The 71,367-nt window shown below is 35.4% G+C and overlaps 9 protein-coding genes across 10 annotated transcripts in view; 5 read left to right on the forward strand and 4 right to left on the reverse strand.

The window, feature by feature from the left end:
* Positions 1–3,863, forward strand: part of CPR38 (cuticular protein RR-1 motif 38) — a 6,745-nt gene extending 2,882 nt beyond the window's left edge. Inside the window, exons 5-8 of the mRNA XM_028307865.1 lie at positions 1,892–1,912; positions 2,225–2,472; positions 3,199–3,370; positions 3,686–3,863. Of these exons, the coding sequence (XP_028163666.1) occupies positions 1,892–1,912; positions 2,225–2,472; positions 3,199–3,370; positions 3,686–3,772 (528 nt within the window). The 3' untranslated portion in view covers positions 3,773–3,863. The remainder of the gene's footprint in view (positions 1–1,891; positions 1,913–2,224; positions 2,473–3,198; positions 3,371–3,685) is intronic.
* A 14,533-nt stretch (positions 3,864–18,396) lies between these two features.
* Cpr49Ae (Cuticular protein 49Ae) lies at positions 18,397–26,784 on the forward strand. The gene is made up of 4 exons (XM_028307892.1): positions 18,397–18,485; positions 24,126–24,253; positions 24,671–24,845; positions 26,387–26,784. The coding sequence occupies exons 1-4, from the start codon at positions 18,480–18,482 to the stop codon at positions 26,483–26,485; spliced, it is 408 nt and encodes a 135-aa protein (XP_028163693.1). The 5' UTR covers positions 18,397–18,479; the 3' UTR covers positions 26,486–26,784.
* A 2,010-nt stretch (positions 26,785–28,794) lies between these two features.
* Positions 28,795–31,592, reverse strand: CPR36 (cuticular protein RR-1 motif 36). Its single transcript, XM_028307908.1, has 3 exons — positions 30,920–31,592; positions 30,478–30,580; positions 28,795–29,769 (listed from the first exon to the last, which is right to left on the reverse strand). The coding sequence occupies exons 1-3, from the start codon at positions 31,561–31,563 to the stop codon at positions 29,599–29,601; spliced, it is 918 nt and encodes a 305-aa protein (XP_028163709.1). The 5' UTR covers positions 31,564–31,592; the 3' UTR covers positions 28,795–29,598.
* A 973-nt stretch (positions 31,593–32,565) lies between these two features.
* LOC114355199 (putative protein TPRXL) lies at positions 32,566–34,627 on the forward strand. The gene is made up of 3 exons (XM_028307909.1): positions 32,566–32,754; positions 33,204–33,392; positions 33,972–34,627. The coding sequence occupies exons 1-3, from the start codon at positions 32,597–32,599 to the stop codon at positions 34,477–34,479; spliced, it is 855 nt and encodes a 284-aa protein (XP_028163710.1). The 5' UTR covers positions 32,566–32,596; the 3' UTR covers positions 34,480–34,627.
* A 5,768-nt stretch (positions 34,628–40,395) lies between these two features.
* Positions 40,396–44,172, forward strand: CPR34 (cuticular protein RR-1 motif 34). Its single transcript, XM_028307910.1, has 4 exons — positions 40,396–40,482; positions 42,599–42,879; positions 43,412–43,664; positions 44,019–44,172. Exons 1-4 carry the CDS (start codon positions 40,471–40,473, stop codon positions 44,115–44,117), a joined length of 645 nt encoding a protein of 214 aa, XP_028163711.1. The 5' UTR covers positions 40,396–40,470; the 3' UTR covers positions 44,118–44,172.
* A 5,852-nt stretch (positions 44,173–50,024) lies between these two features.
* LOC114355205 (endocuticle structural protein SgAbd-6-like) lies at positions 50,025–51,293 on the reverse strand. The gene is made up of 3 exons (XM_028307914.1): positions 51,264–51,293; positions 50,816–50,919; positions 50,025–50,505 (listed from the first exon to the last, which is right to left on the reverse strand). Exons 1-3 carry the CDS (start codon positions 51,270–51,272, stop codon positions 50,217–50,219), a joined length of 402 nt encoding a protein of 133 aa, XP_028163715.1. The 5' UTR covers positions 51,273–51,293; the 3' UTR covers positions 50,025–50,216.
* A 1,669-nt stretch (positions 51,294–52,962) lies between these two features.
* Positions 52,963–54,260, reverse strand: LOC114355169 (endocuticle structural protein SgAbd-6-like). Its single transcript, XM_028307866.1, has 3 exons — positions 54,242–54,260; positions 53,881–53,942; positions 52,963–53,212 (listed from the first exon to the last, which is right to left on the reverse strand). The coding sequence occupies exons 1-3, from the start codon at positions 54,248–54,250 to the stop codon at positions 52,963–52,965; spliced, it is 321 nt and encodes a 106-aa protein (XP_028163667.1). The 5' UTR covers positions 54,251–54,260.
* A 3,946-nt stretch (positions 54,261–58,206) lies between these two features.
* On the reverse strand, positions 58,207–61,376 carry LOC114355195 (endocuticle structural protein SgAbd-6-like). Of its 2 annotated transcripts, none has more exons than XM_028307902.1 (3): positions 61,301–61,376; positions 60,880–60,983; positions 58,207–58,526 (listed from the first exon to the last, which is right to left on the reverse strand). In XM_028307902.1, the coding sequence occupies exons 1-3, from the start codon at positions 61,307–61,309 to the stop codon at positions 58,211–58,213; spliced, it is 429 nt and encodes a 142-aa protein (XP_028163703.1). In that variant the 5' UTR covers positions 61,310–61,376; the 3' UTR covers positions 58,207–58,210. The 2 variants fall into 2 exon arrangements, with proteins under 2 accessions (XP_028163703.1, XP_028163704.1); XM_028307903.1 differs by lacking the exon at positions 58,207–58,526 and adding an exon at positions 59,666–59,961.
* Positions 61,377–64,873: 3,497 nt separating this feature from the next.
* Positions 64,874–67,041, forward strand: LOC114355197 (peripherin-2-like). Its single transcript, XM_028307907.1, has 6 exons — positions 64,874–65,199; positions 65,324–65,450; positions 65,527–65,740; positions 65,821–65,954; positions 66,151–66,304; positions 66,755–67,041. Exons 1-6 carry the CDS (start codon positions 65,097–65,099, stop codon positions 66,932–66,934), a joined length of 912 nt encoding a protein of 303 aa, XP_028163708.1. The 5' UTR covers positions 64,874–65,096; the 3' UTR covers positions 66,935–67,041.
* The last annotated feature ends 4,326 nt before the right edge of the window (positions 67,042–71,367 follow it).

Consider the following 71,367-nt stretch of genomic DNA (forward strand, 5'->3'; position numbering starts at 1 on the left):
GTGTTTAATTCCATTCGAATCAATCGCATGGTCTTAAACAGGTTCTGCCTCAGATTTATTTATATTTTTCTAATAATATGGGTGTCTTCATAAAACATCTAATAGGTATTTATTCAGTAAGCGTACTGCATCCAAAGTCTCAACATTATCACACACAACATCGTCATGGTAAGCCATGAGGTGTGATTGTGATTGAGGTGAACAAAGAGGTATGAAAAAGAGTAGGAATTAGAACTGCAATGCAAAATTATAATTCTAAGTTATTTTAGAATAAATAAGTAAGTAGAATTTTAGAATAAATTGGCGGAATAGAAGCTGGCTCAGACATTTGGAAAGAATGGGATCGTCTGGCGAAGCAAGCGTAATTGGGACGACCTAGAGGCCGTCATATAAGGTTGTCCCAGTAGTTACCGCTTGAAGTCTTCCCAGCAAAGTCACTAAGACCTGCTCGATCTCCATAAATGACTAGAGATGACGCAGACCAGAGTAGAGATTTTTATTGTCGGAGGCTAAGACTTACTTTGGGTCGCTACGTTATCCTAATTTAGTTTTAGAATATTATAATATTTATAATAACGCAAAAGTTTTGAATCAGAACTGCTACATTTATTATTCAAACATTACATTATACCAAGGTTGATAATCGTAAATAATTCAGAATCTAAAAAAAAGACAACCGTAGATAATTTAATTTTCATGTTGATAGTCTCAGGTTAAATTTTTAGGCAATTCATTAAACAAAGTCACATTTTTTTATTACATAATATCTCGCATTTGGAAAAAACATTACTAATGTTAAGAAAATTACTAATTATTATGGACTTTGAAATATAAAGTCGTCTGATCGGGATTTGTGGCCGGGAGGATTCTGGGTGAAACTCGCTTCTTATTCCTCCTTGATTAAACTTTCCATCAGGTGAGATGCAGACCAAGATCATAATGTCTTGTTGTGGTCCAAAAAGAATTTTATTCTGTACACTATTATCTTTATACACAAATATTTGTATTGTTCGGGGAACGAAACCTACAACTAAAATCATTGTACAATCAACTTCATATAGACGAAGATCTATCACAGGGTAGGAAGTTTAAGGATGAGAAAGGTTAAAGTTAAAATTATGTAATATTTTAATTCGATAAATTAGAATATTATCCCTTAGTAGAAAATTCATGTTTGTGGTGGTGCAGTTGCAAGCATTGCTTGTTAGGATTTTTTTTACAAAAACTAAAGTGATTTTCTTCCAATAAATATTTCTTGGTATGTGCAGAATTAGTTAATTAATTAGTACCAAATCGTATGCAAAACATAACAACAAAGGTAATAATATAATCAGTTTTAAATTCAACAGCTGTATCTTCAAAGAAAATAACGTAAAACAGCTAGTCTAATGTAAGTTATTGCAATATTAACTTATCGATGACAGAAATTGTTAAAAAAAGTAAGAATGGAAAAGAAAATATTGTTTCAATATTTGGAAAGTAAAATTGTTTATATCTAAGAGGTGTTTTTAAAATGCAACAAAATAATATGAAGTTTACTTGTATTCAAGCTTTTCGATAGCAAAATGAACAAACGTTTCAAAAGATAATGATTTTAACCTCGATAAAATTATTTCATGCCGCCTGATATCAGTAAAACGGCGCATCTTTTATTTGGAAGACTAATTCTAATTGATTAATGTTTTCAAGAGTGACCTTATGAAACATTATGGTCAATACCATAGCTGGTCCAAGTGTTATTTGATAACGTTTCTCAGTCTCGGCGTCAAATTATTTAAATGTTATTGCAATTCGGCTCCTAAAGTGGGTGGATCCATCGATGATATATAAAGCTAGCGCACAATTTTTTCCACGCATTCAAACTAGTTCATCGAAGCTACTAGTAAGCTAGCAATTCAAAATGAAATTCGCTGTAAGTATTGGTATACTTACCAAATTTAAAAAATATACCAATTTTGGTATTGCACCCTCAAGTAACAAAATTAAATCCAACTCCCTTATTATATTTTTATTTCTAAATGATTTTTGTTGCATTTATTTGCATTGTTTTGGTGTCCTAATAAGCAAAACAAAATAAAAAATACATAATATTAAAAGTTAGAAGATATTTTATACATTTCTCATTTGAGCAAATAAACGCTATTATTAATTCCTGTTAATTACCGCTACGTGTTCTCTACTAAAAAGCTTTTGTTCTGATTGATAATTTCCTCTCGCCCTTCAGATTGTTGTATTGGCCTGCGTGGTAGCTGCGGCGAACGCCCAGTTTCGTAACCCAGGACGTCCCTTCGCCAGCGCCTTCGGTTCTGCCCAGAAAGCCAGCCCCTTCCGCTACCAGCCCTCTCCCCCACCTGTCCCTGTCGCCGCCCCCGCCTACAACCCAGTCCGCGCCGTCGTCAACCAAGACGCCAGGAACGCCAACATCCTGAAGTCCGGAAACGACATCAACCCTGACGGCAGCTACAGCTACTTGTGAGTTTCATTTTTCCATAAACTTAAAACTAAACCCCCTTATTAATAAAAAGTTACACCTAGGATGAACACTGGATTAAAATGACATTTCCATACTAAATGACAACTTAAGCCAGAGTTCAAATAGGTAATAACTTTGGGGGTAAAGTATATACTTTGCAATTTATTGTGTCGGTAACAATGAAAGCTTCACAATGGACAATGCCCTAATGTTAAAAATGTATTTAGGAAAAAAACAAAACTCATTTTTACTGCTCTCGTTCATAAAATAAAAATATTTACATATAATATCGCGTCCACAAAATAGAATATAAAACGTTTTACTCCACTGTATGCGAAAAAATTGCTAAAACCATTTTACGATGATCGATTTAAATCTTACACGAATGTAATGAGACGCTTTGAAAGGTCACACTGCTCATAGAAACATACCCTGCAGGCGAATTTTACAAGTCATTTTATAATGAGTTCCATTCTCGACGGAACACAATATATTAACTAATTGTTTACAGAACTAGTAAAGATTTTATTACAAAACTTCGAAATAAATGCAAACACCGCAGTTTGCAGTAACAATCTTTTAAATCGATAACGTAAACTCGCATAAATCAAATACACATACTTACCTCGTGATGTACAAAACGAACCTTGGTTCCATCCAATGGTGTACTTTTTTTTAATTAAAAAATACCTTCTCTTATAATATTTCCATTTATTTTTTTCTAGCTACGAGACTGACAACGGTATCGCCGCCCAAGAGCAGGGAACTCCCCGCAACTTCGGAGGAAACCCCCCAGTCGTGCCTGATGTAGCCCAGGGATCCTTCTCTTGGACCTCCCCCGAGGGTGAGGTGGTCTCCATCTCCTACGTCGCCGACGAGAACGGATACCAGCCTCAGGTAAAAATTAACTAATTACTGTAAAAGCATGTTTCACTCAAAAGAATATAATGATAGCCATTATTTAGCTAAAGACATATTATTATGGTATTATGTTCTTTGAAATATTTACGATATTTAGAACCTAAAACATAGATCAGATTTTATGGAAAGGTATCGATTCTTTAATATCTTTTTGTAGAGGTAATCTTGTCTTTCCCACCACTGCAACTCCTGCATAGTAAGGTTTGGTCTGCAATGAGCTAACTTGCCAACCATTAAAAGAGGTGGATGAGATTTTAACTTCAATTGCTAATTTTTAATTCTTTTTTCTAGGGAGCCCACATCCCCACCCCTCCCCCAGTGCCCGCCCAGATCGCTCGCGCCCTCGAGTACATCGCCAAAAACGCGCCCAGGCAGTAAACCACCCATCGAATAATTGACACGTGATTGTGGTCACCGTCGTGCAATATTGTGATAATTCTGTTAAATTTTAAACCACTCATTATATGTAGATAATAAAGCTTTAAACGTAAATACACCTATTTCTGTATTTCATTTCTTTTGAATATTTTTACCTTATGTCTTCAGCGGACTCTAATTAAAGCTAAAATATTTCCTTCAATAGGAAATTGTAGATTGGCTAGGCATCTGAAGTACTCGTATATATCTTGTGGGGTCCTGACAAAGTTACTAAAGGGAAAGTTTTCAATTCAGTCCTTGAAGAGATTTTGAAATTTAAACTCACGAATGTTACTTTATTTAAGCCCGTGTTGATTGAATGAGATTGAGAGCCCTCTCTACAGATGACAAATAACAGCCTACCTAAATTTGGAAAATCTCTTTTGTATTAGTAGATAAGTACGCGATCCTAAACAAGATTAAAATTAAGATGATAAAGGTAGGCAATATCCCAACTAAAAAAAACCAAAGTTACTAACTGTCTTAACTTTAACCGCAAGGGTCCTAAATGGTCTTAATGTGTGACGTCAATGACACTGATCCAAAAGAACCAGTGCTTTTTGTATTATCGGCAATGTTATAAAATCCGACATTCCTTTTATGGGCTCAATAATCGACACAATGCTGCCCCAACATTAATGTGCAGGTTTCAAATAAAAACCTTCAACTTTGTGATAAAGAAGGTCATAAAAGCATGCATGAAAACTTTAAATCCGATGTAAAATATTTTTTTTTACATTTCTTTACCGCATTCCAAATGGTGTTGTTGAATATACGGAATATTTGTAGTGAATAAAAAATAACTTACCTAATAAAAAAGAAAATTAATGAAATCCCACGTGTGCAAAGTTGCAGACAAAGCTAGCTTTACCAAGCTTAGGCTGGGTTGCACCATCTTACTTTAACTTTGACAAATGTCAAAAATCTGTCAAACTTCATACAAAAAGCACCAGTTATTGTCAATGTCACGGTTTAAGCTGGTGCAACTCAGCCTTAGTATACCAAACTAGCTTAGCATAATAAAAAAAAACGTAGATATAAAGTCTAAATTATAAAAAGCTCATCTGTTTTACGGACAGCTTATTAAGATAAGGATTAATGATGTGCCGCATTTAAAATAAAAACAAGACTTTGATGAGTCATAACGTGAAAAAGCTTCCACGCCTAAGAAAAAGCTTAGGCAATGAACTACGACGCGCCATTTCCTGTGTAGTTGAAGCGCGCTGGCAGAAGTCTATAAAATGTGGTTTTTTATGTCTGGTTGAATTACCGGAGTTCCATTTTTAAAGATAAAGTACATATTTTGAATAGTAATAAATAAGTATAATTAAGTATAATAAATTACCACTTTACTCATAAAACTAACACGCTCGTTGAAACAGTGTTTTAAAGTCATGTTTAGTATGGAAATGTCACTTTAAAACAGTGTTCAACAAGTGTGTAACTTTTTATTTATGAGGGGATTGAACAGGTGCATTTTCAGAAAGTGCCGAAAGTTTTTCGCTTAGTACCTCTGTTCGCGATCGCGAGTGATATAAAACCTATTTGGATATTGTGACAGTGAAAAATCATACGGCATTCTTTTGTTTTACTCTCTGTCGGTTGGATTCGATCAGTACACAAGTCTGTTGAAATTATTTCGCATTTTTACTTTAAAATATACCTGATTCCCTTCATGGTCCTTCGAGCCGGATCAATNAATTACTTTTACCTTAATTTAATCTTCAAAAGGAATAGCATCGCGTTAATTTCCACAGTGAAAGTTACAACGCAAATGTTTCAAAGTGAAGAAAAATTAATTGTAGTTTAATTTGGAGAGAATTTTTCATGATGCTTTCTGCATCATCATGCATGATATTATACATTTAAAATTATTCATTTTCGCTCATACACAACTATGTCTTTGCAATTTAATATGACTCAAGAATGTTACGTATATTCACATTATTGATGACACGACAGATTTATTTTATTGCTATTGGAGATTACAATATTGTAATCAGAAGGTCAATCGACATTTCGATGTCTTATTTGTCAAAGTTATTTCGTTAATGACTATTATCATTTTGATGTGTGAACAATAGATTTTATGGTAAACTGTGATATTGAAATTAGTTTGAGTACGAACATCTTCGATTCTATAATTTATTGAGCGGTGATTTAGTTGCTAATGACATCGTAAATTGATGTATCTGATCGCCAGGTCTCCTGGTTGAATGTCCTTGGTTTTTATAGGTGTCGCACTACTCCGGCTTAAGATGAAGGACCTGCCCACGCGGCTGGGCTGTGCTCATCCAACAATTACGCAATCTGAAATGCTATAAACAACAGGTTTTAGAGGATTGATCTGCGATTTGACCTTACCTGTTGCGATAAATAGAAATTTATAAGCTTTTTTTACTTGCTTCTTTTTTGAGTCATCGGTGAACGCTCTTTATAGCATCCATTTTGCATAAAAGTTACCGATCATCCTTAAAAGGCTATTAAATTGTTAAGGAGTGGTTGGTTTCTCAATAATGGATTACGATTTTCCACATACAGACATAAAGAGCTCCGACGGTTTAGGATGCCTCAAGACTTGTTGAGATACTTACATGACAAAGTTTAATTTATTGTTATGTTTTAAATGCTAAAACTGATGATGTCTGGTGCCAAGAGATTTGTAATGTAGACCAGTTATTATGCAAATCATGATAAAGTTCAATGTCAAGTTCATTCTTCAATAAATCGTCTTGCTTGAGATCATTAAATTATAATGCTTGCGCGCCGTCTGTTTCAATATTCCTTATATGCCGCCAGGGACAGCTTGCCCAAAATAAATGTGTTTAAGTTCGTCTGTTGTTCATATTTCATAATAACGGCCTTAATTTAAATAAGTTGTTGAAAGGAATGTTTGTTGTAAATGGGCGAAGATAATTTTATATCATACGGTTGGAACAATCTATACTTATAATAAATCTGTAGAGAGGTCAATTCTGTACATGAAATATATTTTCAAAATAACTATCAGGGGGTGATTAGTGATCGATACTGATGCCAAAAATGCAATCAGTAAAATTTTTGTCTGTCTGTCTGTCTGTCTGTCTGTCTGTAGATAAAAAAGATAATATATTAGCTTGACTGTATGTTAATAGAAACTAGAATTCCATTGAGCTAAGGCGTGATCATCGCTATTCCATTCTGTAAAACTATGCAGCGGACGCTCTGCGACCTTAACATTTTATCCTTCAACAAACACGCAGCTTTTTATTATTAAACATAAGCCCATTCACTGTAATGACATCTAACAATACTGAATGGATGTATAAAATAAATACATAGTCTTTTATTTCATAGGTAATAAATACAAATACAGATAATAAATAAAAATTAAATTGGTGTAATACACTTAAATAGTTCACACTGCAAGGACATTTAAAAAGTTTGAGTTTTTTTTATATTCATGATTAATTTACGTAGTCACCATTTATCAAAATTGTCCAGCATTGTGTGTGTGGAGTGCAGATGCGGTTTTGTTACCCGGTCGATGAAGCAAATGATGTCGTGCCCTGAGTACCCGAGCAACTGCATTCAGGAGGATTTAATGAATGCTGCTGACGACGTCACTCTTGTAGCGGTTTTGGGCTGACACTGTGTAGGTTTGTTGTCGACACGATAAGAAGAAGAAGAAGATCAAAATTGTATCCAACATAATTCAAAATTTTCTACTAGTTAAGTCGCGATTGCTGTTTAACAACGTGCAACTAATTTTATAATATGAAGTCGTTTGACACCACATTTCCAAATGCTTGGTTAAATATTGTGTTGCATAATTTGAAATTGATTTAGCGTCATTTATTTAAGTCACAAGGTGCAATGAAGATTGAATCTTCTGCTCGACACTTTAGTGCTACGAAACTATAATTAGAATAAATGAATGAGTAAGTCATTTGCTAATTTATTATGCAAATTAATTTTATTAAAGTTATAACTCGATAAGCTTAAAGAATATGTTTGTCATATAAGTTGATGTTGTGCATTAATTTTTTTATAAAATTCTCTAAGCTCAACAAGATTTCGAGCTCAAATTTTTATTTACGAGTAGTTTGCTTACCTCAACCGTCTGGTCAGTAAGGAGTTCACGGATAACTCATCTAGAACTAAGATTAAGAATTTATTTATTGGTTTTAAAATCATAGAGATACGAGAAGGCCCATTTAGAGTTAAGACTAAGAAAAGGTTTGGCTACTGCCTACTATTTGCATGAAACCAAGTCACTCTCGTTGTTTTGTTCGGTTAGATCTTTTAAACTACGCAACGGATTTTAGTGCAGTTTTCAGCAATAGGTAGAGTGCTTCAAGGGGAAGGATTGTAAATTATTGTTGCACCCGTGCGAAGTATTTGTGGGTGGGGAAGTATTTGTGGTACCCCGGGCGGGTTGATAAATACAGTAATATTTTTTTGTACCAAACTGTACTGTACAGTCAGCGTCAAATAGGTCGTGACACCCAAAGTAGCCAATAAGTTCGCTTTTTTAATTGGAATTTTGTATAAATCAACTTTTTGGCCAGTTTACCAACTATTTGACGCTGACTGTACAATGTTGACATGAGTTTAACCATATGCCGAGCATTAATCGCAGGGCGAGCCAAACCGCTTCGCCGCGGTTAATGCAACTGCGGCGCCATGCCCGCGCATGCCAAAGTGCAAGGGTCAGCCATCTTCCCAACTCGGGTACAAGTACTTATTTCCATCAACAGATTGTTGCTCCTCATTTCATTCATATCATATTCATAACAGTTTTGTATAACACCGGTGATGTAGAATTGAATTATTTTAAAATATTTAAAATATAAGTAGACTAATTAACACAACATTTTATTTAAAAATACGAACTCTCCTGCACCTCCCCAACACACAAAACGTCCTAGTTTAGCAACCCCACCTTTCCATTGAATTGCCCACGCTTGCGCCTACCTTTGGGGGGTCTTCTCCCCTATCGTCAGCCAGCCCGCTTAACTTCTATCCTGACCCAATTTTGCTAGAGAATACCGGAAGAATAGAAGGAATTGTGACAAACAAAACTAGTGCGATAAGTGTTTAGAGTAGTGAAAATTGACGCAGTTTTTTGGAAAAACGACAGTACAACTCTAGATCCCCCCTTTGCTAGATATTTTATAAGTCGCGGGTACCTTTTCATACACTCCCAACCCTTTTCCTATGAAAATAGTAGATAGTTAATCAAATAATCAAATTAACGATTAATGATTGTGATTATTTATCTTAATCAAAATTTTTGATTAATGATTAACTAATCATAATAAAAAAAAATGATTATGATTTTAATCATTAATTTTTAATCATTAATCAGATTAACTTTTTGCCAACACTGAGGTGCACTAAGAAAGGAATTCCCGAAATTCCCACAGAAACAGGAATTACCGGGAAAATCCTTTTGTATGAAAAATCTAAACCGCTTAAGTTAGACGCTTGATATTTGGCATGCAGGTCCCTTAGTAAACTTAAAGCTTAGTTACAACAGGATATTGCGAAATTCCAACGGGAACGGGAGTTAGCGGGAAAAAACATTTGTATGAAAAAATCTAAACCGCGTAAGATAGATGAAGGGGGTAAAACGGGATCCACGCGTACGAAGTCGCGGGCGGCCGCTAGTACAAAATAAAAGTGATAATACAGTTCTTACTCGTAAATCAACATGTCTTGTTAAACTGTTTTTTGTCAAAATGTTATCTTTGTTCTTGGGTGGTGATTACTCTGTTCAAAATACTCTTTATTGATATTAACTTCTGAAAAAAAATCTGTGTCGGAATTTGAATGGAATATAATAATTATTTTTCGGAATGGTGTGCCGTGTATATTAGGCATAGGCATAGATTTAAAAATATGTGTAGATAAAAAAGATAATATATTAGCTTGACTGTATGTTAATAGAAACTTGAATTCCATTGAGCTAAGGCGTGATCATCGCTATTCCATTCTGTAAAACTATGCAGCGGACGCTCTGCGACCTTAACATTTTATCCTTCAACAAACACGCAGCTTTTTATTATTAAACATAAGCCCATTCACTGTAATGACATCTAACAATACTGAATGGATGTATAAAATAAATACATAGTCTTTTATTTCATAGGTAATAAATACAAATACAGATAATAAATAAAAATTAAATTGGTGTAATACACTTAAATAGTTCACACTGCAAGGACATTTAAATTGTTTGAGTTTTTTTTATATTCATGATTAATTTACGTAGTCACCATTTATCAAAATTGTCCAGCATTGTGTGTGTGGAGTGCAGATGCGGTTTTGTTACCCGGTCGATGAAGCAAATGATGTCGTGCCCTGAGTACCCGAGCAACTGCATTCAGGAGGATTTAATGAATGCTGCTGACGACGTCACTCTTGTAGCGGTTTTGGGCTGACACTGTGTAGGTTTGTTGTCGACACGATAAGAAGAAGAAGAAGATCAAAATTGTATCCAACATAATTCAAAATTTTCTACTAGTTAAGTCGCGATTGCTGTTTAACAACGTGCAACTAATTTTATAATATGAAGTCGTTTGACACCACATTTCCAAATGCTTGGTTAAATATTGTGTTGCATAATTTGAAATTGATTTAGCGTCATTTATTTAAGTCACAAGGTGCAATGAAGATTGAATCTTCTGCTCGACACTTTAGTGCTACGAAACTATAATTAGAATAAATGAATGAGTAAGTCATTTGCTAATTTATTATGCAAATTAATTTTATTAAAGTTATAACTCGATAAGCTTAAAGAATATGTTTGTCATATAAGTTGATGTTGTGCATTAATTTTTTTATAAAATTCTCTAAGCTCAACAAGATTTCGAGCTCAAATTTTTATTTACGAGTAGTTTGCTTACCTCAACCGTCTGGTCAGTAAGGAGTTCACGGATAACTCATCTAGAACTAAGATTAAGAATTTATTTATTGGTTTTAAAATCATAGAGATACGAGAAGGCCCATTTAGAGTTAAGACTAAGAAAAGGTTTGGCTACTGCCTACTATTTGCATGAAACCAAGTCACTCTCGTTGTTTTGTTCGGTTAGATCTTTTAAACTACGCAACGGATTTTAGTGCAGTTTTCAGCAATAGGTAGAGTGCTTCAAGGGGAAGGATTGTAAATTATTGTTGCACCCGTGCGAAGTATTTGTGGGTGGGGAAGTATTTGTGGTACCCCGGGCGGGTTGATAAATACAGTAATATTTTTTTGTACCAAACTGTACTGTACAGTCAGCGTCAAATAGGTCGTGACACCCAAAGTAGCCAATAAGTTCGCTTTTTTAATTGGAATTTTGTATAAATCAACTTTTTGGCCAGTTTACCAACTATTTGACGCTGACTGTACAATGTTGACATGAGTTTAACCATATGCCGAGCATTAATCGCAGGGCGAGCCAAACCGCTTCGCCGCGGTTAATGCAACTGCGGCGCCATGCCCGCGCATGCCAAAGTGCAAGGGTCAGCCATCTTCCCAACTCGGGTACAAGTACTTATTTCCATCAACAGATTGTTGCTCCTCATTTCATTCATATCATATTCATAACAGTTTTGTATAACACCGGTGATGTAGAATTGAATTATTTTAAAATATTTAAAATATAAGTAGACTAATTAACACAACATTTTATTTAAAAAACAAAGAAACTAGTTATTTAAGAAAAAACTATCATTTNGATAATTTTTCAATATTGGAAAGAGAGAATTGGTAAGATCCTAAAGATCATTTTTTAATATTGGAAAATTATACCGGAAAACCTCATTTCATGAGGTTCTATCGTGTTTTCGATTATTTTGCAAAATATGTTTAGGTACAATTATTTTGAGATGGAGTCTTATGATTTTGTTCCTTTACCAGCTTAATGAGGTAAATGGAATTTCGGAAAGTGTCGTTAGATTAGTCTTCACCTTTCGAATAATCAATGGACTAGCTCGATTGAGTTAGCACTACGCGATGCATCGACCGGACAGTGTGCATTATGAAATGCCATAAAGTACACGAACTAACGCAAAAGGATGTGCGGACTCGCTGGCCGTCGAAGGTATGCCGTGTCCTCTAGTGTTCAAATGTAGGTAATGTTAATGCCACACGGTCGCATAGTTCCGAGTACAGAATCGTCCGATAGCAGTCGCACCAAAATGTCAGCCTTCTGCTAAATATCGTGCGTGTACTGTCTCCACCATAATCGTGTAAAATAATCATCATCAGATTCAATGCGGGTGATACTTCATAAGTGTAAAGTGCCCCATAAGGGCTACCTTTTCTTTTTTTATTATTTACTATATTTCGACGTTCGTAAGTGCCACTTGTGGTCTAAACTGAATAAATATTTTTGATTTTGATTTTAAAATGTTTGCAATTTTTAAACTCATATCTTCAAAATTTTATCTTTGTTAATTTATAACTCATCTAAATTATTAATTTGACTATAAATACTCAATTTGTTATATATCATGTAATAGAATACCTAAGCAAGCATTCAATTTTTTAGGACTATTATAAAATATGTAAAACAGTTCTCATATTTGCATTTTACATCAAGAATTTTTCTAGATGTATCAATTTTATAGCTGTTCTGATACCTACCAAAATTATAAGCGACATCAAGCTGAACAATGTGGCTTCTTATTTATTTAATTGTAGTTAGTTTAAACAATTACTTGCATGAAAAAGCTATTTTACTCATTACGATAGGAATTTGTAAGAAATCAGTAATTTTACGTTTGATGTTGATTTAAATGAAAAGTATCTACTTACCTATACTGAGAGGAGATTAAAATATACAAACCATAAAGCAACGCCAAAAAAAAATAACTTGCACTTCGCCGGTTTTTTTTTGTAATAAAAAATTCATCAACATTCGGAATACGACTTTTATAGACGTGTTTTTTCTTTCTTTTTTATTTTACCTTAGTGTGCAGTGCGTATTCAAATTCAATTCAAATATAGCAAACATGTTATAATAAATAACAGAAGTAATTAAATACATGCAGATATACATACAGCATAGCTATGCTGCATTGCTTATTAGGATAATAATAATAATTTTAAAGAATAATAATAACAAAATGAACAAGCTGAATTTGAACTTTGATTTGACCAGAAGTTTTATCAATACATAATTTACATCAGTTACAAAGAATGCGAAAGTATTTTCTATGTTTTAAAGGATTCAACTTATTTAGCGTCAAGTTATTATCGCACTGGACGCCTCTAAACTACACAAGTAGGTACTTGTTGCACCAAAACGGTTTCACACAAAAGATCCTTATAATCGCCCATCTACTAATGAGATTAACCTCTGCAGTGGAATTTCGCATAGGCGCTTACTATAATTGCCTTTTGTGTACGAAAACAATACTGTAATAGTTTTATTGTCTAAGATATGGACCGATGACCTGTTAAACTAATCGAAAGCTAGGATAAATTACAAAATATTTAGGCAGGCTAGAGCCCTTTGATGCAAGATATCTATGTAGATGTTTATTTTTATTGTAGAGTCACAAATCAAACATGCTACAGACCTTTGAAGTTACTGTGCTTGTCTCTAATGCTAATATCATTATCAAAATTAAAGTCAAAGAGCCGTAGTTTACACTATCATTTCAGCGGTAGCGGCGCGGGAGCAGCAGGTTTTTTTTGCGTTAAATAAAATAGGTATAGCCGGAGTTCGAAAACAGCGACGCAGCGGACGGACAGTGCAGCGGGCTGGGAGCGGATGACAAATGGAAATCCTGCCGCTCCCGCGCCTCCTCTGCCCGCGGAATCCGAACTCTTAAGGGGCTAAAGGTCGCGGGCGGCGCAGGACCGGTCTTTGTGGAAATCCTTCGGGGAGACCTTTGTCCAGCAGTGGAAGTCTTTCAACTGAAACGAACGAACGAACGAAGGGGCTGATCCAAGTCATTTATGCACGCCATCTGCACTTCTGTTAATTTTGACACTACTTGTCTCTGGCATTACTCGTATAAGCACTGGGTAATAGCCAATATTATATCAATATTATTTTGTCGGCCGTTTGGTGTAGTGGTTCGAAACGGACTACTATTCCGGAGGTAGCGGGTTCGATTCCCACACAGTACAAACATTTGTGTGCATGAACATATTTGTTTGTATTGGACTGGGTATTTTCTATGTATAATAAGTATGTATTTACAAAAAAAAAGTATTTAAGTATGTTTATATCCGTTGTCTAGTACCCATAGTACAAGCTTTGCTTAGTTTGGGACTAGAAGCGCAGTGTAAAATGTCCAAGGATATTTATTATTATTATTTATTATATCACCTTTAAAGACTCTTGTAAGCAACATAATATCTCTTTCTAATAAGATGAATCATGAATCTGTGTGACATTTGAAACGGAGATAGGGCGCACCTACATAAGTCGTCATAATATTAAAATTAAATCAATCTTGTTTTAAAATATTCTTCTAACCTTTTAGATCCTGTATGGCATATAACAATAGGTATGTACATAATATTTAACATCACCGTAAAATTGTTCACGCTAATCATCTCAGATGTAATGATTCACGCTATTATCCAATTTTAACACGATAATCATATCAAAGTGATTTCCAAGAGCGTTCCAATCAATCGGTGATTATTTTGAACTTTGCTCGCCCATTATCATCTGTGAAGAATACAATCGATAAATATTCTGAAATATCATGTTGTTTCTATTTTATATTGGGGGATCTTATAATCTTATAGTTAATTCTGTCCATAGTTATGATGAGCACTACACTTGCTCCAAATTGATGGTTACGTATAAACTTCGTCGTAACTATAAAATATCTTAATTTTTCTTGAGAATTAAGAAAAGGCTTTGCATAGAATTTGTAATTGTTAGATAAGAAATTATATCAGTCATGAGCGTACGATCGATAGCATTTAACTGCCCTTTTCTCAGGTCACGTGGGGTCAGCGCAGTATATTTTCCTGCTCTATGCGGATTTGTGGGTCCTCATCAATTCATCCTCTCCTTTTTCAGTTAAATCGTTCTTTACCCAATCCATACATATTTTGTAAAAATTTCATTATGGAGATCAATGTCACTCTGTGCCAATCAGCGTTACTTACATTATTCGTAACGCTCTATGAGTTCATGAAGCACAAAACTATATTTCTCATTTAATACCTCTCTTGCGCACATCATTTTACGTATCAATAAATGGTAGTACCTAAGTAGGTAAGTACAGTACCTTACGCCTAAAGTTAGTAAACCACTTATGTACCTATTAAATGAAACATCGTTTGTCAGGTAGCTACAGCCAATTGCTTACATACATCACCCCTAGTATGATAATTATCATTCTTTGACGACGTCGCACGATTTTTAATCTAGTCATTACGAATTAATGCATAGTAAACTTTTAATCACTGACTATTATTGATCGTTTTATGGCTATTAACCCATAAATTGTATGATTAATGTTACACTTGTAAAGAAAAACTTTCACAGGCTNTTCTGTCCATAGTTATGAGCACTACACTTGCTCCAAATTGATGGTTACGTATGGGTGTATGCTTAAAAAACCTTCGTCGTAACTTATCTTAATTTTTCTTGAGAAATAAGAAAAGGCTTTGCATAGAATTTGGAATTTTGTTAGATAAGAAATTATATCAGTCATGCGCGTACGATCGATAGCATTTAACTGCCCTTTTCTCAGGTCACGTGGGGTCAGCGCAGTATATTTTCCTGCTCTATGCGGATTTGTGGGTCCTCATCAATTCATCCTCTCCTTTTTCAGTCATATCGTTCCTTAGGTATCTGATCCAACCATATTTTACAAAATTTTCATTAGATCAATGTCACTAGAAACTTGGTAAATAAGTGCTATAATTTATTCGTAACGCTCTCTACGAGTTCATGAAGCACAAAACTATCTTTCTCATATAAACCTCTCTTGCGCACATCATTTTATCAATAAACGGCAGTACCTAAGTTAGTAAACCACTTATGTACCTATTATATGAAACATCGTTTGTCAGGTAGCTACAGCCAATTGCTTACATACATCATCACCCCTAGTATGATAATAATTATCATTCTTTGACGACGTCGCACGGTTTTTAATCTACTCATTACGAATTAATGCATAGTAAACTTTTATAATCACTAACTATTACTGATCGTTTTCTAGGGCTATAAACCCATAACTTGTATGATTAATGTTACACTTGTAAAGAAAAACGTTCACAGGCTCGTAAGGAAAAACTAACCTATGAGATTGACAGCAATGGCTGCCGAAACATTGCGTTTGTGCATTGCTATGCATTTGTGATGCAAGAACCGGAATATAATATGTGAACAATCTGATCATTTTTTTTTTTGGGATTAGACTCTACGTATATTGGTTCACTTATGTAAGTTCGCTGCAGACACATGACTATTTATGCTTTTATCGTGTTGGGTTGCACAATTAGGTTTCATTGTTATATGATTGTCATCTTAAATGTATAGATCTTTATACGTACTATTGTAATTAACCTATTCATATAGTGAATTTTCTCATAATAGAAGCATTTATATTTAATAAGCTGTATGCCAAGTTACTTCAACAAATATTCTATCAACAATACAAGTAATTAGGTTGGTTTTCTGCCGCGAAGATCACCATAGAATAAAATATTATTTTGTGTAATTACGTAGTCATTATGTCGAAAATTCTAGGTTAGGGAAGAACGCTGTTTATACAGGGTGGAAACGTTAAGTGATCTCACTCGATTATTTCTAAACTATACAAGATATCGAAAAACTAATTACTGATTCTGAAATTGCCTCACAAGCTCTTTCAAACGGTACCAATAATAGGTTACAGAATAAACTGGATCCATCCGAAAATTCAATGTTTCCAGCTTCCATACATTTAGTAAAACCATTTAATATTAAAAACTATTCAAGATATTCAAAAACTGGTTACTGATCTTGAAAGTGCTTCACATGCTCTATCCAACGACATCGATAATATGTTATAAAATAAACAGCATCCATCCGAAAATTCAATGTTTCCAGCTTCCATACATTTAGTACAGCCACAGTCATGGCACTCATGTCTTGATAATATTACAGCAAGTAAAGGCTAAAACCAATGTTTTCCAAGAATAATTTTAAATGAGAATGCAATTTACGAGTGCATTTGAAGTGTATTATTATTTAATAAAAGAATTAATACTTCTAATATTGTTTGGCTGGCATACATTTAGTATGGAGGCTGAAAACATTAAATTTTCGGATAGATCCAGTTAATTCTGTAACCTATTATTGGTACCGTTGGATAGAGCTCGTGAAGCACTTTCAGGATCAGTAACCAGTTTTTCGATATCTTGTATGGTTTAGAAATAATCGAATGAGATCACTTATCGTTTCCACCCTGTATAATGCCCACGTAATTATGTGGTAAGAGACTTAAACCTTCACGACTAGGGAGTAGACTAGTTTCTTTGATTTATTGTGAATTACTTTTTTAAAAGCGATATAAGTGTGGTTATTTGGTAAATAATACAATATGATACTTTACGATTTTATAGTTATTTCATAATAAATCACATACGAGTAATATGATATGCAAGAATGAGCAAGGCGCGGAAGCGACGCTATCCTGGCGTTTTTTCCTCAATTGCTATCTGTCATTGGCAAGCTGACACTGGACAGCGACTCATGAGCCATATATCACAAATATTTGATCATTGCAAGCTGCAATATAGTAGGAATTGACCAAAAAAAAGTTAAAACGATTACCTACTTATACCCATAATATAGGGTTTTCGGTTTCAAATTGATAGTTATGAAGTTAGAATTAATGTAAAATGAATGCTTATTATCCAGTGATAGTTTTGATATGAAAATTTAGCTGCTAATGTAATCAAATGGTAAAGATGCATGATAAACATCAAATCAATTCAAATGACCCAGTGGCGTCTTCGCACTCGAAATGCATTTGACATAAACTGTGTACTATAACTGTTAGCTCGTTGTTTTACGAGAATCTTGAGAGCTATTCTATTGTACCCAAGATATAATGTTGCATATAGGGCCGCATTGAAATCTTGTGAATTTTGCTTCATTCCTAGACCGCAATTCAAACCTTAGAACAAAATCTAGAAAAGTTTTATGATTAGTTTTATTTTACTTGCAGTCAACCTAACCACAATATACACAATATTATACATATAATAATAAGTGAATAAGTCAGGTACGGAACAATTACACATATTACTAGCATTGTTTAAGATCCGAATATGATAAAGCACGTAGAATAGTATCAGGTAGTATCAAAAGTAAATACGTTTAATTTAACACTGCTTAAGAACAAAGCTTACATAAAGGTTTCAGGAAAAAGAAAGTGCACTTACAATTTTCTGAATATTTTATTTTTAGTGTTTTTCACCGAATTCAGAATTTATATTATTTTAGTCTCAGTAACACTATATTTTTTTTAAATATGCAGTTCGATATGTGTCCTAAGTCCGCCCCTGTGCAATGCAGGCTCCCCCAGCTGCATGCAATGGCTAGACAAACCCGCGTCTCTATAAAAGGGACAGGTGATTACAGCTCTAGGTACAATCCGGCGCACACGACACCGAAGCGCCACATGGGATATTGACAGTTCGCAACCCCTGCACTTGTGACGTCTCACGATGATGGTGAGTTTTTCAGCTGTTTTTTTTAGAAAATAAAAATTCAAATAGGAAAAGATTTCGACCGGTTTTTTTTTCAATATCGGAGCGTGTCGACTGTTGAACTTTTCAATTCAAATCAATTGGATGTCAGAGTTGTCAAACATCATCACAAATCATTCATTCAAGCAACATCCGTTTCACAATTGCCTACATAATTATTGTTAAAAAGACGGTCAGCTGCCCAAAGTAGATTTCAAGAATTTCATAATTTATAGACTTCTAATAACTTAACGCGATTTCAAAGGTCACCTAATAATTTATCCGTCTTAAAAGTCACGTTAGCGAAATATTATTTGGATACAAATTTTATTGCATGGAATAATATAAGGTCGTAGATCATAGGCAAATGGTGCTAATTTTGCTACTAACTGCAATAAATACTCTGTATAAAGTAATAATATACTAAAGCATTTACTAATGTTGATGATTCAGTTTGAAGACATTTTAAGAATATTTATGAGATCGAAATGCATTAATTAAACTATTGAATTGAAATATATGTAAGAATGTGCATCGGGTCACGCATTTATCTAGAATTAATTAATGTCTTAACATGGAAGTAGTTTTCGACCTTGATATAAATAAGCAACCAGGTAATAAATTATACAGCAAGGATGTGAACATCGAAAGAAATATAAAATGAGATGCGGAAAAAAAACTTAGTCATTCTTGAAAATTGGTGTTAGCCACAAAGCCATTGCTAGAAATATATTAACTAACTAGCTTATGCCCGAGGCTTCGCCCGCATAAATTTCGTTCTGTCACGGAAAGTTTATTTTTCCGGTTAAATATCTATTGCTAAAAGAAATTTTACAATGAGTTCAGTAGATTTCCCCTTACAAACTCACAAACGACTTCTTTATAATATTAGTATCGATAATAAATAATTTCTTGGGGTGGACGATAGCACAGCTACTTATAGAATGGTTTTATTAAATTACTATAAATTAGGGTTAATAATAGCGCTAACATCGGTTTGAAAATCACCAACAGACGTTGACCTATTTGGCCACTGACACGAGTTACGCATTTGGTTAAATAAAGTAATAAAACTTTTCCGATTTTGAAAATATTCGGTTGTAATTGAAAACTGACCAACTACTGGTTTTAGGAGCTGCAATAAAATTACCATAAGGTCGTATCCTGCTGAGAATGGTCGAGAAAATGACTAAATCTCGCAATCGGCATGCCTTTTTCATCCAAATGCCATTGAAATTAAAGATGTTAGAGCTGAGGTTGCGTCTCAAATAAACTTAAATCAATATACGGTAGACTTCGGTAGGGATGGGAGTCGTTTACAAGTGTACCTACCTGTATTGTTCCTCACGGGTTTATTAATTTAAAATTTAATGCCATAAATTTTAAATAAATAAACATTTAGGATAAGCACGTGTTATCATTTTTGTGATAAGTTTAAACCTTATTTCCATCCATTATCCATCGATCTTTAAGAGTTACAGCATAGGTATACCTAGGCTAATCTGATAATGTAAACTATATAACAGTTAAATTGATATCCCTGATGTAGTTTTTTCGTGAAAAATTTGTCTTTCCATCTTTGAGGCTATATTGATATAATATTTTCTGTTATCTTCTGATTACGACTCACTAAGCTGGGTTAGCAGTTTAGTTTCGCACGATTTTCCTTCGCACGAATGCGATTACTAGTTCTCAAAGGGGTCAATTCGCACCCGTTTTTAATATTTTTGATACATGCGGGCGAAACGCCTACTAAAAAAAAATATTATTGAAAGGCGACGTTTCGCACATTCGTGCGAAGGAAAATCGTGCGAAACTACTACTAACCCACTAAGTTAAATAAGTTGGTAGGTACTTGTTTATCTATATTTTAAAATCTTACACGTAAAAACATAACCTGAAGATAATTAAAAATATTTTAATATGTTTTAAAAATAATCAATATTATTAATAATTTTCAAGTGTACATCACTAGACGCAGCCAGTTTTTAAGGACACCAATATAGTAGGTGCATAGGGCATAGGTTCGTCGCCGGTCCATCTTATGCAACCTTTCGTGCATTTATTGCATGCACAATACTAAAGGATTACCTTAGTGATAAGCGAGTACCTATCGTCTCTCGGGTAACTTGAATAACATAATTGAATTATTGTAATTTAAAAAAAATGGATATTTAGATGCTAGATTTAATACAATATTACTTAGGAGTTTATTTGACGAAAAAAGAAAAAAATCTTATTGAATAGCAATTATTAATTTAATAATACGTATTATAAACTTAGGTATTCAAGTATCAAAACATTCACATTTGGAAATATTAGCTTTATTACACATAAATTAAATCTATTGATATTTAAAATAGCCATATAAATAACTTAGTATTCTTTTGTCTGTACTGTAGGTAGGTATCGTAAAATTAAAAGTTTTGTGATTTATTGCGGCAATGTAGGGCTATTAGTTTTATTAGCTTATGTTTATAACGTTTGTTTGGCTTTTGGGATTTATTACAAAATTTTATCATTTTGTTATTTATGTTGTTGTACGTAATGCTACCAATGTTTACGTGGGATTTTAATTGGACAATATTACAGTTAAAACAAATATAAAAGAATAGATAACAATTAAAAATTATACAATACATAATATTATTCTGTATAAAGTCCTGAATAATAATATCCATATCAAAATAATATTGTTTAAACTTTTCGGAGCAACCGAATCCGCCCCTGTTCGTTTTTTGAGCGTGCGAGCGAAAATTAGTCGCATATCTTTTGTTTTTGCGTCAAGTACATTGTCTTTTTGTGGATTCAGCCTTTTCCCACATCTCAGCCTCTATTGAGAAATACCGCGACACTGTACCACATCTGCATATTATCGTGTGGCTTTTCAAAATACCACGCATGAGACAGTTCCACTAGTAATTAAAATATTGACACTCGTCAAATGGTTCCCATGAAAGACACAAATATGTGTGAGCTAATTCTCGTATACGCAATTCAGTTCAATGACAGTAATTTTCTGCACATTTATTAAAAAAAGAACTTAGTTATTGCAAAATTACGCAGGCTACACGCACGGATAGGAAAAACATGTATGAAATAATGAAATGCGGACAGCCAACACGCGGATTAGATCCGCACGCGTTTCGCTAGATTTTAAGATTTTAGCAGACAAAAATGTTAAAATAGTCTGATGTCTTGTGAATTGTATAAATACATATACATAGGTACCTAATGATGTTTTATAAATATAATATCCTCATTAGACATTTCCAAAGGGATAGATGAAATTGCAAATTAAGAGTGATCTTTTGAATTTTTATGTCACAAATTTCAAAAACATCAAGATTACAAGCTCTAAATAAATTATTCAAAGGTTTAAGTGTATTGTGTCGTCAGTGTTACCAATTTTATGACTGTGTTGGTAATGGGAAAATTATGCACGCCTTATTTAAAATAAAAGAGTTTACTAACACAAGATTTAGAGGAATCTCAAGAATTCGATTATGAGAACGTAACATGGTATTGATTTAGATTTATCAATGGGATCGGATTGATGTAACAAGAAAGCAGAATTGGTGATTTCATAATACATGTAATATTGTCAGGATAATGGTAATATTTGATTCGTTTTTATTGGTACAGTCAGCGTCAAATAGTTCCTGACACCCAAAGTAGTCACAAAGTTCACCACTCACTTTATAAGTTTGTGTTGTCAACTTTCTGGTCACTTTGGGTGTCACGAACTATTTGACGCTGACTGTACCCCATAACAATATCAGCAGAGCGTTGGCGTTGAATTATCCAATAAAGTAAAAGCTTATCTCTTTGGAACAAAAATAATATTGTATGGTAATTTAATTTCTTTTGTTTCGAGAAATTCCATTCACATAACACTCGGTACGGAAACTTTACAATGTTAGTTATTCCGGTAATCGATTACTTAATGATAATGAACAGTGATGCGTAACAACCTTTGTAACTCTATCGTGCGCGTGTCGTGTAACGTTAACCTACTCTAAGTACTATTAGAGCTAAGGCCATGTCACGGCTGTTGATATTATGTTACTAATGTCAAGATATATGAAGACTATTTAATTTGAAGACAATAAAAAAGTAAAGATGTGATGAATACTTCTAACTTTATTCCATGTAGAACAGGGTACAAAAGGCGAGAGTAAAAATGGCGTTCAATTATTGCGAGCGGTGCTTATAGGTTCATGTTAAGAGATTTTAAAAAAATACTAGTATTAATTATAAAAGTGACGTAAAATGTAATTTTCGTGTGATCTACCAGTAACACCGAACTAGAAAACATTATTATAAGTTAGAACAGGGACAAAAGATAAAAGACACCAAATTTTAGAAGGTATAGTGAGTTTGTACTTCCTATATTGTCTCCAGAACATCGGTCACATTTACTTAATATCGAGAGTTATTTTAAAATATATAATTGTTAACAAGGTCTAAGAATCTTTTGTTTTAACAAAATATTTGGACACATCTAGAATAAGGTGGCGCGTGCGACTCGCGTGATCACCCGAAGGCCGCAAATGGACACAGAGTTGACCGAGTTGCTAATTGTTTTTATTTGTTCTGCAGACAATTAGCGGGTGGACATAGTGTTTGTTTACGCGCATGCCTGACTTAAATCACCACAAGTGGGACGCGCAAATGGCATGGCATTTAGTAAAATATCTTATTAATCTGACCTGCGCTGAGGTATCTAGCAGATTCAAGGTTGGGAGAGGATGACTCCTAAACTACTTAAAGTATAAAGTACTTATTCAAATCTCTTCAACCAAATATGTATAAATAGATAACTTAAAAAAGCATAGTCGTTTTTACAGTAGGTTCAGTCTTTATCTAATAAAAAATGTTAAATAATTATGAGCAAGGATCTCTTTTGGCAAAATAGTTTGCTAGAACACCAAGATTTTGGTTAAAACACTTTTTATACCTATTAGACCTCATTTTATCAATTAAGTATTATTATTTGTTTTTTACGATTAATTTACATATCTAAGTACTATCAAGTTTTGCGCGTGATTTTTGTAATATGTCACCACTGAGTCATGCAAACTCCTGCGCAAGATACAACTGCTTGTTCGTAGCTAGTTCAATCTTTGCGTAATTATAACAACAGGCGTCTGTTTTTTAAATTTTAATAAATCTGACTAAAGTTTGTAGTGTCATCTAAAAATAAAACAGCAAACAAGTTCTGTGTAAAGTACTTAAATACTAATTTTGTTTAAATCTTATCATTTTTGAGGCATTTAGTAGCAGTGTTATAATTTCACATTTACCTAATTCAACACTGCATGCTACAGCAACGGAAAAAATGATCTTGCCATTTAAGTAGGCGTTTTAAATAACATTTCACATTAGATTAGATAGATAGAAATAGGCAATATTTCATATAATATTCATAACACTTTCAAGTTGATACCTAGTTATCACCTAACACGGGGGTTCCTAAATGTGCGCGTTGAGTCGCAAAAACATGGCAAGTTCCCATGGCGTTACAGTCAAAAAAGTTTAGGAAGCTCTATCCTAACATACGAGTAAGCTTATCATTAAATTGTATTAGGAAGTTAAGTAAGTGAAGTTTTTTTCGGTTTTCAGAAAGTTGTATTTTTATTTGGAGTGGTGGCGCTAGTGAGCTCGGCGCCGCAGCAGAAGCCAGCCGACCAGGTCATCGCGATCATCAATCAGGACTTCGACCAGCAGCCCGATGGATCATATAGATACAGGTCACCAGTTTATCCTAATAAACAGTATTGAAAACTTCGAAATAATGTAAAACTTGATGTTAGGGCCTTACATTACAGTACTTACAGTGTCGTTGAAAACTGTTCAGCACTATACCTACAGGGTGGAAATGATAAGTGATCTCACTCGATTATTTCGAAACTATACAAGATATCGAAAAACTGATCACTGATCCTGAAAGTAAAAAAAAACATAATACTCATAAATTTTTGCAAATAGGCTTTTAAAAACACTTTTACACGTCCCAGTATTAACCCTACCACTGCTTCGGGACAATAATCCTATCCAAACTTTTTTATCCAATACATTTCTGTTCTTTTGTCTTTTACTCGTACAAGTGAACTCGTATCGTATCACTACATACTTGCTTAAAGTTCTTTTGTAACATCAATTTTCAGTTACGAGACTGAGAACGGTATCAAAGCTGAAGAGACCGGGTCTGTGAAGAAGGCCAGTGGTCCCGACACCGCCGACGTCATCATAGCGCAAGGCGGCTTCAGCTACACGGCGCCCGACGGCACCGTCATCAACTTGAACTACATCGCCGACGACGAGAACGGTTTTAAGCCAGAGGTAATTATAGTGAAGATATAAGAAAACATAAGAAAGAATAGAAAAAGTTTATTGACACAGTAAGTACATTTAAAACAACAACAATGCAACAAAACCAAAAACAATTACTAAGCCACTACGGTGCCAATAGGCCGTTCAGCATTTATCTTGACATGCTTGTAAGGGCATGTCAAGAAGCTGGTCTTCCGCAGTCGCTTTAACAAAATACTTATGTTAGTATATTATGATAGTATTATGGACACTGCATCGCAGGCAGTTTTGATAGGTACTGTTTTTCAACAAAAATGCGCTATCGACTCTACATATCTCTGGGAATCTTCTTGAACATCTCTGAGATTTAAATAATGAAGTAACAAATAGATTGTGCCAACTGTACCAAATCAATTACCTACCTAAGCAAAGCCGGCTAATACAAAACGAGATTCGAAGCTGCAACCGCAAACCACAAGGTGTAGGCGGCGGCTGTCACCATCCAGATTTTAAGGGACCGTATTAGAACGCAAATAAAATCAACAAAATATAAATACAACCGTCACGTCGTCTAATTTATTTTTGTTCTCCATCAATTATGTTGGCAGTCTTATAAAGATTAATTACTTCAAGAACATGATTTTGTGCATATCATTTGGCCGTATCAAATCAAATGACAAGTAGATCTTCTTATTGCCTTTTAAGCTGCTTGTAAAGGCCATACTTAGTTTGGGCAAAGCAAAAAATACCGAACTATTGACATTCAAATGTAATGCTATTTTTACATACAAAAACAATAAAAGTTCAAGTTTGTTATGGTTTTTAAGAGAGTTTAAATGTTAAAACTGGATGAAGTTTGGATTCGTGATCCGGACACAAAACGCATATATTTTATATGTATATTGATAAAATACTCTAATCACCTTTCTATTTAAATGTCAAAAAACAATCAATTACGCGTAAGATATAACTTATGTCTTTTTTAAATAAGCACTCAAAGAAGTTGCGTTTATTTAACAATTTCCACTTTAAAAATAAAATTGCAGACACAAAAGCTACATATTTAACGGGCACACAGTGTTATTTTTGTCACGCAGACATTTGCTTAGTAATAAAATAAGCATTCAAGGCTGTACAATGTCCCACTGAGCCTATGCGTCACCGCTTCTTACATGTGAATACCACGCGATGAGGCATTGAGGCATTGCTGTCAAAATACCTGCATATTACTGCTGAATAATTGAAAAACTTTCACATTTATCTCAAGTACTTTTATTTCTAGTGAACTAAAAGTAATTTTCGTAGAAATCTGTAAAAAATTCACAAATAGATTTTAATCTATCATCAGGTCATTTAGTCTCCACTGCAGGAGCACGACCCTCTTTATATTAATGCACCAGAGGCCATTGGAAGATTTGGCCTACACTCCCCTTTTTATTATTTTAATATTTGTATACCTATTCTTGAAGCAAATTATTAGTGTAGATATACTTATAGTGCATTGAAGCTGAGCTTTAAAGTTTTATCATGGGGAAAAGAAAATTCAATTTAACTTTTTTTAATTTTTCCAGGGTGCCCATTTACCGACTCCACCGCCAATACCGCCGGCAATCCAAAAGGCCCTGGACTACTTAGCCACTCTGCCGCCACCGCCTCCCTCGAGGAACTAAGCCGGACCCACAGTGACCCTGACCTTGTCTACGATGACCGCATTGCCCTACCGAACCGGCCACCGAATGCTCATACCGCTTTAGAAACAATTTAAAGTACTTGTTATTCCAAATTATTTTAAGTCTAACAATAAAGATAAATTAGATTTTAACACGTTGTTATCAAAGCGGTACAACTCAATAATCTTAACAATGTATAAAGCAATAAAAAATCAAATAAAAATGAACGCATACAATGACTGAACTGTGATAGTTACCGATGATAGAGCGGAAAGAAAATGTTTGTACTATTTATTATTTATTAATAAACGCATATTCAGTGCCAAAGAAGCATTGCGAATAATATGAAGTTTGATTTTGATAGTTAAGTATAAGTGATTCGGATGACAATGTTTTGTAGGAGCTGACATTGTTTGTTGATTAGCATCCCAATTGCCCATCAAATGTCATACACGTGTTAAATGTTGATGTCATTTCCTTCAACATACGAGTAAAACAACGAGAGAACAGCCGATTGTGTTCATGAATCATGACATTATCATCAAATTCACCAGCTTTATTAACCTAAACTATGTGGAAATTTATTCAATTAACTTTTTAAAAAAATAAAACCGACTTCAAATGCGTGAACACAAAAAAAAACTAAAAATTAAAAATATTGCGTATAAAAAAGTTCATCTCCAATTTTCCACCCTTGGGGATGAAATATTTTCTTCAAATTCACATGAAACCACCCTTTTGATAATACCTATTCAACAAAAAAATAATCGTTCAAATTGATTTATAATCGGCGGAGATATTGCGTATAAAAAAGTTCATCCCCAATTTTCCACCCTTGGGGGTTGTTTTTTCTATTATTAAATTTAAATGGGACCACCCTTGAGGTATTACCTATACGCCGAAAAAAGATTTGTTCAAATCGGTTCATAATTGGCGGAGTTATCGCGTAACAAACATAGAAAAAAAAAAAAAAACATACGGGTCGAATTGAGAACCTCCTCCTTTTTTGAAGTCGGTTGAAAATATTAAATTCTATCAAATACCATAAATACCGATAAACATAAATTGTGGCTTGTTGATAGCAAAGTGAAGGTATAATACCTACCATGATTTTACCATTGGTTTTTCCGGCTCACTCTATTTATAAGTCAAGGACTGTCTGTATGTATGTCTGATTCTGGGATCGTCGCTATTTCTATAAAATTCAAAATGTGTCTTCTTTTCTTTGCTTTCCATTTCCTAAAAGTTTATGCATGAAAAACCAAATTAAGGAGTCTTCTTCAATTTTGATTGTTTATAATAGTTGACAGTCCAAATATTGGTCATTGATCAATGATCCTTTACGTTGTTATACCAGAAGATAATTATTGCCAGGTGCGAACTTATTAAGAGCGTTCTAAGGACTGCTGCAATGTTGTAAATTATTTCGGAATAGAGCTGACTAAATCGTATTTCATAACTTTACACAGAATAGATCATCAGAGTTTTTTTCCGAGAACGCGTCTTAGCAGGAAAGCAAAAGTGATCCCAACACTGACATTCCTCTACAAACCTGTTCGAAGTGTGCGTCAAGGTCGCCGATGAGAATACTTGCGATTCACCCACTTGAAGTAGGAAGCCCACATTAGCTAACAATAGACAGAGAGATGGCACTGGAGATGCATAACTTCACTTGATTTTAATTGATTCATCTTATAGCTTCCCCGTGCATTTGTTTCTAATATCGTCGTTGAAGTGACAATACCTCCTAACATTTTTTAAGAAATCGATTTTCTTAATACAATAGGCTTAAAATTTCATTCTCGTGGACTTTTACCACCTTGAAATTTTTCTGCTAACTGATATTTATTTTTAGATACCAATAAAACTGTGGAAATGGCTGCTATACTTCGTTCGTTCGTTTTAGCCAAATGACGTCCACTGCTAGACAAAGGCCTCCTCCAAGGTTTTCCACAATGCACGGCCTGCGCTGCCCGCATCCTAATTAATTTATAATTAATTAATTTAGAATTGCTAAAATCAAGACAAGTGGCAGTGGGCGGGGCACATAGATCGTAGAGACGATGGCCGTTGGGGCAGAAAAGTTCTCGAGTGGCGACCACGGGCTGGAAGACGTAGCGTGGGCAGGCCTCCTACTAGGTGGACCGACGATCTGGTAAAGGTCACTGCTTTACTTATTCGAAAGTAATATTTACGTGTTTTTTTTCTACCTCCTGTAAACCAAAAACATAAATTAATTAAGTTAGGAGATATTGTCATTTCAACGACGATATATGAGATTACCATAAATGAGTAGTATGCATACGTAGTTCTTCTAATATTATTCCATTTTTATTGAATGAAATATCAATATAATGTGTTTATAAAAGCTCTGCTCTGGAAACAACCTGGAAAATTCTTAACGATAACATAGCAAATAGATACGTAATTAGTAATGAAAGTTACAAACTATAGTCCTTCGTCCAAGTTATCACATATACACAGTTGGGTATGAAGTACGCATACCAAACATTGCATTTGCTATCAGCATATTATTAAATACATAGGTACATTGTAACAGTTTACCGACAATGGATGTTTAAGTAGTTTGTGCAATTTGTAATTGAACAAAGTGCCAAACTAAGAACTTGTCACGACATTATGTGTACAAGCGTTTTGTATTTAACGTCTTATGCTAATTTACATGAATACACACTCCTTTCAAAACTTTTTCATTTACTCATATCAAGAACTGAAGCTTAATGAATGAATGCCAGATTGTTTCTGATTTGGCAAATTATAGTGGCAAATTATAGATTACGCAGGTCGCTACCAACCGGGTAACATGGAAAGCATTGGGGGAGGCCTATGTTCAGCAGTGGACGTCCTATGGCTGAGATGATGATGATGATGATGAAATTATAGATTTGGATGGTTGAAACTGGGTTTTATATTAATTACCGATTAATGTAATTTAGGTAAAAGGTGTCAAGGCATATTTATCTATTACCTTAAAATTATTTTGTGATTGGTATTTTAATACGTTCAACCAAACAAATCCAAAAACAAAACCGAAATATTTTCTGAAAACATAGATTTCAGGTATTCGGGGTTCGTTACACTTTCTCACGTCCCTATAAAGATTCAGTCACAGGTTCAGCAGGGGTGGTCTTGGTAGCGAGATACTTGAGGGCGCGGGCGATGGCCGGAGGTATGGGCGGGGGCGTGGGCAGGTGCGCGCCGACTGGTCTGTAACCATTCTCATCTGCTGTGTACGTCAGGCTGTAGTCATTGCCGTCTTTTCCCTGAAATCAAACAGTATTTTTAATGCATTTTAAGTAGCTTAAAAATCTTCTACTATTATTATTTCTATCAAATCTTCTAAATATTTCCCAGGCACGAGTTCATTTCGTTTTACTCGTAAGTTCTACATAAATCTGTCATATTATAAACCCAGGTGGAGAAAAAGGGTTCTCTTCAAACTACGTCTTGGCAAATGTAGTACAATAAGACCTTGATCCTTCGATGGACCAACGACTTTAAGAATGTGAATGTTTTAGGTCGAATAAATTGAATTTTAGGCAATTAATGATGTGTTCCTTATACCAGTGGGATAGCTACTGCAGAGAATGGTGCAAAATTAGTCACTTGGGTAAAACCGTTGCTGTTATAACCTGTGAAGTAGTGAGTCGCACATGTTTTCAGAATATTACATTATCCTATCTCCATTTGCATTACCGTAAATTGAAGTGTAAATATGTATTACGAGTGATAATAAAATTTGTAAAATTACGGTATTCGAATGTTTGACGTCACTTAGCCACATAAAGGTTTTCGTGATTCTATTAAAGTGCATGTCATATCTAAATATAGTCAAATGTTTTTCTTCTTTTGATATTCGTTTTTCTACTTTGTACTCGAGTCTTAATAATAATCGGATATGGGCAGAGCAGGATAATGGACATCGTTCATCGATTACGTCAATGAAGTAAAATAAACGAATCGATACTTACAATATACGAAAAGCTGCCTTGTACTGCTTCGCCAGTCTTGTCATCATCAAACGATTTTAACTGTCCTTTCATGGAAGCCCTCGTGCCATCACCACCTTCATAACTGTAAGAATAGGAATGACGTAATTAATGAGATATCGGTTTAACGGCCACATGGACTCGTGATTCTCGTAACAGACTAGCCAGGGGTGGTTGGGGATTCGAATCCCGCCGGGGACAAACATTGTATAATGAGATCATAATTACGTATATCCCCAGAGTCAAACTATTATACACATAGTAGGTACCTATAGTAAATTAACTCATATTATTTATTCAAAGATAGATTTCCTAGGAAGAAGAAAAACATCGATGAAAGAACAAGAGTCTTTACAGTACAAGCTCTCATTAGTTTAGTCTGATGCTTAAACTATTGATTTAAAAACATCGTGAATAACAATACCTGTAATGATAATTTCCTGAGTACGCAAACACGTAATTTTCAGATTGAACTATAGGAACTATAGGATCCCGTTCCTTTGTTCTTTTAGGGAATAAAGTACTAGTTTCAGGTTGAGTTGGTTCACTAGTCTTATTTTCCTGCTGAACGTTCCGACTTTTATCATCGTTGTTCTTTGTATTTGATTTATTTAACTTTCGTTTTCTTTGTCGTCTATTACGTGAATGGCTTTCAGTAGAGGCCATAGGCTTTGGTAAATGTTGAGGCTCATCGTATATCACAGCTACAGGTATGGTCACCTCGTCTCCTGAATTAGGTTCTTCAGTTACACTAAAATGAGCTTTTAAAACTTTGCTTGTAGTTGTCTCACTCAACGCAGTACTTGTTTCAGTGGTGGTCGCATCACTCACATCTTGATCATCAGATTTTGGTACATGCACATCTGGTTCTATAGATTTTTCTTGCCGGTGGTCTTCTTCGTACACTATCGATACTGGAACTGAGAAAGCAGGTGGATGGTTATACTCATAAATGTCTCTCACTACTCGCTTCACATTATGGTGGAAGTTATCACGTTGTATAGCACTGTTAATATTCACCAATGCAAGTAAAATAGGCATAGACTTTAAAAATAACATTATAATCATATACAAATATTACAACAACATTACAAAGGCACGATCAAAATGGAAATGAAGATGACTCAATCGCTTTACTCAGGCTAAGTCTGTTTTGTATTAATAATCAAAACACTAGTCTGACAAGATAAATTAATTATTTCGTAGTTGAATGGATTTTCTTATTAGTAATGACATCAACGTTTGCATACAAACCAGGAAGCAAATAAGGAGATGACACAAAGCCCACATTGATTTCGGAGAACCATAAAACGTTATAATTATGTCTAGTAAAACTTTAATTAAGAAAAGCTTTAAATAACTAAAGTCTGTTGATAAATAGTCGATCTGCGTAAATATGCAGGAAAAGCAGCCTATAATTTAGAACCGAATGTATTTTATTCTTTAGCATCTTTATATTTATTCTTAATTGATGAAATATAATTTATGTAAGGTTTAATATTATTATTTTAAATTGAATAAAATAACCATTTAGGTACTTAACATACTTAATGAATTTGAAAATATATTAATCAAATATTTAATATTTTCTAATGTTCACTTTCTTAATTTTATCCACAGTTACTAAAACAATACGGGTACTAAAATTATTACAGGTGTACTTATTATGGCCCTTATAGTGATGTGCACATATCCCACTTTTAATAAACAAAATTTTTATTTTGATAACGATGTCAAGCTTTGGATACAAACACTTGCATAACTATACTCGCATGTATAATGTCATCATACGTGTGTACAGTAACGCATGGCTGAAAAGGTAAGCATCAAGATTTCAGTCTAGGCTCGTGGACCTTGCATCGAGTGGCTAGGTTTAATCACGGCTATCGTCACTGATAATGTCTCATCGTTGACACCTCAACGATTGTGCAATTTTCCGAAGAACACATCAACCAAGCGCTAAGGTTGAAGTATTTAGCGTACACTAAGGCTCCACCGGAAGGCGGGGGGAGGGTAGTGTAAATAGATGAGGCTTCATATAAGTAGTCATGAAGTCTGGAGTATCATTTATCAGTGTTTTTCTGGAGTGAAAACAGTAACGATGTTTTTTAAATTGGTTTGCTTGTGCTCAGTGGCGGCTTGCGCCCTAGCGAAGCCGGCCTCGACCGACGTCGTCCCGTTGGAGAACCGGCAGCCGACTGTGATCCCGATTATTTCCCAGTCTGAGGAGTTGGAACAGAATGGAACATATAAGTTCAGGTGGGTAGCTACAAATAATAAAATTATTTAAGTTTAAAAAAGAGTGTCGGGACTTGGACCGACTATTAATGTACGTTAACAAAAAGAGCTTTGTCTAAATTCCGTGGAAATGGCTACGTTAAAATTCATGCCTACAATAAAAATAATTCGTCGTTAAATATTCTAATAACTAAGCATTATTTACTTACTTAGTTACTATGCTTAAATTAAGCTAATGAGTACAGTCTTTTGCATAATTTTATTGATCAAATATAATATGATTAATTTGTCAGCCTTTCTTAAGATGAATGACAATAAACTTTAATAATTGAAGGCCTCTTTAAATTGGCTCTTAAACTTTATGTAAAGCACGTGATGCTAAAAACACTGCTATATGGTTTAGTCGGTGTTATTTTATACAAAGACGACTATCGCCTTAAGTGCTAATGATTTTATCGTAATTGTTTCAGTTACGAAACCGGCAATGGTATCAAACGTGAAGAGGTTTCATACGATAAAGTGGTGCCCAAAGCGAAGGGCCGCTCTGCTGGTGGCAGCGAAGAAAACGGTAGCGACGNCAGCGACGAGAGTGATGAAATCCACGTTCAGCAAGGATCATACTCGTACACTGCCCCAGATGGCACTGTAATCACAGTCAGGTAATAAAAAGCGAACATTCCCTTAGAGTTGAGTTTTTTTTTCGTCGAAGTGCTATCAGTTTGCTTTTACTATCGGAGCTAGTGGGTTACTCCGAGATCAAGGCAGTGTTTATCTTTGAGATACTAGTTTACCTACTATTACGAGGTGATCTAGCTAGAGTAATTAAAGTAACTAAATTAAGACATATTGCGTGTGTAATTTGAGCAGCAATAACGTAGTTTTCAATAGTTTTATGGTTTACTTGATTTCATCAGGAGATGAAAATCAAGTGTTTATTTAATAGGACAACCAACAAGACATACACTAAAACAATCTTTATAACGTTTTTGGAACATAATATAAATGCTTTAATTTACAATTTAACAGAAAAGATTTACGATTTATTTTCTTTATACTTATTTAGGTAAGTTTATAATTTGTTGTGGTGAATAGCAGTCATATTACAATTTTAGTGAGTTCCATGTAGGGACGTACGCCAGAATTGTTCGTTTCAGCCAAATGATGGTCGACTCAACACTCAATTATGAATTTTAGTTTAAATCGATTTGATGGTGGCTCATATAAAATTTGTTTCCCAGGTACATCGCTGATGAAAATGGCTTCAGGCCAATTGGTGATCATCTTCCCAAAGCGCCCGCTTTCGTGCAGCAACAGATCGATGCCAGTGCCAAGGAAAAGTCCGGTCGTGCTCTAAATGCTGACAGCGCCGCAGCTCCCTCAGCCCCAGTAGAAAAAGCTCAAGCCGCCCCAGGCGCAGCCGAACCCACCCCTAAAGAAGTTGAGTCAAGAATCAAACCAGAAGCACCCGCAGCTGAATCGTCTCCAGTTTCAACGCAGGCCCCAGAATCATCTACCACTGAAGCCGCTACAACAGCTGCCTCAGAAGAATCTTCATCAACAACTACCGCTAGCTCCTCTGAATCATCTTCAACAACTGCTGCATCAGAAGTTAGTTCAACTACTGCCTCTGAGGAATCATCGTCAACTCCAGCCCAGACCACTACAGAGGCAGCATCGAGCGAAGCTGCCTCAACCTCAGAAGCAACTACAACTGAAGCAGCTAGTTCAACAACCACCGCGGCCTAATTTTAAATACTGATTCCATTGATTTGGTGCCATCACTATTTTTATGCGTTCTAATCCTACTACAATATCCTATTATAAATTAAGTTTGTTACGGGTGAACTGGATTTCAAGTTGATCGTGATACAATCAATTTGTCGAGTCAATTTATTTGTTATTTATTTTGACGTTTTTATAATTATATGTAACAAGTTTACATATACTAACGTGTTTTATTTACTTTTTGTGTTACCACTTAAAAAAAAGAAGCGTCACTGGTCGAACAATTTACTCTGCGTGTCAGTTAGCAGACAGTGGAGACAGCGGTGACTGAGTTTCTACAAGTTTAACACCAGTGTTGTCAACAGAAGTTCATTTTTAAAGAAAACCAAACGGAGACAAAATGAAAAAATTTAATAGTGACATATCTCCATTCCGAATGTAGTACGGTTGACGTGACCTTTGAGTCGTGCACTCTGCCCATAAATAACGATGGTATGTGCATTGTCTTAAAGCATGCAGTTTCCTGCGAAGGTCTGGTGCACTTCATATCTAGATCAGACTGTAGGTACCACAGGTTTTAACGAGCTCGGCTATTCATATATTCATCTGCTTTAAATCAGTCATACGTCCACGGCTGTAGTAAATTGAACTTCTAAACAAATCAAGTGCATTTACCAACTACTTTTAATTTTACTTAGAACTTTATGTTTTATTTTATTACACGAATTACCTATCTACGCATATTCGAAATAAGTTTGAAGATTAACGTTATAAAATCTTGCGATGAACATTATTAATCGTTAGACCAAAATATCTAATCGATAGTTTAAATTATGTAGGTACTAGTCAAATAAAATGGTGGCTTTATACATTTAGAAACCAGTGTAAACGAAAGCATTCCTAGAGACACCCTTCGCGTGCCAGAGAGGATAATACAAATTGAAATATCGTTTCTAGTCAAATGTCAAGATCAGTTCGCGTCCCCAACGCATAGTCGTGAAGAAGCGATCGTTCCTCCTCTCACTTTTATTGAGTAACAAATGACATGCACTGCATTTAATGCTAGCATTAAAGAAGTAATTTTACATACTAATAGATGTTAATTGGTTCGTTTACATTAAAAGATCCTATGTATTTCAACTTCAATAATTAAACACGATCTAAATGTAGGTAGACAGAATAGATATATTTTAAACAAATTATATAATTAATTATAGATAATATTTTAGATAAACAAGATAGGTTTTTAAGTTACTAGCAAATGTGATCGTTATTTTTTTAGACCATGAGACAGAGTAGTTGAACTCAAGTGCAATTCACTTTCCGTACAGAATCTTGAATTTTCCGTAATAAATCGCTTCAGCCTTATTTTAATACTATAAAGTAAAAAGGAGAAGGTAACATTCAAATCAAATGTTCAAATTACTAATGATAGCTACTTTGTAATGCTGTCTTGAACTTTGAGGTGTCTAAAGTAAAAGAGTCTTAAATTAGCATCGTAAGAGATTTTATAGGTTGCAGCGTCTAGTGATGATCTGTGTTCATATTTAATTTACATCTTTTTTTAATTTTTTTTTTTGTTTATCATATTGTAAAATGTTTTGCTTTACGGGTTTATAAAAAGCACCCAATATTTAAACAGTAAAAAATAAAAATAATAATTTAGCAAAAAATTGCGTCTGCATAAACAATAAACATGTATAAATTAAATAAAACTAACAGTATTTTTAAAGCTTAGTCTCGTCGAAAATATTATACTGTTGTAACTTAGCCATTTCTTCTTCTTCTGCCTCGCCTTATCCCATTACGCGGCGGGGTCGGCTTCCCCAATCATGCGCCGCCATACTGAACGTCTTGTTCATGGAGTCCCAACACTTTCATGTTATTTTGGAAATTCGTCAACATTTATATAAAATAATTATTGTTATGAAAAATGTAGAGACTAGTGTACCTCTTTATTATAGAGTATAAATGAATAAATATCGTACTTCAGTATCTTAAGAGACTACATTTTGTGCAATATAATATGTTACGCATACGTGCCCCTTTGCATTTGGTTTATCTACATCACTAGTCGGACAGAACGTTCACGGTCGAATTTGCAACAGCACGAGAATGCATAGAAGCTGTATGGCGAATGATGAGCACTTACGTAAGCTGAGTAGAGGTGAGTGACACCAGCGCGTGCCGCATGGTGCTACTCCCTCTGCGAATTCCGTACTATTGTAATTTGGTGGCGTTTGTTATTCATTATGCAATGAACCCATGCGTGTAGTGTTATATTATGTTATACGATCAACTCCAATTTATCGAAATTGTGTCGTTGTGATTACTTCGGAGATACAATGTCAACAATAATATAATAGAGTCAACCTATAAGCTTTGTGTGGAAGCTCTAATTGATTATCATCCTACTAATATTATAAATGCGAAAGTTTGGATGTCTGAATGTCTGGATGCCTGGATGGATGTTTGTTACTCTTTCACGCAAAAACTACTTACTGAACNGAACGGATTTTGATGAAACATTACAGTATTATTCTTTATAACCCAGAATAACATAATTTGGCTATAATTTATGACGATCTGTGACAAACGAAATTTCACGCGGTCACCCGCGTGGCTTGTGGCTTCACAGCCACGGGCAAAAGCTAGTATGACAATACTTATTTAAAAATATTTTATTACCAACCAGCTGTCCCGACGAACTTCGTACCACCATATTTTTATTTTTTTTAAACTGTGTGTTTTTTCACCGTTTAATTAAACCTTCCCTGAACTTTTACAAAAATTTCAAGATAAAGATTAGGGAAATCAGTACGGCCGTTCTCGAGTTTTTTTGCTACTATTATGTATTCTATGGTTTTAGCCAGACTAAAGAACAGCAATTCATTTTTATTTATAAGAAGAAGAAGATTTTGATGAGAAAATGATGAACAGGCTGAGGGTGGAAGCGAGTGTCACCTGGAATCCTCAATCACAGAATAGTATTATCGGCTAATAACTTCGACATACTTAATTACTCCACGGTGAAGGTTATTGAGCTTCTTGATGTGCAAGTGCTAATGTGTGATTGCAATATTCTATCTCGTATCGTGATTCTAGCAGCCTCAAAAATCTAAAATACATACTTTTACTGCTATTAATATGTGCGAGAGAAGCGTCTGCGCACCCTTTTGAACTCATTGCACAAGTCTTGATAACTGATACTAACGTGTTGCTACACTGACGGGCACTACGCCTACCATTTATGTAACTACCAAATGCTGGTCTACTGTCAGTAAGTTGTTCAATTAATTGTTATTATATTACCGTTTTTACAGCTGCCAATTTGTAATGCCATAACATGTTATTAGTCGATCAAAACAAATAATAGTTAATGTTTATTCTCAAAATGATATTATATATTCCATAGTGATATAACAATGTACCTAAATGTTTAGCTTTAATCGATGCATTAGCATAATTGAAAAGCCTTACAATACGTGTATATTCAATTAATATTCATTTGAGATTTCAAACACAAATAAGATGCGTCGATGCTGTTGCTAGTTGCTACTTGCTACGCATATTAATAAATACCTAGATAATTCTAATTCTTATCTTTTATATTTAGGAAAAATCACCGTGAATTTTTGGTAGAGTTGGACTACTCCCAATCTTCCCATGAATGTTGTGAGAGGAGACTAGGAACAGAATATATGAAAACATCAGGCCTCCCAATCCCTATAGCGCAGAGTGTCACGACGTGTGTAGATTAAGTGGAGAGAACCTGCTGTTTATGCGGTAAAAGAAAACATAATACAAGCCTACTTGTATTATGCCCAGTGTGTGGTCGAATACTTGGTTATAGAAAAATGAATGAAGTTCACTTCTTGTTACGATATTTAAAAATCGAATTTTAAATATTTAAATGACACAAATTAACTTGTTATTGCTTTGTAGTCTCAACTGATTATAATTAGGATTCCATTATTGTCTCTTATATCTTCCGTTTTTAGGCAAAGATGTAGTGTGGGCATGCCCCCCACGTGGACCGACGATCTGGTGAGGGTCGCGGGAAGTATGCGGGCAGCGCAGGACCGGTCGTTATTGAAATCCTTGGGGGCCTTTGTCCAGTGACGTCATTTGGCTGAAACGAACGAACTTTTATTTTTGTGGTATTTTCAGTTTATAGGCTGGGACTAGGACTGGTCCTATACAAATCTGGACACAATACATGTATATGGATGAGTCAAAAGTAAACGTAAACTACGATTGTCAGTCAACGTGTACAGTCATACCCCATTTTTGGAACTTTGAGCACGTGAAAACATAACTTTAATAAGGCATGTAAAAAGAAATACAATTAATACTGAACAGTTACAACTAGAGTTGAGTGTCAGCTATTAAATACCTTGGAGGAACGAAGCCGGCAACAACCTATGAAAGTCATGAGTACTAATCGAAATGTCCAACGCTCTATTGAACCGACACATAAGTAATCACAAAACTTTTTCTAGCAACTAATCATAGTGATACGAGTAGTTTGATAATAATTTATTGGATGACAGCTGCGATTGGGTAACTCAACAAAACGGACCACAATTCTGCGTTGCAGAAAATCAAAATTTATAAAATTTTCATTCGTCAACTCGTCCCGCGTTAATGTTTTTATATATTTGTTTCGGCAACTCTACCAGCCCACCACCAGTACCAGTTGATAAGGTTTAAAGTTTCACGCATAAAGTAAATGGGAGGAGTAATAAACGAATGTTTTAATTAATTTTCATTTTCTGCAACTCGTACAAAATGGCCCGTAGGCTTGTGGTCCGAGCTGGTGAATTACTACTGCGATTGTGGGATTAAGGCTAAGTTGCACCAACTTTAACCGTGACTTTTTGTATGGGGTTTGATTGACACATTTTTGACGTTTGTAACATAACTTTATTAAAGTAAGATGGTGCAACCCACTCTTAGTTTTAACGCGTTTGGTTGACGAAATTCTAATCTATCAAATTCAAATAAAATTTATTTTATGTAACAGTTTTAGTTAGCATCACGAAAATTCTAGCCTCCTTTTATTTATTATAACCTCGCTTTCTATTATGACATCTTCTCGCTAGGAATAGTAAGTATAATGCATATCAACATTAGACTTGTCTCTGAATCGGACAAAGTAACCTTTTTACTAAATAGTAAGTACCTATTTAGAAATATTTTTAGTTAGTAAGTTCTAAATTGAGTCCAGAAGAACAGAAATCCAATTATTTTTTCAATATAAAATAAAATACTCCATAATTGGTGTTAAATCCGCACCATGGCCATAATTGATGATGTTTCAAAATGCTGTCCATTAAGAGCCTTGAGAGGCACATAATTAAATTCCATCTTTGTCCGACACAATTCGTAGGTTAAGTAGGTACCTAATTATGTGTTTATTAAACACAAAACCTGTACAGCATTACAAAAATAGGTTGTTTTTAAGAAAATTACATGTATTTAGTTGAATTTAAACAAGTTACATAGCTGTCCTTAATTTAAGAACAGTACCTAATTTACTTATCAAAATACGTACGTATCCTATTTTTTCCATCACACTTATATTTCATTTAGGACCTATTTTTAACATGCTTAGCAGTGATACTCGTATGTGGGTGATTACGCGATAACTCTAGAACTTTACATACACAATATTGAAAGCTGAAACGATTCCTTTGATATCAATCTTGTCCATTAGTTCCGGTCTAATGGTAAGTCATCAGATATCAACGTGACAATACTTTAATGCAATTTAATAGATTTTCGAACAATGCCCGCCAGCCTACGTCATGATTTTGAGATATCGAAATTGAGATCGATCGAGAGCCGGGCGCGGGCGCATCCAACGTTGCGATGGATCGAGTATGAAAGTATGAAGGCAGAGTATCGCGCTGGTGGCAGGGGTGTCGTATATAAGTGTGCGAGACTACCACTCTGACATAGTTCACGAACCTCTGTGCTCACGTCGCACGCCGCCCCACACAAATAACAATGAAGCTGCTGGTAAGTCCTGAAAGTTCATCACATAGAGTTCAATGCCATTTCTCCGAGCATGCACTTTCTTCTTAACCATTTAGTTATCTTTAAATGACAATTAGCCGAAATCAGGTCAGCGAGGTTTCGGTTACTGAACTTCGACATTTCAAGATCTATATTGACCTCATTTCTAGTACAGTATTTTAGAGTTGAAAGCTTAAATTTTAAATGCTTTATTCTAAGCTTGGTTCATAGAGAGGTATGTACCTTAACCTAAAAGCTGCATCAGTAATTTCTTAATAATTATTATTATTTATCTTAATTTAAATTAATATAAAATTTTAGTATAACATAAATCTGTAACAGAAGGTATTTTAGTTTAGCTTTATAGATTTTGATGACGAACTATCTTAAGATCGTTTATTTACATATTTACTTTATAACCAGTTTTAGGAAGTATATAGGTTTCAAAGTAGATATTGAATCGGCTCAGCTACGATATTGATGACGTTTTACTCGATATTCATGTGTTTAAAATTCCTGTAATTTAATAGGCATTCCAAATTGATCCTGTTTGACCAGTTATTATTATTATTACATAGTTTATCTGCCTCCTTTAATTGATACATTACTACTATAAGGTTTTTTTACTTTCTGTTTGTGCCAAAAGTTGAAATAAATTGTAAGGTTCCAGGACATAAATGATAAATAATATTTATTTTAGTTCAAAATGGTTTTGTGCCTATAATATCTTTATCGTGGTAACTTTTATCTAATTTTCAACCGACTTCAAAAAAGGAGAAGGTTCTCAATTCGACCCGTATGTTTTTTTTTGTAAATAAAAGAAAATGTAGCCAAGGAAGTGATCTACATTAGACTGGTGTAATTTAATATATCTCAATAACTTTCTTTCACTACTAATCATGATTACATCGTTACTGCATTTAGCATAATACTCGTACTGCTAATACTGGTTTCCATAACATATTGGTACCAGAAAAAAACTTGCGATTACAGACAATTGTATTACCGCGACTGAGTTACCATCATTGGAGCTTGTATAATTTACAAGCACTTATGTTATCATTACGTTCCACATTTTGACATGCCGGTTTATTTATTTGTTTAGACATTACATAATGTTTTAGGTCACGATGATTCATCAGTAAGGCAATACGTGGGTTCAATTTGACTACAAAATACTTATAACTACTAACATATTGTCTAATTGTACTATAACTGATGTAACCGGCGGTTGTTACTGTGTAGAAAACGTTTCGACCGCAAAAGGTCGCAAGTTCGAAATGCGGTCAATAAAAGTATTATAACAAAAGAACGAGTTTTCGTGATTTTTTTTATAATTACATTGAAAAATTTGATTAGATTTTTGTAATTACACACGCCGATATCGTGTACAGTACAATCAATAGACAAGTTAATTAGTGGAAAGAAAGATAAAAAGCAATTGCATAAACCAATTGATTGTGTCGGATTGCGCGGTAAATCGTTTGGTCTGATGCTAATTCTGGTAGCCGGCTGCCACGCTCCAGACATCGTAACGCTATCACGATATACACTTACATAAAGTCGCTATTATGGTGTCAACTTTATCACAGCAATCAATTTGTTATCCATTTGCTTAGGCTTTTACTGGTTTAATTACCCAGATTCTGCGAACGTTCCACTTTTACCTACTTGCTGGATGGCTTATTACACTATTTCCTACGGATATGAACGAGTTCTTACATAAGCCACGGTTGACTGTAGTAACAAGCCGTGGCCAAAAGTCAAGTGGAGCTCAATGGAAACAATAGCTTATTTGTAGACATGTGAGCGCCAATACATGTTATGCTGGAGCTCACTTTCGCCCAACCTGCGTGTCGAATGAGCCGGTTTCACAAGACGCGGCCTATTGTACCCGCCTCATCTTGTCTTGCGACATAACGAATATGATTAAGCTCCTCGCTGACATTATCCTCAATGTTAATATCGAAAACTATCAGCCGGTCTCGTGCGCTTGTTTTCAGAAAGCATGCTTAATATACAAAACTATCCAGTTCAAAAAGTCGTGATCAGCATTAGAGCCATCTTGTATTAGATCCACTCTTTTGTGAGATTAATTAGATTTATTTTTTGGTTATAGGTCGTTTGTGCTGTCTTGTCTCTTACGACAGCTCTTCCCCAAAGGAGAGTGTCGCTAAAACCGGAGCAACAGCAGATAGATGACCAGGAACCAGCTGAGCAGAACTACAACAACTACCAGCCCCAGCAGGAATACAGGCAGCAGCAGCAGCAGCCACAGCAGGAGTACAGAACCAAGCCAGTGGAAGACTTCAGGCCTAAAGTACAGCTGGACACCACCACCTTCATCCCCATCATCAGCTTTGACAAGGAACAAGGCACTGATGGCAGCTACAAGACTTCGTAAGTGTTAAATGTTCTTTCTATAACTGTCCTAATAACATGTCAAAATAAAGGCTGAGGAATCTCATGTTGTTAGTGCTATTTTTTAATAAGTAATACAATGCTGTCTTGTTATATACAAACTACGACCAGGCACTATAATTCTATTAAAATCTCAAAAGAATTTAATGTAATGTCAAAATATTAGTGAAATGTAAAATTTGTTAGTACTTAGCAGTCATTATAAGAATTGAGGATAANTCGTTGTAATATGACGTCACGCGCATAAAATGGCGGGCCGGCCGCCGCCCGCACTTTTAAAATTCAATATCTTGGAAACTAATTAACGTATCGAAATAATTCTTTCACGTATATTTTTTATTTTTAACAGAGAATACAGAAAGCTAAAAAACAAAATTAGTGAACATTCTTCATTATGCTGGCACGCAGCTATTATTATTCACTGTAATATTTTGCATAAATCATGAATAAGAATGGGCGTAATATGCGTTATTATGCAAATGAATTGATGGCATAACATCTGTGATTTCAGGTACGAGACCGGTAATAACATCCACGCCGAGGAGCAGGGCTACTTGAAGGATGTCGGCGCGGATCACGACGCTCTGGTGCAACACGGCTCCTACTCCTACACCGCCCCTGACGGCCAGGTCATCACCGTCGAGTACACCGCCGACGAGTTCGGATTCAGGGTCAAGGGCGACCACATCCCCACCCCTCCCCCAGTTTCACCCGAAATCCAGAAAGGTCTTGACCTCATCTACGCCGGAATCAAGGCTAATCAGGTAAGATTGAAAGACTCGCTGAATCAACTTAAGCAATGACACAATATTTTCACCAGAAATGTGGTTATGTAATGTATCCTTTTTGCACAACGTTGGCATTGTGCAACATATTGCGTGCATCATTGTATTGGGAAAAAATGCGGAAGATCATCGTAGGTTTCGTATAGATCCATAGTTTTTTATTATTCAAAAGACCTTGACTCGAATCTAATAAAGATTGAGTGTAATAACCATATATTAAATTCGACCCACTCAGATCAGGTCGTTAGTTAAACCAAATTCAAACCATTTTTATTTATTGCTGTAACGAATAGAATAATTTAACATTTACATTCATGTTTTAAATATTTTCAGGAACGTAACGCTCTGGAAGCTAAAAACAACCCTGAAGCCGCAAGAAACCAAGAAGAAAGGGCAGCTCTTGACTACAAGGGACAATACTACCAGCAATAAACACACGGCATGAAACTGCAGAGTCGGACAAGAATTAAGATTATTTAAAGTATTGTTAACACATGCAAGAACAAAACACGCTAACGCCATTACTCGTGCAACCATGTGTTTGCTTTTCCAATGTAATCTCTGAAGTATTGCGACCATGATCTTAATTCATATGACGAATGGAATTCAAAAATATGTATGTGGCATAACTGATTACTTAGGTCGAACTAGGGGCAATCGTAATTCGTAATACTCTGTGAGTAAAACAGTTATCACGATTGTCATTACAGTATTAGTTAAGATGTTGTGAATAGGTACAAATGGGTGCTTTAAATATTGTTTTAACAGTTGTGTTCTGTCAATGGATAACATGACACCTTTTTTTTTGCAATAATAATATGACTGTAAACAAGATTAGGCTGGGACTTATTGCTGAATGTGTTGAACTTAATACTCAAGGGGTTTCACTATTTTAGTTGTGTTCGAGATTAATCGATTAAGCCCAAGTCCATCCTGGGATGCCTATTAGTTTAAACTGCCTAGTGTAAGTACTATTAAGAGCTGATAACAACAATTTTGTTATTAAAGAGATCACTCACCTGACTGATGACGCGCCTACGTCTTTGTTATCCGCTTTAGTCATGCATCATCAACCAGCTGCATGTCATATAGAATTGTGATAAAATTACGAGGAGGTCTTATACTTATTTCTATACTTTTGTACATACCTTATTAACTTATGTAACTGTTTACATAAAAATAATAAAAATGTTATAATTTGTTTTGTTATTTTCTTGAATCAAAGCCTCAGGTTTTCCTATTTTTAATGATAACTAATTTTATACACTAATAAAATATATGTACCACATTTTCCTAAAGATAACACTTATGCTAATAAATAGGTTAAGCAAATCATAGGTAAGTTGTAAAATTATTAGTACAAATACCTACATACATTTAAGGCGACTGACGAAAGTGCTGTCAACAGAAATTTTGTTGTTCCCCAAAAGTGTGGTTTTGTTCCCCCCAGTCGACGAAGCACATCATGACATCGTGCCCTGCGTGCCCAAACAACTGCACGCGGGAAGATTTAATGAAGATTCTGACAACGCCACTCTTGTAGTGGAGTTTTGGGCTGACACTGTAGGTTTGTAGTCGACACGACAAGAAGAACAGCATAACATTTTATCTTTAAAAATAACTAAGTAAAAGTTTTTTTTTAAGTAAGAATAGACGACTTAATTTAGTTTCATGCTTTTAATAAAAAATAGTTGAACGAATTATGGTTGGCGTAGTTGAATAAAATGACAACGATTACTGAAAAGCTTTTATTTAATGTAGGCTACGCCTATTGAATTTATCTGCGTTATTCATGTTAGACGTTTTGTGCAGGATGTCAGTCGTGTGACATTAGACCGCAACATATGGTCTAGCACTTACCTACCTCAGTCAGTGGCAGAGGTATGGGAGCGGCACGGGAGGGTCTTTTGATACGTCAAACGTAAGCGAGACTTCACATAAATGCTTCTTTGTATGCTCTGTAACGCTGCCATCTTTATAAAAATAGCAATATTAGCTGATGTTAGAACTACACCTATTTATAATGAGTAAAAACGCCTGGCGTCATCTCGAAGACAAAATTCACTTCACTGAAATACATTACTGTTCTTTAATGGCAAGGTATAAAAATAAAAAAAATAAACATAACAAAGAAACCATAGAATACGTAACGCATAGTTCATAACTTTTGAGGGGTAAGTATTAAATAAGAACAAAATCATGGAGTACTTTGTTATACAAAAATGATTAATAGTTTTGTAGAAACAGCTTGATCCCGTCATCTTGATGCGTCAAAATAACGGGATCAGTACCTATTGATCTTTAATACCGTCTGGACCAATAAGAAAATGGCAAAATTATACGAGTATTTGTAGGTACAAATAGGTGCTAAATGAGTACAAAAAAGATAGTAACGTCTGTTTAAAACAAGAAGTGATCCCAACATCTTGACGCTTAAACAAGCAATTAGGTACATTAAACAATTACATATCTAGTATGTTTTCTTCTAAGGATTTTTATTAGGTTATAATATATTTTCTAATACATAACTTGTAAGTTGGTTCATGGTTTATTTATTTTATTAAAACTTTTTGCACATACATAACTACAAGTAATTAATGCAATGTGGCGGAATTAATGCCGGATGGCATTCTCTGCCAGTCAACCACGGGTTATGCAAAGAAATTTAGGCGGTGCAAAAAAATTACAGTTTGGATAATACAAAAGGTTACATAAAATAAATAACATATAAATATAATACACATAGATACCATTTGGCTGTGGTATCTATATAGATACATAAATATAATAATATTATAGGTGTACACATCACTTATGTCTGAGATAACGAGAAATAAGAAAAAAGTCATGATTCTTCAAAATGGTTGCGCAGCCTTTTTGAAAATTTTGGAAGATGTCGTTCCAGAGCCGTACAGCAGAGACTAAGAGATGGACATGAAGCCGATGCTATGATGATGGTTTGTAATGTGCTTATTAGGTAGTTATTGCTCTAGAATTATAGAGCACATTAATAATAATACTAATAACATTAATATTAATAACAATAGTATTCTTGAGAATATACAAAAGTAACTGACTCGTAGAATTTCGTAGGTACTGCCAATAAAAATATAGACTGTGTTCATCACAGGCAATATCGAATTCTAATGGTGAAAGATTTTTTCAAATCGGTCCAGTCTTTTCAGAGCCTATTCAATTTGAACAATTAGTTTATGTGTTAATGTGTAAAGCTGATCAGTTATTTGCATAAAATTAATTAGCCCTGGACACAACAAACGCCCTGAAACAAATTTGATGGGGTATCGCCTTAATTCATCAAACTGCATGAGCAAATTGAAGGGGAGAGTGGACAAAGGTGTTATCTGACAAAACTGAAGAATCGACTTTTTTGCATGAACATAGGTTTCAAGTGATGATAAAATCGACTAATGAGCTCAAAACACGCAATTTTGTTACGTGTCAAACCTTAACAAAGGTGTTATCTGACAAGCATTCATACATTTCAGGATTCAAATGTGGTATGAGCAAATTAACATTTTCAAACACTCATAACTCATTTTGTTAGTTAAGACCTTTGTTACGCATGGAAATAAGTGCGTTATTGGTGGTTATTTCATTATTTCCGTCAAATGCCACACGTAGAACTGGCTTCGGTGGGGTCATCGTTGGTCGCGGTGTGCATTTCACAACACCTTCTATAGTAAGGCTGTCGATTTCGTGTCAGCGAGGAAATTTTAATAGATTTATATAGGCACTGAGTATTTTATTTACAGTTTTTATTCTAAATAGGTACTTTTTTAAAGATAAGATATACCTATGTATAGNTCAAAAGAAAATTACTTTTTATAAGTTATGGATCACTGTCGTAGCACTAAAACACAATTTTAAAATCAATTTTAACACAGAGTAAATAAATAATAAGACTGAGTTGTACCACCTAACTTTGACCATAACTATGACTATAATCGGTGCTTTTTGTATGGAGTTTGAGATTTTTGACGTTTGTCAAAGTTAAAGTAAGATGGTGCAACCCAGCCTTTATTTGAAATTTAACTGAACACTTATTTTAGTGCACAATTAAAATAACAAAAAAACAATAACTTAGACAACAAATAGGTAAGGTAAAGCTAAATACAATATTATAAATAAAAAATACTTACCAGCATCATTTTAAATAAGCAATACTTTGACCCATCTGATAAAGAAATATGATCATTTTACGAACGCTGCTAGTATTTATAGCCTCGTAGTAATAATTTTATTGTTAGAGGCATGCTAAATATTCATAAGGATGAAGGTGAAGGTCTTCATTGTATAAATATATTGATGATTGGTAATGCACATCATATCACTTTCTTGTGAGATGCAGGACAAACGCTTCTCGATTGAGGGTAACACAACATACCGATTAAGCGGAACGATAAGGAAACATAACACCAAATAGCTCTACATCCTGCAACTGCTGAGCTCTTTGCAAAATGATAGTGAGATAATGCACTATGTTATAAAGGCTCTAGTGCACCTTAGGATCACAATGTTGGGTATTGGAAACAGGCATGAGTCAAAATTATTAAATTATTACAAGATTTATAGTTTTTAGGGTTCCGTAGTCCTGACAAGGAAAGGAACCCTTATAGTTTGGATATGTCTGTCTGTCTGTCTGTCCGAGGTTTTGCTTGGAAACTATTGGCACAAGGGAGCTGTAATTTTGTGGAGGTATGTATATTAATCACGCCGACAAAACGGTAAAATAAAATTTTGATAAAAAAAATTTTTTAGGGTAACACCCCTACATGTAAAAGGGGGATAATCTTTTTTCATCTTCTGCCCTATCGTGTGGGGTATCGTTGAATAGGTCTTTTAAAATGGCTTAGGGGTTTCTAAGACTATTTTTCCATTTAGGGATCTGTTTCCAAATTATTCTAGTTTAAAGTGCCAATTTTTGCCAATAAAAATATAGACTGTGTTCATCAGATTCTAATGGTGAAACATTTTTTCAAATCGGTCTAGTCTTTTCAGAGCCTATTCAATTTGAACAATTAGTTCTTTCGTTTTTATAATATGAGGTAGAAGTATATTATCTATGTAGATAACAAGTTACAACTAAAATGTAAATGTGTAAAGCTCACCAGTTATTTGCATAAAATTAATTTCAGACATTAGCCCTGGCTGGACACGACAAACGCCCTGAAACAAATTTAATGGGGTATCGCCTTAATTTATTAAATTGTATGAGAAATTTCTTACATTACGCATGGAAACCTCAAAGAAGCAGATGCTTAAAATAAATTTAGTGCGTTATTGGTGGTTATTTCATTACTTCCGTCAAATGCCACACGTAGAACTGGCTTCGGTGGGGTCATCGTTGGTCGCGGTGTGCATTTCACAACACCTTCTATAGTAAGGCTGTCGATTTCGTGTCAGCGAGGAAATTTTAATAGATTTATTTAGGCACTGAGTATTTTATTTACAGTTTTTATTCTAAATAGGTACTTTTATAAAGATAAGATATACCTACCTATGTATAGATATTGCTATATGCATGTACATTGTACACAAATTAAAACAACGAGAGATACAAATAACGATAAAGCTCTGTCAGCGCAAAAAGATTATGATCCTACATGTAAAGGCTCCTGATGAGACTCTTTTTACCCGACTGCGCCAGAAGGAGGGTTACTTAACTACGATTAAGCTTGATTGAAGATTAAGATGAAAGCGAAAGGTCACTCATTGACTGACTCACTCATAACGAAATCTCAGAAAGTACAAGTGCTAGGAGTCTCAAATTCGTAGGTGCTCACTAAGACGGGATTTTGCAAAATTCAATCCCTAAGGGGATTAAACGGGATTCACGCGTACAAAGTCGCGGGCGGCCGCTAGTAACAGATATTAGGTGTAGGATTTAATTTCACATGAATATATTATAACAGATTGAGTGCCATCATGGGTACATCAAAAATTTTTACGCTTAAAAACTAGTTTCTTTGCATTTATTACGAGTATAACCCAAGGCCTTCAAAACACGTAGGCATCGGTAGGCTGGCACAATCAAACGTAGAGTGCTAAGAGACTTATTATAAAGCTGAAGAGTTTGTTTGTTGCTTAAACGCGCTAATCTCAGGATCTACTACTACACTACTCAACAGCTTTGCTTTAATATAAGGCTAACGTGCTGTGATGTCCTCTTCAGTAAGTAAATAAATATAAAGTAGGTACTTACCGTACGTATGTTTTACTCAACAAACATGATGTTACGAGAAAAAGGAGATTCTTTATTGAGTAAGTACCTAATTCATTAATGAATGCTCATCTCAGTGTTTTTCAAGGGATCCTAATTGTCCCATATAGTTAGTTGTGTCAATGTCTTTTATAAAAGGAAGCTGGAATGGTTGAATTTTCAGATAGTTCCAGTTTATTCTGTAACATCATTATTGGTACCGTTTGAAAGAGCTCGTGAAGCACTTTCAGGATCCAGTAACCAGTTTGTCGATATCTTGTATAGTTTATTGTTTCTACCCTTTAAATCCATTAGCCATTATTGCCCAGAAGACTAGCGATGAGCAGCGGGGGATATGTTGTTGGTGGTGCTGGGTATCCTGGCTGTATGGGTTGTTCAGGGCCACTTGGCTGTCCTGGTTGGATCTGCTCGATCTCCGGTCGGTACCCGTTCTCGTCGGCGGTGTAGGTCACGACGTAGCGCACGCCGTCGGGCCCCACCCACTCGTACGATCCCTCCACCGCCAGGAATTCGTTCTCACGACCCTTGTTCTTCAGCACGCCTTGGCTTCCATATTTGGTACCGTCAGACTGCGCGAAGCTGTAAACATATTCATAATTTGAAAATAATGCTTCAAAAATAATTAAATTAAGTGACAATAGCCTAATGGTCTGCTTCCGGACTTGCCGAGGGTGAACTACGACACAAACAATAATTAATTATTGTATAAATAAAAATCTTATAATAGACATCTATTGTGAAAATAATGTTAAAATATTTATCGATCTACGCCATGGTCGAGTCACTAGCTAACTAAGTGCGATTTTAGAAAGATTAATATTTTTTCCAAGCTACACAGGCTCGGATCTGAATTTACGAGTAGAGGTTTATTATTGAATTTTTTACTAACTCGAAGTAATAGAACCCAGAGCCATCGTTCACGTATTCAGACCATAGGAGCTGGACGTCGGCTGGGGCTGCCGCAGACAGAGCGACAACACTGAGTAAAATAATCTGAAATTTAATAGTAAAACAAAACAACAATGTCAATTATTTTTATAAGTTATGGATCACTGTCGTAGCACTAAAACACAATTTTAAAATCAATTTTAACACAGAGTAAATAAATAATAAGGCTGAGTTGTACCACCGAACTTTGACCATAACTATGACTATAATCGGTGCTTTTTGTATGGAGTTTGAGAATTTTGACGTTTGTCAAAGTTAAAGTAAGATGGTGCAACCCAGCCTTTATTTGAAATTTAACTGAATTAAAATAACACAAAAACAATAACTTAGACAACAATTAGGTAAGGTAAAGCTAAATACAATATTATTAACAAAAAATACTTACTTACCAGCTTCATTTTTAATAAACAATACTTTGACCCATCTGATAAAGAAATATGATCATTTTACGAACGCTGCTAGTATTTATAGCCTCGTAGTAATAATTTTATTGTTAGAGTCATGCTAAATATTCATAAGGATGAAGGTGAAGGTCTTCATTGTATAAATATATTAATGATTGGTAATGCACATCACATCACTTTCTTGTGAGATGCAGGACAAACGCTTCTCTATTGAGGGTAACACAACATACCGATAAAGCGGAACGATAAGGAAACATAACACCAAATACACTCGACATCAAATAAACCGCACCTCCCGCGACAAGCACTTTCAAACGTATGCATCCCCACATCCCACCAATATTGGCACCATTTAAAAGCCTAGTTCTAAACTTAATTTTATTACAGGAAAGGTTTTTACCCCAAAAATGTGTCTTTAGAAGGAACCAGAGTCACTTAATCAAAAAATAGGTAACTAGTTACGCTTGAGCCAAATTTTATGGCTATAAAACTGTTAAGTTGCAATTAATCGCTATCCATCTGTTAAAGAGGACACGTGAGATCATTATTTGGTTTTATAACCATAAAACGGAGTTTCCCTGCGTGATCGAATCAGAAATGAGGAGATCCGCAGGAGAACCAAAGTAACCGACATAGCTCGCAGAATTGCTAAAATCAAGTGGCAGTGGACGATGGCCGTTGGGGCAGGAAAGTTCTCGAGTGGCGACCACGGGCTGGAAGACGTAGCGTGGGCAGGCCTCCTACTAGGTGGACCGACGATCTGGTAAAGGTCGCGGGAAGAGCCTGGATGCGGGCAGCGCAGGACCGTTCATTGTGGAAAACCTTGGGGGAGGCCTTTGTCCAGCAGTGGACGTCATTTGGCGACGACGACGACGATAACCATAAAAAATTGTCTAATTGATCCCAGAGGTGAGCCCAAAGTGAGGTCTTATTTCAAGTCACATTTATGTTATATGTTAATCATTTATTAAGAAATTAAATGTGTTTTTCTTTAAGGATATTTATTAGGCTTTCAAATAACACCAATATTGTTGGGGCACCATGATTGTGTCAGAAGAAAATTTTTAAAGTTCGCGTCGCGGAAGGTGCGGTTTATTTGATGTTAAGTGTAGTTCTACATCCTGCAACTGCTGATCTCTTTGCAAAATGATAGTGAGATAATGCACTATGTTATAAAGGCTCTAGTGTACCTTAGGATCACAATGTTGGGTTTGGAAGCAGGCATGAGTCAAAATTATTAAATTATTACAAAAGATTTATAGTTTTTTAAATGCTTTTTTCAAATGTGATCAACATAAGGTGGAGCTTTCACTAATGTTTATTTTTGTTAAGCAGTTAAAATAAAAAGTAATGACAAGCTCATAAAAGTTTATTGTGAAAGTTACAAACAAATTAAATTACTTGATCCTTATACTTAATAATAACGATCGATGCAATAAAAATAATGTAACTTTTAACAGATTTTAGTTGGTTCGATTCCCGGGTGTGGCAAGCAAATTTTTGGAAATCTTTCAATGCAGTTCTATTTCTTTTCAATAATAAAGGAAAGTTTTCTTTGAGTAAAATTGTCTATCTAGATTATTAGGAGTACTTTCCCTCCAGGTGGCATTACAAAATTCCACGCTGTATAGGTATATTCACACTGCATGCAGTTAGTACATTAGAAAATCAAAATGTGATATATCTATTTCCCCACAAGGCTAGAGTGGAGAAATGGGGGTGAGCCTGGTTCTCTTGGCTGTTCTGGTTGTGCAGGTTGTTCCTGCTCGACCTGCGGCTGGTACTCGTCGTCGTCGGCGGTGCGCACGACGTAGCACATGCCATCGGGCCCCACCCACTCGTACGAGCCAGCCAGCGCCACGAATGCGTCCTCACGACCTTCGTTCTTAAGCACGCCTCGGCTCTCCCGTCTGGTTCCGTCAGACTGCTCGAAGCTGTAAACATATTCACCATTTGAAAAGAATGCTTCAAAAAGGACCTAATGAAGCGACACTAGCCCTATGGTACTTAATTACTACCGGACTTGCCGAGGGTCGGTGGTTTGAACCCCGTGCCAGTACTCGCGCAGTGGATATTACAGATCTCAAGCTCGCGGGACTGACAATGTCAGTCACATTGTTCGCAGTAGTATCTAGTAGTATGCTATAATTAGCAATTAGCAACAAACAATATTTTGTAATGTGAGATTATTTTAAAATAATAACAATAAAACATATTAAAAGTACCTACTATTCAGTAGTTGTGACACAATATTGAACGAATTTAGAAAGATTTATATTTTTTTTCCAAGCTATGCAGGCTCAGCTGAATGTAGAATGTAGAATGTAGATGTTTATTAACTGATTTTTTCGCTTGTTCTTAAAGAGTCACACCCAAACAAGTAACCTGTTACTCGTTGGGAAAAAAAATCCTTTGATATCAGGATATAAGAGCTTTCATTAAAAAGAAACAAAGAACGCGGGTTCGAATCCCACCGCCGCTCGACTATTGTGGTGAGCCCACTCGTAACACAAGCTTATTTAGCTTAACACGAGGGGCTAAGGGGACTATTAGTAATTTGGGCAATACAAATTGCTAATAATCTTTAAAAAAAAACTCAAACCGTCGGAGCTGCACTTCGGCTGGGGCTGCCGCGGCCAGGGCGACAATACTGCATAAAATAATCTGAAATCAACCGACGAAAACCGAGAAACGAGAAAACGTCATCAAAAGAAAATCGGATTACCTACTTTCCTATACTATCTTAGCACTAAAACATAATTTTAAAGACATCTTATCAAATAGGTTAGTCATGACAAAGTTGTAATTTTTTTTGTTATTATTTTTTAGACAGAGTATTTATTTTAAATATACTTAATTAAACACTTTTATTTTTGTAAACCATTAAAATAACAGATACCTAATCAGTAACTTCGAGTGGTAGGTAATGAAATTAAATATTAGGTATAGATAAAATGACTAACCAGCTTCATTTTAAATATGATTTTGATAGGTAGGTACGTCTGTTGTAGAAATAACAATATGATCATTTTACTGACAAGGCTAATATTTATATCCTCATGGTCATATTGTTAAAATCATGCTAAATATTCATAAGGATGAAGGTGAAGGTCTTCATTGTATAAATATTAAACTGATTTGGTAATGTAATGGTAATGCACATCACATCACTTTCTCGTGAGGTGCAGGACAAAAGCTTGTCTATTGAGGGTAACATAACATACCTACCCATAAAGCGGAACTATAAGGAAGGTAGTTCTAGGTAGGTACAATCCTGCAACTTCTCAGTTCATTGCAAAATAATAGTGAGATAATGCACTATGTAATAAAGGCTCTAGTGCACCTTAAGATCACAATGTTGAAATTGGAAGCAGGCAGGAGTCTAATCAGGCAGGAGGATAAATCTTGTATTAAATTATTAATACTATAAAAGGAGAAACTGACTGACTGACAGACCAACGCACAGCCTAAACGGCTAAACGTAGGCACTTGAAATTTGGAGGAGACGTAGCTTAGGTACCGTAGAGGTGCACTAAGAAAGGAATTCCCGAAATTCCCACGGGAACGGGAATTAGCGGGAAAATCCTTTTGTATGAAAAATCTAAACCGCTTAAGTTAGACGCTTGAAATTTGGCATGCAGGTACCTTAGTAAACTTAAAGCTTAGTTACAACAGGATATTCCAAAATTCCTACGGGAACGGGAGTTAGCGGGAAAAAACGTTTGTATGAATAAATCTAAACCGCGTATGATAGATGAAGGGGTAAAACGGGATCCATGCGTACGAAATCGCGGGTGGCCGTTAGTATTTTTATAAATGTTTCTTTCGAATGTAATCAACGTAAGGTAGAGCTTTTACTGTAGTTTATGAGTACCTACTTGTTTTCATGTTTATGATAAAGCTGGTGCTTCACCGTAAAATAGATAGACTCCCAGTGCTTTGCTATTGATAATGAACAACTCACCTATAGCAAGGGGGTTTTTTCCAGAAAAATGCATTCAATAACATTTTTATCTACATTTAGTTTCATTTAATTGGATTAACATGAAGTTGTAAACGGAATTAAATAATATCCGGTCGACTATTTTCAGATCATCAGTAAAGAGAATGACATCAGGCTTCGACATCGATTACGAAATTATTTGAAAAGAAATGGACCCGAATGCAAGCCTTGTGAGACGCCCGATGACGTCACAAACGCGTATCAGNTCAAAATTCCCACGGGAACGGGAGTTAGCGGGAAAAAACGTTTGTATGAAAAAATCTAAACCGCGTAAGATAGATGAAGGGGTAAAACGGGATCCATGCGTACGAAATCGCGGGTGGCCGCTAGTAGTTTTATAAATGTTTCTTTCGAATGTAATCAACGTAAGGTAGAGCTTTTACTGTAGTTTATGAGTACCTACTTGTTTTCATGTTTATGATAAAGCTGGTGGTTCACCGTAAAATAGATAAACGATTACTTCAATCTTCGAATTACTTCAACTCCCAGTGCTTTGCTATTGATAATGAACAAGTCACCTATAGCAAGGGGGCTTTTTTCCAGAAAAATGCATTAAATAACATTTTTATCTACATTTAGTTTCATTTAATTGGATTAACATGAAGTTGTAAACGGAATTAAATAATATCCGGTCGACTATTTTTTAAGATCATCAGTAAAGAGAATAACATCAGGCTTCGACATCGATTACGAAATTATTTGAAAAGAAATGGACCCGAACGCAAGCCTTGTGAGACGCCCGATGACGTCACAAACGCGTATCAGATGTAAAACCCTTTAAAACCGAGGATCGCTCAACTTGAAAAAAAAAACAGGTAAGATGCAGACAAATTTTATTGAGCAAGCTACTTTGATCTCTTCTTCTTCTTAGTCGGGCACTCTTGTCAGAGTGGTCGTGGTTGCGCTGACGAGGTACATGGTGGGATGATGTTCTCTCCGAAGGTAGCTCTCCTGGCGGTGTGCTTCCATTTTCTGACGGTACTTTAATACAAACCACTAATTCCACCGTGGTAAAGTTTCGAAGTTAAAATTTTGTGATCCACCCTGTCAAACGCCTTACTAAAGTATAGGTCAACAGACGACCTACAATCAATAGATTCAATAACTTCCGCAACAAAACAAGTTTAGTTCGTTGCAGTCAAGCGAGATTCGACACACCCATACATGATCCTGCCATTTTTTATTTTTGTTAAGTAGTTACATTAAAAAGTAATGACAAGCTCATAAAAGTTTATTGTGAAAGTTTAGGTAACAAACAATCAATCATGTACCCGCTCTACGGATATTTATTTTATATACTTGTCGGCGCCGGACACAGATGCTGCAAATTATTATTGATGATTAATAGTACCAATCTTAATATTATGTTATCTGTAGAAATCTGTAGAGCAGAAGGTTTGTGATTCCTAAACGTAACACCCGACTGATGCGCAGAAAAAGATAACTGTCAATGAGTTGTGTCAAGTTGTGTCATGTCAAGTGTGAGCAGGCGGCTGCGAGGTTATCTTTGAAAAGCGTGTTGAGTTTGGTGGAACGTTAATGTTAGGATATAGAATTTTATCATGAGATGACATGTTGCTGGCAGGTTTTATTTTAAAAGTAAACAGCATTAGAATAAAGTTTGAAAATAATGACAGGTGTAGAAAAGCAAGAAAATGTGACATTGTATCATTGTATTATTGAATTTCGATAGATTCAGTTGTAAATGTTTTAATATTTAATATGTAATAGATTTTGATAATATTTTAATAATAAAGTGTGTGTGAGTATTGAAGTGGCGTTATTATGATTGGAAAATTTTAAAACAACAATATGTCGGAAGAAAATTTTAAATTATCAACGTTATCAAAAGGAGAAGACTATACAAACTGGAAGAAGAAATTGATATTGTTATTGACAGCGAAAGATATAGATTGTGTTTTGGAAGATAATGCTGAGAGCAAAAAGGATTTTAATAGAAAAGATGCAAAAGCAAGATACATTATAATAAGCTCATTATGTGATAAATTTGTTGTTCGTTCGTTCGTTTCAGCCAAATGACGTCCACTGCTGGACAAAGGCCTCCCCCAAGGTTTTCCACAATGAACGGTCCTGCGCTGCCCGTATCCAGGCTCTTCCCGCGACCTTTACCAGATCGTCGGTCCACCTAGTAGGAGGCCTGCCCACGCTAAATTTGNTATACTTTTATAAACATCTTTATAATTATGTAGAACTATTATTAGTTCACAACTTATTTTTAATATTTTCATTAAATTAAGTTTGTCAATCAGTTTCTATTACAATGGTCATTGAGTTGCTATGGTGTCATAATACTCATAATATGTCCTTATCAGAGACTACTCAAGATGCCCAATATTTTGTTAATGCAAATTATATCTAACAAGTTCTTATCCAGTAGATTTAAACGGGGAAAATAGCTGTCAATAATTTACAAGGTCAAATAACTCGTTAATGTCTGTTGTTAATAACAAAGGATTGCTTTATTATTTCTCAATCAGCAGAAGACACAGTGGATAGTGTATTTTTAAAAATGTAATCTTGTACTGAGTTGCACCATCTTACTTTAACCGTAACTATAACCTTAACTAGTGTTTCTTGTATCTAGTTTGACAGAATTTTGACGTTTGTTAAAGTTCAAGAAAGATGATGGTGCAATCCAGCTATACCTAATGATGCAAATTTTTATTATGATTTTCCAAGTTGAAGAACACTTTGATGTTTATTACCAACGCGACGTCATACTTAAATCTGGAAGTGCGACTCTACACTACACTAATATTACCTATCTAAATGAGCAGACATGCACACAGTTCTCATATTACGATCATTGCCCGCTTGATACTTATCACCCTGGGTGTAAATTCACCATTAGAAAGTTAAATAATACCAGCTTTTATTTTGTAACGATATAAAATGTGATATGTATCTATTACCCCGCCACTAGGCTAGCGAAGACGAGTGCGGGCTTACTATAGTCATAACCTCGAATGGGTGTCAGGCCTATTCCTGGGTATCTTGGCTGTACGGGTTGTTCAGAGCCTCTTGGCTGTCCTGGTGGTCTAGGTTGTATTTGCTCGACCACCGTTCGGTACCCGTTGTCGTCGGCGGTGTAGCGTACGACGTAGCGCACGCCGTCGGGCCCCACCCACTCGTATGAGCCAGCCACCGCCAGGAATTTGCCTTCGCGACCCTCGTCCTTCAGCAAGCCTCGCCTTTCCTGTTTGGTACCGTCAGACTGCTCGAAACTGTAAACATATTCAACATTTGAAAAGAATGCTTAAATTAAAATATAGATACTTAACCCAAATGAAGCAATAGCCCATGTCGGCTGCCGGACTTGTCGAAGGTCACTAGACAGTTGCGGTTTTGATTTATATTTTTCCCAAGCTACGCAGTCTCAAATCTGAATTTAGATGTTTATTATCTGATTTTTTTACTTACGCGAAGTAAAAACTCCCAGAGCCATCGTTCACGTACTCAGACCATAGGAGCTGGACTTCGGTTGGGGCTGTCGCGGCCAGAGCGACTATACTGAGTAAAATAATCTGAAATCAAACGAAAACAACACCATCGAAAGAAAAGAATGACATTAATAATTAACATTTATAATATTTTTACTAATGTTGTATTAATTTTACAATGCTGAAGAGTTTTTTTGTTTGTTTGGTTGACGCGCTTATCTCAGTAACTACTAGTGCAAAAAAGCATTTTTATACTTAAGGGGGCTTGGCGACCGGGGCCGGAATTGAACCACTGCCACTGGTATAGATGAGAAAGGTGGTGAGTTGTCAAGACTAATAAATGGTGTTGAAAGTAAAATAGTTTTTTTCCGGAATGCTGAAATTAATGAAATACCGTTACTACCGTCAAATTATGATTGTCAGAAATAAAGCAATTCCCTCTTGTCTGACACAATATAAATTAAATAATGTAAAAATCAGGGATATTATGAATATCCGTAACCGAAACCGGTATAATATTATTCCAATATCCGTAAACCGTATCCATAACCGAAACTACAAATATCCATAACATCCGTAGTAAAAATAGTTGTATTATGATGAAAAAAAAAACTTACGAGCTTCATTTTTGATATTTTATTATTTTGACAGATCTTTTGTAGAAATATGAAGATTTTACGAATAACCATAATATTTATAGCCACGATTAGGTAATTGTTCGAATCATGCTAAATACCTAATAGCCTTAAGGATAAAGGTGAAGGTCTTTCTTTTAAATCTGTTAATATCACGTCACTTCAGACGTGAGATACAGGTCAGGTTTACCCACAATGGATTAAGAATTAGGTATTCTTTCGAATGGTGGTAAATACAACATACCTATTGCATAGTTGGTATTTTTGTGTAAAGAAAAGGATGCAAACGAAATTACAAAATAATTTTACTTAATAGATAATTTATTTACAGTTTGAGAATTATTCAGTCGTATGTTTATTAGCCTGCAAGGCTGGCGAGGAGGCCTGCGGGGACGCCTCCTCCGGGGCCCTGCTCGATCTCCGGCTGGTACCCGTTCTCGTCGGCGGTGTAGCGCACGGCGTAGCGCACGGCGTCGGGCCCCACCCACTCGTACGATCCAGCCACCGCCACGAATGCGTCTTCGCGACCCTCGTTCTTCAGCACGCCTCGGCTTTCCTGTTTGGTACCGTCAGACTGCTCGAAGCTGTAAACAGATGCTATGTTTAAAAATAATGCATATAATAGTCCAATAAAGCGACAATAGCTCAAGGGTGTCAGCGCCCCGATTGCGCTAAAAATTTTCAATCGCAACGCGACTGGACGACGACGAACGAACATCAGCTGTTTTGACAAATTCGTATCGCGGTGTCGTATTGAGAGCCAGTTCAAACGAAACTGTAACTTAAAAGGGGCGCAACTGCACCTTTACGTAAAAGATGACAGAAAGCTACTTTTTCTCAAACGCAATCAAATGCTCACGTCAATTTGCTGTTTTAGTCATTAATTTTAGTTTCAAAAATAAGGTGTTTGGACTTTTAATGGAAGACTTTTAATGTAAATCCGTTGTTTGCGCGTAAACATTACCGCGTTACCAAATTGCATGTCAGCTGGAATGTAATTGGAGTGTGACTGGAGTGTAGACTGGAGATGAATTGGAGACATTACAAATTAGCGCAATCGGGGCCCAGATTCCGAACTAATCGAGGGTCGGTAGTTCGAACCCCGTCGCCAGTACTAACTAGCACGAGCACAGTGGTTATTGCACACCTTTTAAGCTCGCGGGACTGACATATTCAGCAGCAGTATGCTGAAGAATATGTCAGTCCCGCGAGTTTATTAGCTGCTCACTATATTTAATCAATATTGGGTAGAATAAATGTAAAATCGTTTATAATTTTCAAAACTGTTTATGATGAAAAGTTTATAAAAATAAAATGTTAGTTGTGAAATACTATAGATTTATCAATGTACGCCATAGTTCAATAAAAAGTACCTATCGAGTCACTAGACAATTGCGAAGTTAAAGAAAGATATCATATAATTTTTCCAAGTCAAGCAGGCTCCATGGTAAATTTAGTTGTTCATAACACCTNTTAAGTAGCAGAATGATTAAATAACTTACGAGGTGTAATAGTTCCCCAAGCCATCGTTATTGAACTCAGACCGTAGGAGCTGGACGTCAGCAGGGGCTGCCGCGGCCAGAGCGACAACACTGAGTAAAATAATCTGAAATCAAATGAAAACGTCATCAAAACTCCACAATTTTCGCAAATAATCACGACAAGTAGTAGGTATCATTATTGTTATTTTTACACAGAATTTTAATTTTATTATTTGTACACTTTCTCTACGAGCTATGTGCCCCGCCCACTGCCACTTGATTTTAGCAATTCTGCGAGCTATGTCGGTCACTTTGGTTCTCCTGCGGATCTCCTTATTTCTGTTTCGATCAGGGAAACTCCGAGCATAGCCCGCTCCATCGCCCTTTGGGTGACCTTGAGCCTTCTTATGAGGCCCATAGTAAGCACACAAAAATTACTAACCAGTTTCATTTTGAATATTATTTTGACGCGTCTCTTAGTAATATGAAGATTCTATGAACACAGCAAATATATATAGCAGTGTATTTAGTAATAGTTCGAATCTTGCTAAATATTCATAAAGATGAAGGTGAAGGTTTTAATTTTAAATGCCTACAGACTGACAATGCCCAACCCAACTCATCATTTCCATCATGTGAGGTCAAGGAGGAGGAGGAGGAGCTTCTTTTGTGGTAAAATAACATAATGGTAATTATTATTATTTTTACCATTATTTATATTAAGGAGCCGAGATAAGCCGAGCATCTCACATGCATGGACCTATAAAAAAAGGCGGACGGAACTCGCGCTACAACAAAACTGTGACGCAAAATTTTGGCGTTTGTCTATTGTGTGAGTGAATTTAGGGATGCCATGTTAGCTAAAACATTTTACCCATTTATTTTAAGAAAAACATAGATCGGCAGATGTTACTTGGAAATGTAGACAGAATTATTCCGTGCCATTTTAAAAGGATGAAAGGTGAATGCGTTGAGGTAGGCGCGAAATTTTCAATGTTCAAATTTTCTTACATTGTTTGCAAGTCAGTGTGTCAGGGTATGTACATAATGTTGATCAAAAATGATTCACGCAGTTACAAATTACGAATCTTGTGTACATTATAATCATAATCTTATGCATCATCAATATATTATTATTATCTCTGATAGATTTTTTTTAACATACAACCTGACACTGACTTGCAATCAATGTAAGAAAATTTGAATTTCGCAGTTCCACATTTTTGGGAAGGATCAAATTTGCCTATGAAAATATATCCCATTAAAACACAATTATTATGATAAATTATTTTATTTCCATAGTATGCGTAATAAATAACTAAAAAGTCCTAAAATTATTATTAATTTCCCATATTTCGGGTAATTTTCCCACGTAAATAACTGAGAACACTGGTCTTTGACGTATTATTTTTTCGAGTGAATGACGTTTGATTTCAATTAATTTCAATATTTTAATGTCGGGAAATAAGTGATTGGATTATTATTTTGCCTGTGAAATGTGATTCCTTAATTTTTGTTTGTTCGAACAGAACGGTTTTTACACAATTTCATCACACAAGACATGTCGTATTCGTGTTGTTTTTTCGCTGCTTAAATGTGTCAACTGTGTGAAGTTTGCACTCGAAGTGGTGTATCAGGGTGTGAATGTGTGCGTGCCGGCCTGTACGTACAGGCAAGCTGGTGTATCCTAATGTCACAGTATTTTGTTGATGAGAATCCGTCCGACTTTTTTTATAGGTCCATGCTCACATGATGGAAAATTATTGTGAATGTTGTGCATTATCGGTCTGTATTTAAAATTAAGACCTTCACCTTATTTATTTACAATGCATTAATTAAGTTATTAAAAGTTCCAATGCACCTTAAGATCAAAATGTTGTATATTGGAAGCACACAATAATCAAAATTATTGAACAATTTTATTTGTAAAATATTTTTACAAAATAGTTATGTTTCTTTAGAATGTCAATAAGTTAGAGATTTCATTGGATCATCTCGTCTTTCTAATAAGGTATGAAATTTAGTTTCACTGCACTACTTTCTGGGACACTTGTGACAAAAATACATTTTATTTCTGAAAATATAACCGTTCATTTATTCGAATTTATGATTTATCACGGTTTAGTGCATAAATATAACATGTAACTTTGTGATTTTATATACCTATTACCTACCTACTCTTTTCATGCTTTGTTTTCATAAATATTTAAATTACTCCATGAGTTTTTAATAGGTATGTGACCTGTCTGGCCTGCGTGCCGTAAAGGCCAAAACCACGGTTCCATTGGTAGGTATGGATCTGGTAAATTAGACAGAGTCATATTATGCTTCTACAGTGGAAACTGAATGACCTGATGATGATAAGAAAGTGACCTTAAATTAAGGTAAACCCTCTTATTATCTTTTATACTTACTTTTTGAAATCAAATAAATTAATTATTATTCTATTCTATACTAGAAAAAGCGCATAGCAATAACGCTGCATGCCAGTCTACATTTAATCTGATATATTCAAAAGTTAAGTTACAGTCATTTAATTTAATATTCCTTCTACTCGTATTTAATGTTTTATGAATTTATTTTGCAATATCCTGTTGTAACTAAGCTTTAAGTTTACTAAGGTACCTGCATACCAAATTTCAAGCGTCTAACTTAAGCGGTTTAGATTTTTCATACAAAAGGACTTTCCCGCTAATTCCTGTTCCCGTGGGAATTCTTAAGTATACTATAACCTGCCCAGGAGTATGAAGAATAATTGTACCAAGTTTCGTTAAAATCCGTCCAGTAGTTTTTGTTTCTATAAGGAACATACAGACGGACAGACAGACAGACAGACAAACATTTTACTGGTTGCATTTTTGGTATCAGTATCGATCACTAATCACCCCCTGATAGTTATTTTGAAAATATATTTCATGTACAGAATTGACCTCTCTACAGATTTATTATAAGTATAGATACCTAATTTAAGAAGTTGTATTGTCTTACTACAACGAGAACGAACCGTCCCATCAGTGATATTGACAGGGGGACGCCACCGTCAATACCGGATCGCAGTTCCGATTTTTGCATGTTGGAAACTTTAAAGTTGAACGATGGTGGCGCTTTCCTGTCAATGAATTTGGTGGGACCAGTGAATACCTAGGTGCATGGAGGTGTATTATACGTCAGTGAATAGGTGGGACACTAGAGATGTGTAAATCCGAAGTGTTTGATAATTATCATCATTTTAATTTAATTTTGATACAAAATAAAATTTATAAAATCAGATTTGTATTTAAATTACTTAAAATAATTAAAATAACCCCATTTACCTAACACCCTGTAGAGCTCAGTGGTTTTTAGATTTGTGTTGTGTGTCATTTTATGTCTTTTTCACCTAAGATGATCCCTATGACGTTTGGAGTTTGAAAGATTTAGAGATGTCACATAACTAAACCATAGCGATTTATCTATCGATTTTTTTCGAAGAGTTAGTAAAACCTACTTTTAGATAATTATTTTGTTTAGGTGTTATTTAACAAAAAACATGTTTTTTTTAATTACAAATATTATTGTAACAATTTTTTATTGATAATATTCAAATTTCATGGTTCGTGTTCAAAAAAACGATTCCTAAAAAGTACTGGTTCTGTTTCTTTAAATTAAAAACTATTAATTTATTTTCAATACGTTTATTACAGTCAATAATCGAAAAATATAGTTGATTTTTGTGATGTTTTTAATAACTAAGTATTCACTGCAATCGATTAATGAACCGCGAAAATAATCGATTATATTATACAAGAAATACCCCAGCACTAAATCTATTCCGTTTCACACATTGCGTACATTAAATAAAAAATATTTTTACATCGTATTTAATTAAAATATAATCAATAGACTCAGATTTTACTATATATTTCAAGACAAGTAGTTAATTTTTTTTTATTATATTGCTAATAAAATACAAATATTTTTTAAAAAATTTTCTGCATATGTAGTATGCGTAATATGGATAACCTTGAAGTGTCATACGGATCATCTTACGTGAAAAAGACTATAATTTCATTCAGTATTTTCAACTTTGAAACTTCTCCAATCCCCATTTATAAAGCAGCCCAGAGATCCAGTAAAAACAATTCTAATCTATGATGATGACTGACAACTGTGCTGACACAGTGACAACCAAAACTGACATTGAGAAAGTTTGTTATTTCTATTTAATTTTACTGAATAATTATTAAATCAAGTATACAATGAAACTCGCAGGACCAAATCATCCATTTGTAGTGTGGGCAGCTTGCTTGTTGTGGCTCACTTCAATGTTTGCTATAGCTTGGTCATTGCTCTTATTTTTTTGTAAGTTACTTACTCTAGTAATTTGATCTCCCGCTACTACTGCTTGTGCGTGGCAGGGTGCTCCCACATCGTTATTCAAGTTTTGTATGTAGGTACACCTACGGTATTTGAGATTCTTTTTCAGGCGTTGGTGACATACTATTGATGACTGGCACAGACTTGGTCAATGCATTTGTACTGCTGTCTGGAATTATCATGCTTCCGACGAATGTCAGCATGTTATGCTCCGTTGCAAATAGCAGGAAAATTGAGTTAGACATTTTATCAATCCTGTTATTTTGTTAGGGGCTAAGCTAGTTAGTTTTAATTCATGTATAATTATTACAGCCACAAAGCAAAGGTAGTATGTTGTCCACTATGGCTGAGTATAGTCTGGGTCATAATAATTAATTTAACCGCTGCAATTATCTGCATGATAAAAATATATTCATGTCGTGAATTAACTACCAAATATCTAACTAATGGCATGAAACAATACAGAAGTGTTCCGAAGTACAAACACTTCATGGATAATTTGCAGTGGTCGCTGAAATGTTGCGGGGTAAGGGAAGCAAAACAGTCGTGACTTGCTTTTGATTATGAAATTCCCAATGACTGTTTATTATTTTTATTATTTTTCAGCTTAATTCTTACAGCGATTGGTTTTCGCATGACTGGTATGACAAAATTCGTGATTATGAATGGGATCCTTCTTTGGAGAGACGCAATTCCATCATAAAGAGAAGCCCCTTAGTGGCAGATAGTGTGCCCTTGAGGTTTTTATTAAATACCGAACTGTTTGTTTTTAATTTATTTATTTTTTGGCTCAATTTATTGGTAGGCAGTCAACATCAAATAGTTCGTGACACCCTAAGTAGCCAAAAAGTTCTTAGGTTGTGTTGTCAATATTTTTGGCCACTTTTGGAGTCGCGAACTTTTTGTCGCTGATTGTGCCTTATAACAAATTAACAGTTGCTGTAAGAGTGGATCCTGCATATCGAATTATCTGACAGAATTGGGGACGTACTCAATAAACACAACTGGTTGCGGCCCTTTATTGTATCGTATTGTGATGATCTCCATGAATGGTCACCTCGTAATGTTCCTGTTGATAGTCATTATTGAAGTAAGCTAACCAGCATTTTAGATAACACAACTTCATAATAATACTTATCGTTGGTTCGTTCGTTTCAGCCCAATGACGTAATGACGTACACTGCTGGACAAAGTCCACCTTCAAGGATTTCCATAACGACTGGTCCTGCGCTGCCTGCATCCAGATACTTCTAGCGGGCTGCGACCTTCACCAGATCATCGGTCCTGTTGGCCTGCCTATGTCTTCCAGCTCGTGGTCGAGAATTTTTCTGCCCCATCGGCCATCAGCTCTACAAGCTATGTGCTTTGCCCACTGCTACTTGATTTTGGCAATTGCCATGTCGCTTACTATGGTTTTCCTGCGGATCGCCTCACCTAAAAACAATCATCACCTTTATTTAGGATATCTTAGAGGGTAGATACAAAACAATACTTAACGTGACGCGTCATACAACTGTATTTTTTTGTTTCTTTTTTTTAGATTATTATTCTGAAATTAATAACGAAGAAAGAAAAGGAGCTTGGAAAAGTTAAATGTAAGAGGAAAACGGATGTCAGGCATATCATGTCTGTGAAGGATAACTTCGATGCTTCTAGTGGTTCTTGCCAGCTGAACCCTGAAGATAGTGATGAAGTTGAACAACCAATTCTGCCAGATTAATAAATAAATAAATAATAAAGTAATTTTTTAGTTGAACTAATTGGTTTAATTTTATTTAACGCGTTCTGCCGCGCGCTGGTGTCTTTGTAAAACAGCTTAGAGCTTACAGGGTGTTACATGCTTTCAAATATAGATGACCTACACTGAAACGTGACTGATCTGTCCCACCAAACTCATTGACAGGGAGGCGCCACCATCGTTTAACTACACAATTTTATCGATGAAAATCATCTATAAAAAATTTCCCTTCCATAAATTACGCCCTTAAAGTTTGATCACTACATGCCCGGACACACTGGAGAGTTTCCAACAGGGCAACAATCGGAACCAGCGATCCGGTATTGACGGTGGCGCCGCTCTATCAATGTCACGGGTGGGACAGTTTGGGTCTTTAACACCATTATTATTATAGTTCCAAAATACTGGACTGTCCTGTCGATGACATTGACAGTGGGGCGCCACCGTCAATACCGGATCGCTGGTTCAGATTTTTGCCATGTTGGAAACCATATAGTTGAACGATGGTAGCGCCCCCCTGTCATTGAGTTTGGCGGGACAGTTCAGCGTGGGTCATCTATATTTACTTATATCACAAAAAAGAGGTCAAAAAATTTTTGAGATTTATTTTTTATAGATTTTTTTTCTTCCAATTACTTATTGTAAAAAAAACGTAATAACTTTTAAACTAAGAGGTATAACCTGAAAAAAAATAAAAACAGTAATAAAGCTAAATAACAGGCGATACTAAAAATACATAGTTCAAACGATCATAGCAAATGTTGTGATAGGGATAAAGACATGAAATTTTTGGTTTTACAAAAGTAATACGATATTAGAGAATAACACAAAGTAATATGTCTATGGGCGACGGTAATCACTTACCATCAGAGCCCCGATTACGGTAATTTTTAACGTCAACAATCCAGACACGCTTCTCGATTCTGCGATACGATTGGTCGTTCAACAGCGTACGTCAGCTGTTTTGACCAATCGTATCGCAGAATCAGAAACGCGTCTGGATTGTAGACGTTTTTTATGTTACCGTAATCGGGGCTCAGGTGATCCGTCTGCTCGTTTGCCTCCTATCACATAAAAAAAAAAAAAAAAAAAACCACCTGATGGGGGCATTATTTGGAGAAAGAAGAACGGTCATCTGTGACCCAGACCCGACAGAAACGAGACATACCTCAGTTTTTTTGTCATGTCTTAATTAGTTAAATTATATATTTTTTATATTTGAAATCTATGTATAACACCAAATTATTGCCCTTTGTTTTTGTTCAGGCGTCATACAAAAACTAATACAAAATGCCTATTTATCACCAAAATTGGTAAATGTATGTACCTGAATAGCTGATATGGAATGTATCTAGGTGACTTGGGAGATACAGCCGGATTATACAGGGTGGAAACGAGAAGTTACAAAATCCAAAAATTCAATGTTACCAGCTTCCATAATCTGTAACCTATTATTTGTGCCGTTTGAAAGAGCTCATGAAGCACTTTCAGAATCAGTAACTAGTTTTTCGATATCTTGTATAGTTTAGAAATAATCGAGTGAGATCACTTATCGTTCCATATGTATAACCACCCTGTATAATCCGGCTGCATCTCCAGGTCACCTAGATACATTCCATAGCAGCTGTAATAGACATTTAGGTACATACATTTACCAATTTTGGTGATAAATAGGCATTTTGTATTAGTTTTTGTATGACGCCTGAACAAAAACAAAGGGTAATATTTTGGTGTTATACATAGATTTCGAATATAAAAAATATATAATTTAACTAATTAAGACATGACAAAAAAACTGAGGTATGTCTCGTTTCTGTCGGGTCTGGGTTTTTTTTGTATGGGGCGTGACCGTTCTTCTTTATCAAATAACCAAAAAAACACGAATTAAAATGCAGATTTTTCTCAAAATGAATAAAATATATTTTTTTTTATTATTTGTTGCCATTTTCTTAGTACCTACCTATATTATGTATTTTTTTAGTATCGCCTGTTATTTAGCATTATTACTGTTTTTATTTTATCACGATATCCTACCTCTTAGTTTATAAGTTACTAGCGGCCGCCCGCGACTTCGTACGCGTGGATCCCGTTTTACCCCCTTTTCCCGAATTTTCTTTGCTATAAACCTCACGGAGCCCGAGACCTTTCCAACGAATGCAAAACCGTGGAAATCGGTTCGTGCGTTCTGGAGTTATAGCGTCAGGGAGGAAAACCCGACTTATTTTTAACAATAATAAATTGAAAGTAATTGAAAGAAAAGAAATTGTATAAAAAATAAAAACAAAATTTCACAATTTTTTTACCTCTTTTTTGTCGATAACAATAGGTCTAGTTTCACCTATTTCCATATGCACTTTATCAAGACTCACACTGTATTTTATGACCTACACTCATGGAGATACCTCCATGCCTACACTGAACTGTCCTACGGTCCTACCAAACTCATTGACAAGGGGGCGCCACCATCGTTCAACTACAGTTTCCAAAATGGCAAAAATTGGAACCAGCGATACTGTATTGGCGGTGGCGCCCCCCTGTCAATGTCATGGGTCGGATAGTTCAGTGTATTGGATCTATGTACACTCAGCGGCACGGAATTTGGCCCAAGCCTAAACACCCAGATATGAGGCCAAATAGGTGTTGTATACCTAAGTTTCGTGTGACATGTTAACAGAACATTTGTTTTTGTTAATTTAAGAGCCTAGATTAATAAAAAAATGCGTCTGTTTAACTTTTTTGACTCAAGAAACACATTTCGTTGTTGGAGCGTAAAGATTACGGGTAAGTTTAAATTCGATATTAAATGTTGTAAGGGTTTGGCGATTTGTTTTTTATTTTTAAATTAATCTTAGGGTTATTCTCGATTCCATAATTTGAGGCTAATGCCCATTACTCCAGTTCAAGTTGCTTAAATAGTGTTGTTTTAGAAGTCAAGGGCGTATGCAGCGGGAGATGGCTGAAACTTTCAATTTATGACGTACAAACTTTAGATACACGTTAAAAAGGCAATGACCAGACCGCCTTTTACACAAGAAGACCAAGAAGTGGGGAATTAAGGTGTATGTCAGCACGCGATGACCCGATTATCGTGCTTGCAATATCAAGAAATCGGGTTCTCACTACGTTTGAGATACGCCAGCATTTAAAAACAGCAAGCCCAGTGAATGTCAGTGAGCACATAATAAGAAGAAGGACTTAAGAATGTAACCTGCATACTCGAAGACCAGCTCGAGGACCAGAACTTCTCCGATACCTTCGCGAAGTGCGCCTTACGTTTTCTAGAGAACATGCAAATTGGACATTAGACTAATGGAGTTAAACTCTTTATGAAAACTGTCTGTTTGCGTAGTAACTCTTCTTCGCACCTTCTCTATACACATCCACGGCCGTCTGGAGCTCTTAAGGTGACTCTGCAATCATCGATCCATAGAACTTTACTCCATTAGCCTTGCGTCTAATTTGCATGTTCTCTAGGAAACGTAAGTCGCACTTCGCGAAGGTATCGGAGAAGCTCTGGTCCTCGAGCTGGTCTTCGAATATGCAGGTTACGTTCTTCCATCCTTCTTCTTATTGTGTGCTCACTGACATTCACTGGGCTTGCTGTTTGTAAACGCTGGCGTATCTCAAACGTAGTGAGAACCCGATTTCTTGATATTGCAAGCACGATAATCGGGTCATCGCGTGCTGACATACACCTTAATTCCCCACTTCTTGGTCTTCTTGTGTAAAAGGCGGTCTGGTCATTGCCTTTTTAACGTGTATCTAAAGTTTGTACGTCATAAATTGAAAGTTTCAGCCATCTCCCGCTGCATACGCCATTGACTTCTAAGCAACACTAATTGAGCAACTTGAGCTGGAGTAATGGGCATTATTCTCAAATTATGAAATCGAGAATAACCCTAAGATTAACCCTTATTCAAATAAAGGTAGATATATTACCACTTTGTTTACTTTTAAAAAAGGATCCTAATTTTCGATATGGTAATACTTAACCCTTTTCTTGGCATTGTGCATTTATAGATACGTTGACCAAAACAAAAATATGGGGGAGAAACCAAAAACTATTTTCAAATGTTTTTTTAATATAACGTTAGTCCAAATACTACAGATTGTTTTGCACAGTATAGAATCGCTACAGGCTGTACAGATTTAACAGTAATATGCAAAATGTCAGACCGTTGACAGGCGCCTACGCACCGGGTGATAATTTTTATTATTTTCGGTGTTTTTTTAAAAGAATATTGGTGATTATTTGTAGTAATATGGATAGTAAATAAATGTTTCTTGATGATAGTGCTGTTTTTTCATCCCAAAACTTGTATAATTATTCTTGTACGATACGGATTGTCCGAATGTATCTCTAAATGCACATTGTCAGATACGTAATAATTTACTTTCAATTTTGAATGTATCTC

This window comes from Ostrinia furnacalis, unplaced genomic scaffold, assembly GCF_004193835.3.
Source record: "Ostrinia furnacalis isolate ACB-3 unplaced genomic scaffold, ASM419383v2 OfSCF2357, whole genome shotgun sequence".
Classification (NCBI taxonomy): Eukaryota; Metazoa; Arthropoda; class Insecta; order Lepidoptera; family Crambidae; genus Ostrinia; species Ostrinia furnacalis.

What these genes read in the sequence shown, in the direction of transcription:
- LOC114355205 (XM_028307914.1), bottom strand. An exon ending in TCTGGGTTCTATTACTTCGA is followed by an intron (nt 50,506 to 50,815) that starts GTTAGTAAAAAA and finishes ATATGTTTACAG; the next exon opens with CTTCGCGCAGTCTGACGGTA.
- Cpr49Ae (XM_028307892.1), top strand. An exon ending in GATGGATCATATAGATACAG is followed by an intron (nt 24,254 to 24,670) that starts GTCACCAGTTTA and finishes ATCAATTTTCAG; the next exon opens with TTACGAGACTGAGAACGGTA. An exon ending in AGAACGGTTTTAAGCCAGAG is followed by an intron (nt 24,846 to 26,386) that starts GTAATTATAGTG and finishes TAATTTTTCCAG; the next exon opens with GGTGCCCATTTACCGACTCC.
- CPR34 (XM_028307910.1), top strand. An exon ending in GATGGCAGCTACAAGACTTC is followed by an intron (nt 42,880 to 43,411) that starts GTAAGTGTTAAA and finishes CTGTGATTTCAG; the next exon opens with GTACGAGACCGGTAATAACA. An exon ending in CCGGAATCAAGGCTAATCAG is followed by an intron (nt 43,665 to 44,018) that starts GTAAGATTGAAA and finishes AAATATTTTCAG; the next exon opens with GAACGTAACGCTCTGGAAGC.
- LOC114355169 (XM_028307866.1), bottom strand. An exon ending in GCCGAAGTGCAGCTCCGACG is followed by an intron (nt 53,213 to 53,880) that starts GTTTGAGTTTTT and finishes ATATGTTTACAG; the next exon opens with CTTCGAGCAGTCTGACGGAA.
- LOC114355197 (XM_028307907.1), top strand. Translation starts at nt 65,097, where the DNA reads ATGAAACTCGCAGGACCAAATCATCCATTTGTAGTGTGGGCAGCTTGC. An exon ending in GCAGATAGTGTGCCCTTGAG is followed by an intron (nt 65,955 to 66,150) that starts GTTTTTATTAAA and finishes ACAAATTAACAG; the next exon opens with TTGCTGTAAGAGTGGATCCT. An exon ending in TGTTGATAGTCATTATTGAA is followed by an intron (nt 66,305 to 66,754) that starts GTAAGCTAACCA and finishes TCTTTTTTTTAG; the next exon opens with ATTATTATTCTGAAATTAAT.
- CPR36 (XM_028307908.1), bottom strand. Translation starts at nt 31,563, where the DNA reads ATGATTATAATGTTATTTTTAAAGTCTATGCCTATTTTACTTGCATTG. An exon ending in TCAGGAAATTATCATTACAG is followed by an intron (nt 30,581 to 30,919) that starts GTATTGTTATTC and finishes CTATTCTTACAG; the next exon opens with TTATGAAGGTGGTGATGGCA. An exon ending in AAGGCAGCTTTTCGTATATT is followed by an intron (nt 29,770 to 30,477) that starts GTAAGTATCGAT and finishes GTTTGATTTCAG; the next exon opens with GGAAAAGACGGCAATGACTA.
- LOC114355195 (XM_028307902.1), bottom strand. An exon ending in TTGGGGAACTATTACACCTC is followed by an intron (nt 58,527 to 60,879) that starts GTAAGTTATTTA and finishes ATATGTTTACAG; the next exon opens with TTTCGAGCAGTCTGACGGTA.